This window comes from Heptranchias perlo, chromosome 6, assembly GCF_035084215.1.
Source record: "Heptranchias perlo isolate sHepPer1 chromosome 6, sHepPer1.hap1, whole genome shotgun sequence".
NCBI classification, from domain to species: domain Eukaryota; kingdom Metazoa; phylum Chordata; class Chondrichthyes; order Hexanchiformes; family Hexanchidae; genus Heptranchias; species Heptranchias perlo.
In genome coordinates this window covers 95,574,052-95,646,140 of record NC_090330.1, presented here as the reverse complement: position 1 = coordinate 95,646,140, position 72,089 = coordinate 95,574,052, and the positions used below count along the sequence as shown (strand labels likewise).

General features: G+C 40.6%; 1 protein-coding gene across 1 annotated transcript; it reads right to left on the bottom strand.

The window, feature by feature from the left end:
- Positions 1-63,427: 63,427 nt before the first annotated feature.
- LOC137323090 (SLIT and NTRK-like protein 1) lies at positions 63,428-68,286 on the bottom strand. Its single transcript, XM_067986494.1, has 2 exons — positions 66,716-68,286; positions 63,428-65,891 (listed from the first exon to the last, which is right to left on the bottom strand). Exons 1-2 carry the CDS (start codon positions 67,410-67,412, stop codon positions 64,498-64,500), a joined length of 2,091 nt encoding a protein of 696 aa, XP_067842595.1. The 5' UTR covers positions 67,413-68,286; the 3' UTR covers positions 63,428-64,497.
- Positions 68,287-72,089: the final 3,803 nt, after the last annotated feature.

Sequence of the window (72,089 nt, the reverse complement as noted above, 5' to 3'; positions counted from 1 at the left end):
AGGTACTTCAAATCAAAAGTTTATCTGTCACATGCCGTTATTCAGGAAATCTATCCTTGGGAATCGGCTTCTCTGTTGTATATCAATGCTCCTATTTTTTATGTTCTTATGTTCTTAACACAAATTGAGAAAGTACTCAGTGTCAGCTACATAAGGTTTGGACATTTGCTTACCATCAGTGTTAGAAAACTTTAAACCACAGACACAATCCTGTTCTTTAAAGAATTCCCAAATATCAAATAAAATGGAGTTGTAGCGCTATCCAGCTAATTCATTCTTAATTTTCCCGGCACATACAGGCCTAGCTTCCTGCCCAATTCCCATCACTTTTTCATTTGATCTAGGTTGGGTGGGAGTGGAAAGGTGTTTGGTGCTTTTTTGCATTTCCTCCCCATTTGCTGATGTCTGGGGCTGGTGGTGCAGAATAACCCACTCCTATATGGGCGGGTATATGAAAAGAAGGTGCAAATGAGAGAAGTATGCCCTCTAATAAATTTCCTGGCATTCGCATCATTTGAACGCTGGATGCAAAGCTCAAGCATCCGGCGTTTGGGGTTGGTGGGGAGGAGGGGTCAGAAACCTTTTCCCATTATAAGACCTGTGCAAACACTCACAGAGCAATGGCTTGCACTGCCCATTAGAGGAAGGAAGATTTTCTAAAATTAGCCATTCTACTGGCAACTCCAGTGCTGCTGGCACCCATGCAATCTGGCTCTTAGGGTCGGGGGTACATCTCCATAGCAAATCGAAGTCTTGCCCTGCTGGATATATGCCACAATCAAAGGGGGAATGGAAAGTGTAGGCCACATTATCAATAATAAAAAAGAAGTGTTTACTAAAGGATACAATGCACCTTGAAGCGACTTAAAGAAACTATTTCTAAATAGTTTTTCACCTAAAATGTCCATATGCAACAAATGCTTCCATTAATTTGCTCCATGGTTAAAATCTCTCCTCCTGAACAGATTAATGAATCCGTCTGTTAAAGTGCTGGGTTAGAACATCTTTTATCATCTCACAATGGAAGACTGAGGCAGAGTGTTCTTTTGCATTTGTATATTTGCTGCCATACCAATGCCCAATGAATAAAAATTGTCAACAGGGGAGAAAGGTGCATAAGATTGTTCTCTGTACTGTAATGGAACAAAAGTAATGTGAGAAGAGTGGGAGTCCCTAATGCATATTTTAACCTTTAACTAATAAAAAGCATTTTAAATTAGAACATTTAAAAGTGATCTCCACACTTCTAACAAGCTTGCAGGAGTGCAGATTGGAGAAATGGATCTACAATGTTGTAATCTGCAATTTGTGCTCCCTTTGAGCATAACTTCCCCACAGGGAGTGCAGAATCATGAAATTTACCCTGTAAAGCTAAGACTTCCCAGCCTTCAGATAAATATATCATTACTTTGCACTGCAACAGATATTGACATTTTTTGCAACTCAAATTGAACTCAGTGATCATCATGGCAGACTTTGAGCTGAAGTTTCACAGAAGCAGTTTTTTTGTTTGTTTTGAATTTTTAATAGCTTTCTTAATCTTAGCAGGTTCCCTTTCACCATGTATAATTCCTCAACTGACAGTGTAAGCAGGAACCTGCTCCTCCCAAACTCCTGACAAATTCTGCTCTTTGAGGAGACTACCTAAAGTATGAGAGCAGATCTTATTAGAGAAGGCCAAAGTCAGATACTAACCTGTTTGCAAATAGCTTCTGCAATCAGGCAGCAGTGAAGGTCAGCTGGAGAATGTGGTGGAAGGTCACTTGCTAGAAGTCAACTCCCCTCCTTCTGTTGAATTTCAAACTAGGAAAAGTTGGAAGAATGTAAAAATACTCAAAATCTTCAAATTCAAGATAATCATTTGGCGTTTTTGAGATCATGTGTGGCCCTGAAACCCAAATGAAAACCAGGTCACTGCTGAAAATAAGACATTGTATGCTTGACTCAACTTGTTTAAAAATGAACAATTAGTTTTGCAATCCAAGAACAAATAGGTATGAGCTTTATTAATAGGAGGTATCTACAGTTTCGTCATTCAGCTTACCTTTCATGGAGGCACTGATACATTTCTGCACCTTTTCTGTTTCTCTTGATACATTGGTCTGGATACATTGGCTTCTGTATTACTCATAGATTACTCTTGTAAATGTGTCTTCGCTCCCTACAGTAGCCCTAACATCTAGGTAAGTTTCTGACAACAGGCCCAGGACAGCAAAACCTATCTTTTAATTACTTTAGCTAACCTGCACCTGCATAGGAATTTTCTTCCAGCTCTGAAAATTAGTAAATCACAAGCTAAGACCTTCATTCTAGGTTTTTAAACTATTAGGCAAATATAGTTATTAATAGATAAACAAACAAGTAAATAACAGTAATATGACATATGTATTTACAGTAGAAATTATACTATCTAGTTCTTCAAGAGGAAAATAAATGTTTGCAATCTTTACACCAAAGTATTGTCTCTTGAATTAATCATCTTACATACACAGTGAGTCTTTTCTTATATTTCTCACCATTGTGGGGATGCATTAGTCTAATCTAGCTTTGGAAGGTTCCAAACAGATTTAACAATTCACCTTACTTAAATAACCCTGAAAAGGTTTATGGGGCTCCTTGAATTTAAATAACTGACAACTCAATTCAGAAAAGAGCTGCCAGTCAGACACATAATTGAATTATATAGCTTGGTTCATTTCTCAAACCTTGAACACATTGACAATACCTCACAAGTGTATTGATTTAGACTGGGATAGGGTTTCTGACTGTAGCTTTGAAAACTCCTTCGCCAGAAATTTCCTCAGGGACTTTTCCAATTGACTGCCGTGACTTCGACAGATCAGCAGAAACCCTGGAAACACGTGAAAATGGGACTTCTATCAATATTCTGCTGAAGTTAGAACAGCTGATTAGGATAAACCTTGAGGAGATTCCCAGTGCTTATGTAATGTCACTAGATTTAAAGGGATTGTCACCAAGCTGAAACTAGACAGAAATAGTTAATTTTTTCACAGGAGGCACATCACTTTGCGATTCCACTTTCCCAGAGCTGCTTTGATGATATAAGTTGCACATGTAGTGGGTGTATGTCCTAAATTAACTTTATTAATACATAGAATGAGTGAGAATTCTGATAATTTTAAGAAAAAATAAGCCAGTATGTTAGCATTCTAATGTGGTATGCTCCAGGGTGGTTAGACATGAATCCATTACAATCTTAGCTGAATGATCTAAGGAAAGCACCAGGCAAAGGCCCGAGAGTAGGAGAATATTAGTGGGATACCTCCAGGTTTGCATCCTAGCTGATTCAAAGAGGAGAGAGACAAAATGGCAGGTCTTCATTGGAGACAAAGTGACTTACTAACTTGAAGATATTTGTCCACCATGTAGAAAACATGTTCTTCATTTTATTTTTCAAGTGTACAAATGGCAGGGAGGTGATGGGTAATAATTTATACTGAAATTACTTACCCAAGATTTCCTTTTCATTTAACATTTTGGCTGAGATAAGGTTCCATAGGCCTGGTAACTCTTCAATTTTCATATGTGAATTTTACAATGTATGTTATCTGGCTCTATGAATGCAAGAGGGGTCACAGAATAACCTAATCCATTCCTCACCCAATACTGATACATGTAAACTTCTGATAGAAGTCCCTGGATGGCAATCCGATCTTTTTTCTCCATCCTAGCCAAGGGATGCTGAGGTTAACTGCAGAGTTATATCGCCAACTCAGCTTCAATCAGCTAACCTGGCACAGCTCAGAGATTGAACTTTTATGGCTCAATGATTCACTAGGTAAATGCACTGAGATATTTGAGAAGCCTATTTCTCTTTAAAATGAGGTTTAAGTATTGTTCTATCTTTGTGTCAGATAATGAGACTTCCAATTTCAGATTTCATGATTCCACTATGGTTTTAACCAAGGTTGATGCTTAAATGGAAATGATGATGTACAATCAACAATTTGTTTCAATTGAAGTTTTTGGCAGAATTAGCAATTTACAATTGGACATGAAGTCTGGTTCAGGTATTCTGGTGTGATGGACATGATGGAGTGTGACATTAATTATATGCTCTGTCTTGTTCAAACAGCACTACGTAACTTTACGCTGCAAAAAAAAGTGGTGCATTATACCTGACATGCTGGGCATATAACATTGCATCATGCTTTTGTGGATACAGAGCAAATGCAATGATATGAAGAAAGCTATAGAAATCTTGGCACAGCTGAACGTATGCAAATAAGCAGCAGCGGAAAGGTCATACACAAGAAGTCCTTTTTAATAGAAAGAACTTTCATTTATATAGCACCTTTCATGACTTCAGGACACCCCAAAGCCAATGAAGTACATTTTGAAGTGTAGTCACTATTGTAATGTAAGAAAACGAAGCAGCCAATTTGTACAAAGCAAGGTTCCACAAACAGCAATGAGATAATGACCAGATAATGCATTGGAACTTCGTGTCGGCCCTGAAATAGGCAGCATGCTGGGAGTGCGCACCAGAAGCTGAAGGATAGTGACATTATACATTATACAGAAGCCAAAGGCCTGAGACTCACCCGAAAATTGGCCCCGGGCCTCATCAGCAAATTGCCGGCATGCTGCGGGTGCCAATCAGGCATCCAGAAGCAGTTCATCGGTTCCACAAGGATACATTTGGGCTGGCTGGCTCCCTGGCAGCAGTTCTTAGGTAGGTTCTGGAACAGAGGGTGATCAGGAGGGAAGAGGGCAATTAGGGGGAGGGATGAGGTGATCAAGGTGGGGGGAAAGGGTGATCGGGAGGAGGCTGAGCAAGGGGCCGACAACAGTCTTCAGGACTGCACTCCTACTCCTCCCGGCTCCACGTTCAGATAAATATATATTTTTAAAAACTTACCTTTTTTGTGGTGGCCTCTAATGGTCCCTTTAAGCTGCATTTAGACATGGTTATCCTGAATGCAGTCGGCTCAGCACTGGCTGCATTCAGGGCAGCCCAATTTCAGTAAGGAGGCCCTCACACGGGCACTAAGATCCTTCCTTGCATATCCAAAGGACTTAACGGTGGTTTCAGGTGCGGGCCTTGGGATGCTTATACTGGAGCCTTTAACAATATGGCGGGCGGCGCACTTTGGACGCAGAATGCGCATACGGACGCGGACATATTGGAAGCTTAGGCACCTGCTTTGGCATCATTAAATTTGCATGCCAATCTGTTTTGATGATAGTAGGATGAATGCTTGCCAGAATATTTCCTCTGCTATTCGTCCAATGGCACCACAGGGTTTTTTTTACGTCCAATGGCAGACATTTAGCATCTTACCCAAAAGTCAGCACTTCTAACAGTGCAGTATTAGTACTATACTGAATTGTTCATTATGTGCTTAAGTTTCTGGAGTGGAGCTTGAAGAACAACATTCTAATTCAGAGATAAGAGTGCTACCACTGAGCCAAGGCTACAACTGTATTTACAGCTATGGAATATGTATGGTATTACAGGCAGTACATTCTTGTTTCTGTTGGAAATTATGATTAATACAAAGAGAATGCCTGACTTAATTAAAACCTAGTTACTGGACAAGAGATTTTATTTAATTTGGTACATATATTTTTTGCAAAGGTGATGCCTGATTTTACAACTCTGTTTTATCCAGCAGTTAAGATAATGGTTCTTAACTGCTGGATAAGAACCAGCATTTGAATAATCAGTTTATTGAATATAAGCACATCTATTGAAATGTTTGTCTCTGGTTATAAAGGTCTTCAGATACCTTTTTAGGTTATCATCAGAATTCACATAGGAACATAGGAATTGCTACAAGAAAAAAGACCAAGGTCCATCTAGTTTGCTTTCTACCATCCTGGTTGTTGCAAGATACAATGATAATGGAGATGTTGACTAATCATAGCAATTAATCTCTATCAATTAGTCCAAAGTCAGATTTTTCCTCCCAAGCATGCTACACTTACCATTTGGTATATCTCAAATTACTCATATACTGTATTCCAAAATGTTAGTTTCTGAAAGAAATCTATCTAAAGTTATAAACTCTTAAAAATGAAAATAACAAATGAAAAAGTCAATATTAGTTGGCGGTTACTAGGGCATACAGTTTACAGGTTCGTCTATCCAAGTTATTGGATTCAGAGGGAAGGAGACAAGGAAAATCCATACATCAACTTTGTTTACGAAAGGTTAAACAGACTTTTGAGGACTCAAACCATGGCCCAGATACTTGAAACAGAAAATGTTCTTCTTAATAATCTTTGCTGCAGTAGAGATCTGCCTTGGGGTCTTCCAGTCTCAGGAGAACAATCCCACCACATCATGATGGAGGTAGTGTCCTAGCACATCTAGGAGTATTTAGTAATTAACCTTTCTGTTCCATATCTTGAACTTATTTTGCCTGGGATGTTTCTCATTGGGAGGGCATGGAGGAGGATGAGGTAATATACTGCTGAGGCCAGAAGAGTCACTATCAATTCAAGGCATACTCATGTGCTTGCACAATATTTTTGCTTAAGATATCTGCAATGACATTTTTGTTTCCTGTCAAGTATTGAATTGGTATCTCCTACATCTATATATGTTCAGTGTATCTTTGTAGAAGTCAAATGATCGTGTTACTGTTGTCCCCCAGCTTTGGTGATGAACTTAATTACATTAGTGAATGACTGAGTTCATTAATGATAGAGGTAAAAGTACTGGAGATGTATCCAAACTATTCAGCTGCAGTCTGTTGGTGTTACATTAGATTTCCCAGGGAGATGTCATTCCCAATGCCCACATTTCCTATTTACACTATCCAAATGAGGGAAATATCCATAGTAAGAATCAGGGACGTCAATGATTGCTGCAACAGAGCTGCCTGTGGCAACCATTTACTTTAGTTTAAAAATGTAATCTATTTTGATGTTTGTTATGAAAGATAAACACAGCTCCAACTGTTTAAATTGTTTTGCAGTCTGTGCCTCTCTTGCCAACCACAAATTTGACTCCTACCATTTCTACAGTGTTGACAGCACCCCGCCCCCCCACCCCCAATTCATTCAGCTGAATTTTGTAATGAAGTGCACTGGTGCGTTAGTGCAATTTGTGCACTGTTGTTTAACAGGCACCATTCTGTTCATTAATGTGTTTTTGTATCTTGTTGTTGCATTTTGCTCCAATGCAAATGCTTTAGAAAAAAAAAGTTACATTCTAAAGTGTTAAGAAATATAGCACTGAAAATGGCCAGGTAGTAAAACTTGAGATTTACTCTGATGGAAGAAGAGAGAGGACTTAAATTACTAGATGTTATTTCTGTCAACCATTGTGTGGACTAATGAGAAATTAAAACTTTAAAGGGGTGAATAATTGATTATAAATATTGAGATTATCAGAAATGTCACATTTGAAAGGACTACAATTCAAGAAAAGTTTAATAGGTATGACTTTGTGAAAATGAAACTTGGTGAATCAGGTGTTTGTATAATAATTTTACATTATGGCCTGTTAAATCTTGTAGATAAATCATGATAGTGAGTTAAGAGAGTTATTACTTATCATAGCATTGCTCTGTTGCAGAGGCATCCCTCGACCTGACTTGTCCATCAGCATTACTAAGGAAATAGGAAAGCTGGAAAGGCTGGTTATTGAGGAGGACTTACCTAGTCAGAGTGATAGCTTCTGTTTTCAGTCTGCAGACACATGGCGTTAATTCGCAGGAAAAATGAGTAACAGTAATTCTGGGCTCCTGTGTAGCTTCTGCCATGCTCAGGTGTACACATTGTGGAATCTATAGAAATAGGCCGAAGAGTACCAGTTTATGAAGGTGTTATATAAATGCAAGATATTGTTGTTGGGCAGGTGCCCTTTTATAGTGACTGCTGACCTGTTCTTTGTGTCTCAGTCATACTACTTTTGTTTTATCCAAATGTGCCCAATTGGTAATGAAAAGAGGTGTCCAACCAAGTCCACAGGAAGTTGTGCTGAGAGATTGTGAAGATTCCTATTAAATGAATGAATAATCTTGTGTATTGAAAAAAGTCTGTTGTTTTAAAATATCGATTTTCTTCACCAATATTTATGCTGCTCTGAAGTGGCATAAATAATGGTAGGATATAAACGGCTATTGCTTTTGCAGTAATTTTTCTGACTTAATAAAAGCAGGCAGATATTGGTCATGCAAACAGGGTCAAAGACATACCTCGAGACATACAGAAATCACAATTGTTTTATAGATTGGTCTGTCATGCACAGTTTGAGGATTTAGATATAATAAGCAAATACTGTGTGAGCAGTCTCAAAAGGATTTGGAGTGTCATGTCCATGTAAATTGGATATTTCCAATACCACTGTAGCTAAATGCAATGCTTACCTTCGTTACAACCCGAATTTTTCGAACCACTTCCAGAGCAACCATGGCATCAGTCAATCATCACTGCCCAAAGTCATTTCTCAAGTTGCCACTATCTTGCTCAGGAGATGCAGTGCATTATTATCTTTCCAACATCCTGTAACAGCATTAGAGATGCTACTGACTTTGCACCTGCAGAGAATATTAATATCTAACTGAACAGGAGAGGTATTCATTCCACTAACATGTTATGTGACTTCAGGAATATTATGGCAGACGATTATGAAAATTTCTCATGCAGCCATGACATTCATTTTTTTCCCAATTAATGTACTCAGTTGAAGGTTTCTGAATGGAGAACTCATGATGACTACCAGGTAAGAGCCCCATGGGGCATCATGCCGGCGGGAGCAGAATGGGAGAGAGGATTTGCGGGTGCAAAACCTGGAAGGGAAGTAGGTGAGTTACGATCTGTGATCATGACCTTAATGAGGCCAATCAATTCCTCTTCCAGCCTGATCGACAGGCTGGCTGCCTGTCGGCAGAGAGGAGCTACACATCCAAGATGGGGGGGCGGGGAGAGAAAGAGAGACCTCATCGGTCTTTGGGAGACAGATGGGTGGGGGGGGGGGGGGGGGGGGAGTGAACAAAGATCGTGGTGGGGGATATCGGACATCGGAGAGACATCGGACATTGGGGGGGGGGGCGGGGGTGCAGGTGACATCGGTTTTAAGGTATGTTTATTTATTTTTTACAATGGGAAATGTAATTTCACTTAATTTATTTAGTTTATTTTTCATTGATTCGGCCCTTCCTGCCTGGTATCACCAGCTGTGAATCGGAAGCCGCGGGAAAGCCGCCCAGGTATGGTTAAAATCTTTTTTTAAGTGTCCAGTGTACAAAAAATAAACTACCTTAAGTACCTCAATGGGATACATTTGCCCCTTCAATTATCGGCCCACCGGATTTAATTGCCAGCGGGACTTCTGGCTTCCTGATCCGTGCGCGCACCCTGATGTGCCTGGGTCGTGTGCGTTTTTCACTGGGTTGGAGCCGGGATTCCCTTCAACTCCATAAAAATGCAGTTTTGTTTGTCCCCCCACCCCGAACCCACTCGGACTTGGCAGTTAAAATCCTGCCCATGAAGTCAATGCCTGCATTTCATATCTAGCTAATTTTTTTGTACTATTAGTTTCTCCCTTTGTAGGAAGACAAAATTATGATCATGACTCCAATGAAAGAGTAAAAAAGATTGAAAGACTTGAATTTATATAGCGCCTTTCACAACCTCAGGACGTCGCAAAGCGATTTACATTTGAAGTGTAGTCATTGTTGTAATGTAGGAAACACGGTGGCCAATTTGCAAGGTTCCACAAAGAGCAATTAAATAAATGACCGGATCGTCTGTTTTAGGTTTTGGTTGAGGGATAAATGTTGGCCAGGACACCAGGAGAACTCCCCTGCTCTTCTTCAAATAGTGTCATGGAATCTTTTACATTCATCTGAGAGGGCAGACAGGGCCTCGGTTTAACATCTAATGTGGGAGATGGCACCTCTGACAGTGCAGCACTACTTCAGCACTGCACTGAAGTGCCAGCTTGGATTGTGTGCTCAAGTCAGCAAACTTGGATACATTACACTCGGTCCCCTCATCTAAGTCATTGATATATATTGTAAACAGCTGAGACCCAAGCACTGATCCTTGTGGCACCCCACTAATTACAACCTGCCAACCCGAAAATTACTCTTTTATTGCAGCATCAAATTATTTCTTAAATGGTTCCAAGGTTTTCACCTCCACTATTCTATCTAGATGTCTGTTCCATATGTTTATCACTTTTTGTGTGAAGAGGAATTTCCTGATAGCCTCCTCAATTTACCTTTTACTAGTTTGAACCAATGCCTTCATGACCTACTTTCGCAATTTAATTTAAATTAATATTATATATTTACCCTTTCCATTCCCTTTACTGACTTATATGCCTCCATAAGATTACCTTTCAAACACCATCTTTCCAGGCTGAAAAAGCAAAGCCACTACAATATTTCATCATAACTCAGACCTTTGACACTAAGAATCTGCCCTGTGGCTCTTCTCTGTACTGTCCCCAGTGCTTGAATGTTTTTCTTGTGTCTTGGCAATCAGAACTGGATGCAATACTTAAAATAAAAACAGAAAATGCTAGAAATACTTAGCAGGTCAGGCAGCATCTGTGGAGAAAGAAACAGTGTTAATGTTTCAGGTCAAAGACCTTTCGTCAGAACTGAAAGAAGTTGAAGATTTGACAATTTTTAAGGAAAACTAGGCAAAAGGGGAGGGGGGCAGGAATGATTCAATGACAAAAGGGGATGATGGTGCAAGGCAAGGAGAATGGTAATGGGGCAAGTAAGGAAACAAAAGATGGGTCTAGAGGAGTTGTAAATGGCAACATCATTACCAGCTCCTGCTATCTAAAAAAATGGGAGCAGTGGTTATGATCTAAAGTTTTGAAATCTATGTTGAGTCCAGAAGGTTTTAAAGTGCCTAATCGAAAGATGAGGTGACGTTCCTTAAGCTTCCATTGAGCTTATTTGGAACAATGTCGGAGGTCAAAGATAGAGAGGTCAGAGTTGGAGTGGGATAGAGAATTAAAATGGCAAGCGACTGGAAGGTTATGGTCACACTTGCGGACTGAGCGGATGTGTTCAGCAAAGCGATCACCCAATCTGCGTTTGGTCTCCCCAATGTAGAGGAGACCGCATTGTGAGTGGTATACCAATTTGAAAGAAGTACAAGTAAATTGCTGTTTCACCTGGAAGGAGTGTTTGGGGCCCTGGATGGTGGGAAGGGAGGAGGTGAAAGGGCAGGTGTTGTATCTCCTGCACTCGCATGGGAAGGTGCTGTAGGAAGGAGAGCAATATTTAAAATACTGTCTTAGCAGAATATTCTTCCGCTGGCTTGTTCTGGCTAAATAGTTCAACATTCTATTGGCTTTGTTGAATGCTGGTCTGCATTGGCTGGACATGTTTAGTGTCAAAAGTATTAAGATTTCTAGGTCTTCTTCAGCTTCATACTTAACTATTTCAACACCATTCATGCAGTATGTGTGTTACCTGTTTTGCCTTCCCATGTGTAGTATTTTACACTTCTCTGCATTAAATTTCATCTGCCATTGTTCTGTCCGCTTACATATTTTTGTCAAACTTATTCTGCAATTTCTATGCTGCCTCCTTCGATTCCAATGCCCCTTTTGGTTTGCTATCATAAGTGAATTTGACCACTTTGCATTGGGTTTCTGAATCCAGGTCATTTATATATTTTAGAAACCCCTTGCCCTTGGGCACTCCACTCAGTACTTCCTCCTACACATTACTCCTCGATTTGAATATTTGGGGTTATCTGCCCTTCAACCAGTTACTACACTTATTCATTCCCAAGTTTCACACTGAATCTGCACAGCTTTGAGTTTAGTTTAAAAAACCTGGGTTATTAATTCCTCAGAGAAATTGAAGATGTTAGTCAAGCAGGAAGCATATCAACTGCTGTTCAGGTTATTATCCTCAAAATCAAAACTGTACAGGTAATCTGATTTCATTATTATACATAGAATGAAAGTGAGACTTATGGATCTGTAATTGCCTTTGTCTGTTTTTTCACCCTTTTTGAATATGTGCACCACCTTAGCAAGTTTCCAATGTACCTGTACCTCCCAGTGTCCATTAACTCCCTTGGATGATTGCGAGTGGCTCATAAATCTCCTGCTTAGTCATCCTCAGCACTTTTGTATCAGCTTTGGCTCAGTGGTAGTACTCTTGCCTCTGAGTCAAAAGAACATAGGCTCAAGCCACACTCCAGGACTTGAGTATATAACCTTGGCTGACACGCCAGTGCAGTACTGAGGGAGTGCTGCACTGTTGGAGGTGCTGTCTTTTGTATGAGATATTAAACTGAGATGCTGCCTGCCCTCTCAGATGAATGCAAAAGATCCCATGATACTATATGAAGAGCACACAAGTTCTCCTGGTGTGCTGGCTAACATCTGTCCCTCAACCAAAACCTAACAACAGTTCAATTGGTCATATATCTCATGACTGTTTGTGGGACCTTGCTGTATGCAAATTGGCTGCCATGTTTCCCTACAACAGTGACTACACTTCAAAAGTAATTTATTGATTGTGAAGCGCTTTGGGACATCCTGAGATTGTGAAAGGCGCTATATAAATGCATTTTCTTTCTTTTCTTAGTGGGATAAATACCATCTATCCATGGCAATTTATTTGTTTTGAGCTATTTTGGCTTGTCTTGGACTTCCATCTTATTTATATCGAATTCACTGATCTTATTTAGGTTATCTCTGTTTTGGGAGGGCATTTGCTCGTATCTTCCCATGTGAATATTTGGAGGAATATTTGCTATTTTGTATTTATCCACGGTGTTAAGTCCATTTTGATCTTTTATGATTCTCACGTCTTTTCTGACTGTCCCCTTACTGTGTAGTACTGAAAGCATTTTTTACTGTTATGTGTTGCCTCTTTGCCACTCTGATCACGCTTTTAATATGTTTCTGCATGATCTTATATACATCCCAATTAATTCCTTCCCCTGCCTCCCTGCACGATTTGTAAAGGTTATTCTTCCTCTTTGTTTCATCTTTAATTTGTTTAGTAATCTGTTTTGGGTCACTTTTTTTATCCTGTGCTTGTTGATTTGAGGTATGTGTTTACCCTACATTATACCTTTACTTCTGTTGAAGTGTTGTTGAACAACCTTTCCCCAAATCCATTTGCTTTAGTTACCTGTCTAAATGTCTAAATCCTTTGAATTTAGACATTTTAAAGTTATATACCTCCAACCCTGGATGCTGCACTATATGGGGATACTGCAAAGGGAACGTAAAGAAACAAAAGTAAATATAACATACAACACATAGGTGCTCCTCTTGGGCCCGAAAAGACTCTGATCTGCTGTCGGCCTGTACAAGGTTCCCTGGTATTGTACCACCTCCATCCACCCCCACCCCATGGCTTCGACTCCTTAGATATACGTATTGATGAGGTCAGAGTCTAGGTTACAGCTTCTGGATCATAAGTCCACTTACAGGAACACCATTAGACTGTTGAGAGAGGAGACGGTTTTATAATAACTCAAAATTATGACAGTAATGTTTGTTGCACATTTAACATGAAAAGTTAATATTGACAGTTGAATGCTATGTTATTGTAATATTTTGACTGCAAAAGTTAAATTCTATCATGCGATGTTAAGTTGAACCAGAGTTTTGCAACTGTAGTTCTAGTAATTGTGACTTACTGTTATATTAGTGATGATTATATTGATAATTGTATTGTAATTAAACAAAATAGCTTCTTTGTAATCCAGTGTGTCAAGTTTTTACTGTTCCTTAGGTGAGCTAAGGGTTAATTGATAAATCTGGATCTGAACTGAGAATGGGAATTCTCTTTTACTTTGCCTTCAGCTTGTGTTTGCTTAATGCATAATTTAAATGGAATTTCTAAGCATGTAACTTAACTCTCTAGGGAAAAGTGCAGTTCTCGTTCAACTGCTGGAGAGAGGTGCAGACTACTTTTGGATGCCTGAGAATTATCTCATTCCTTCCCACATAACAGCTGTGGAAAAACATCCATTAAATGTACAGATCCCATCTGTCAATAACAGAAACTTTTAAAGCTAGATCGGGAAATTCCTCAGGATTGCTCCCGCTCTGCTGCCGTAACTTCGCCGGACACGTGGCAGAAAGCCACAAGCAGCTCCGAAGAAATTTCTGGATCGTTTAAAACGGATTAATTATTTCACCAGTGTAAAAGGTTTACTGACATGATAAACCGTTGTCGGAATATGCAAGTCAATGCAATTATCACCCAAATTCATTCTTGTGCCTTCACAATAATTATTGACCCAGTGGTAAGTTGGCCTCAATTGTCGCCAAGTACAACATAATGTTCTACAGAAACTGTAAAAAAGAACACAACTATGAGCCCACAAGCTATAAAATAGCACAGGAAGTATAGTAAATATTTTCTCACACTCATGGGAGAACATGAATTGTGACTGATGACAAATATGGGAAAAAAATGTTCTTTTTTAACAATGGAATGGTATATAGATCAAAGGAAAGATGTGTCACAATGGTACAAGACCAGGCAATCTCAAAATGACAAGGTGACTTTTGACTAATCTCTACAATATGTTCAAAGGGAACAAATACAGAAAAGCAAACCTTCATAATGTTTCTCGTTCTTTTGTTGGTTAGCTATAGCCTAATATGTGAACATCACCACATACTGCCCCTGGTTGAACAATGAGTTTTAGATATAAATATCAGTTTTGGTTAAATTTCTGCCACTTCTTATCATCCACATAATGACAATCTTGCTAATTATTAGGGGTTGGATCCTGCCTACCTTAGACGAAACCTGCTTATTCACTTAAGATCATAGAATCTTAAAGCGAAGAAGGAGCCCATTCGGCCCATCGTACTTGTGCCAGCTCTTTGAAAGAGCTATCCAATTAGTCTCACTCCCCTGCTCTTTCCCCGTAGCCCTGCAAGTTTTTCCTTTTCAAGTATATATCCAATTCCCTTTTGAATTAGGATATATGCAAGATACATACTAACATTAGAATGGGCAAAGTTCATGCAAGATTGATGTGGTCAGCAGCTTTATAAATACTATACCGTGAAATATCCAAGACAGATTGGCCACATATACTAGTAGTTAAATGCACTTCATCAGTCATCTAGAAAAGACAGCTCATAGAATATAGGTCCAAATTTTAGTCCATATTTTGGCCCCCTTTTTGGTAGACTAGCAGTCACATTCTGTTGCGGCCAATTTTCGTCTCACTACAGCTCCATTTGTGCCTATAAGTGGGCAGCAGTGGGAATAAAATTGCAATAAAAATCGCTGACTTACCACTGGAGTCCGCCCATTCCGATCTTTTTGCGGACTTAGATTTAGACAGTAAGTGCACTTGCTGGAAGCAAGCAAGGGCCTCATAAATATATGCAAATAGGGGTTCCCCGACGTTATCTAGACTCCCAACTTCATTTCTGTCTTAAGCAGCACTACCACTGCTATTTCCTTAACCCACCCACAAATTATGGCCAGTGCAAGTTGGGAGGTGGCCTTTTACAATGGTATTTATAGGAATCTTTTGATGCAGTCAAGGAAAGCTGGGAACAGATTTGGCACTCGTGTTTTTCTTCAATCTCTTGAGCATTTTGAGCCATTTCATCTCCTTGTGGCTACTAAAACTTCCCTGTTGCTGAAATCTGCTGCTCTGTTTAACTCCTAATGCTTCCACCCCCCGCTTTAAGCCGCTGCTGCAGGGCGATAATGAACATCTGGCCCACTGAATTCCCAACCTCCCAAATGGCGAGCTGTCTATAAGCATTGCAATTGGCACTGGCAGTGGGCCTCTTGCATGTAAATGAGGCTCAACCACTAAAATCGATGGAGCCTACCCGCGATGTCATTGGGCAGGTGGAACAGTTGGCCTGCCCACCATCTGCTCAATATGCGCCCCAGAGTCTAAAAACTGTGTTTTTACAGAAAAAAAAACTTGATTTTCAGTCATAACATGAAATGGCTGAGTAATGTGCAATATTAATCTCCAACAGTACACAACATGCATATCAACAATTACGATCATGCAGGTGGGGCATCATAGGGAATTGAAACCTCGATGTACAGTCACAGAGATTGGTAGGAGGCTGGTATTCTACATGACTGCCCACTCATTAGTTCCTAATCTTGGCCAGGCCATTAGTTTACTCTCTGAAATGCGTTGCTCCGACGTTGGTTTCGCGAAAATGGCATCTCGCTATCTGCCTCACCATTGAAATGCATCGGACGGCATGACATTGCTGTATTTGCGTGGTGAATACAAACTAAACGTGCCACAGAAAGTTAGGGCTGGTCTGAAGTGATGCAAGGAGCCGTTCTTGGAGCCATTTAAGGCTCACGCATATTTATTTAAACCTGGATTCAGACAAAGGTAGCTTTTTAGCTGTCAGAGATTCTTTTAATGACGTGATAAGTGTTAGTTACTGCCAATCAACCTCTTTGGCATTGAAAATTAACTATTACAAATGTGGAGTCTCATTGATTTAGGTTTTAATTGTTGTTGGAGATTATAAAAATGTAAAACTTTAAGTTAAAAGATGTTTCTTTTCACTTTTCCTTTCTGTCTCTTTTTTCTCTCTCTTATTGCAACCTTTCCTTCCCTCTCCTCATTTCTCTTTCTTTACCTGATTTGAACTCACCCACTCAAATTGACATTCTCTTTCTCAGTCCTTCCTCTGTTTATTTCTCAATCCTTCAATCTGATTGGTTAAGGAGATACCCAGTTCCTTGCCCTGTTCACTCAGGTCCCAGATGCCCCGTTCCCTCGCTGCGACGTTATCAGCTCGCACTTTCAGCAACTTGCCATGTTAAAATTTAAAAACCTTAAAATGCAAGGGCAAGTCTAACTAACGGCAGACATCGTTAGATACCCTGCTGCAGCAAAATCTGGCTCATTATTGAATGAGGGCAATTAGCCAGGGAAGGCGGAACTATTTATAAAAGACAAACAAAAGGTCCCTGTGAGAAAGTAATTCAGTATCATTATCCAGCCTGCTTTGGGAAATAGGCTAACTGAGGGCTGCAAAGGCTCGTGGGTGTGTTTATTACTTAAAGCGCCAAGAACTGCTCTTGTAAAACTGCAAACTTGCAGTTTCCAAGGGAAATGTTATCAGTTTCGAGCTTCAAGGTCTGCTAAAAGATAGTCTTGTGTATTGTCTGGGGAATGAGATCATACCTCTAGACCCAGTACATAGCCAGATAAAGAGTCAAAAACAACATCCCGAATCTGGTGAATGAAAACATCTCTACACTAAAAATGTCACGCATAGGAGTAAAGAGGGGGGATGGGGATTGGGACACAAACTCAATATAAGAATAGCCGTAGACCCCAGTCAGTTAGAATTCTCATAACACCATGATGTGGATGTTAAAAAGAGGAAGACTGATCACCTTCTCTCTGGTGCAGCTATTAAGGTTGTATGTTTAGGTAAACCTATATACGTCTTATATCATTGCTAATATTGTTTTCAACCTATGTATTGCTTTAAACCTAAGTATGTCTTATATTGTTGCTAGTAAATTGTAGTTGCATTTAAATTTAAGTAGGTGAATAAAACTATCTTTTTCGAGTTCAGTTGGCCGGATTATTTATTTAAGTTATAAGTGTGGAGGAGTAAGATTTAAACAACTCTTACTGTTCAAGAACACTCACAGTCCCCAAGGAGATTAACATCTGCCTTATGACACTCATTAGGAGTGCCAATCCCTCGTTTTGTCTAAAAATATAACCTATTTTGACTTAATTTTAATGGGTTTGCAATTTGTGCCACTCTTGCATTACTTTACTGAAGATTAGGGGGAGGCTATTAGGGCGCTAATTGACTGGGTAAGATTTATCCTGCTTTTTTTGGATAGGACATATCTGAGGAACGTTACACATCATCAGGTAAATGCTAATGCCATAGCTGCACTGGAGAGCAGGTCAGAGGCTGGGTATTCTGCGGCTAGTGACTCACCTCCTGACTCCCCAAAGCCTTTCCACCATCTACAAGCCACAAGTCAGGAGTGTGATGGAATACTCTCCACTTGCTTGGATGAGTGCAGCTCCAACAACACTCAAGAAGCTTGACACCATCCAAGATAAAGCAGCCCGCTTGATTGGCACCCCATCCACCACACAAAACATTCACTCCCTTCACCACCGGCACACTGTGGCTGCAGTGTGTACCATCCACAGGATGCACTGCAGCAACTCGCCAAGGCTTCTTCGATAGCACCTCCCAAACCCGTGACCTCTACCATCTAGAAGGACAAGAGCAGCAGGCACATGGGAAAAACACCACCTGCACGTTCCCCTCCAAGTCACACACCATCCCGACTTGGAAATATATCGCCGTTCCTTCATTGTCGCTGGGTCAAAATCCTGGAACTCCCTTCCTAACAGCACTGTGGGAGAACGGTCACCAAACGGACTGCAGCGGTTCAAGAAGGCAGCTCACCACCACCTTCTCGAGGGCAATTAGGGATGGGCAACAAATGCTGGCCTTGCCAGCGATGCCCACATCCCGTGAACGAATAAAAAAAAAACAGCTTAGCTGGGGGATCAGATGGTTCTGGTGTGCAGCTCTTCAATGCTACCAGATGAAACCAAATAGGATCGTCCAATTGGTACTTTGGCTGAAGACACTCGCAAAGAATTTAGCCTTATCTCTTGCACTCAGATGCTGGGTTCTTCCATGGAAGGGGATGTTCATGGCACCTCCTCCATTTGTTTCTTGCCCATCATCATTTTTGACTGGATGTAGTAGGGCTACAGGACTTTGCTCCAATCTGTTGTTTGTGGTTCTATGGGGTGTGTAAAAGAGTCTGCCAGGAGCAGCACACCTAATTAAAGCCTGCTGCTTTTGATCTTTAGCATGCAGATAGTGCTGTATTGTAGTTTCACTAAGTTGATTCCTCATTTGAAGGTACGCTGCACACTTTCCTACACTCCCCATTGAACCAGCATTGGTCACCTGGCTAGATGGTGATGGTAAAGTAGGGATGAGCCAGGCCTAGAGGTTAGATTGTGGTCATACACAATTCTGCTACAACTGATGATCCACAATGCCGCATAGCTGCCCAGTTTTAGGCTGTTAGATCTGTCATTAGCCTGTCCCACTAAGCATGGTAAAAGTACCACACTACCCTAAAGAGGGTGTCTTCACTGTTAAAATGAGACTTTGTCTTCACCAGGTCTATGCAGTGGTCACTTCTACCAATTCTATCATGAAAGATGTGTCTGCGACAAGTAGGGTGGTGAGGATGGGGTTATTCCATTGTGTTGGATCGCGCATAATCTGATGAAGGCTTAGTCTGGCAGTTATGTCCTTCAGGGATTGGCCAGCTCGGTCACTGCTGGGACTGCCAAGCCAAGCTTGCTGGTAGACATTCTGCACCTTTACTTCCTTCAGTACCTCCTTCAAGTGATATTTAACATGGAGGAGTTCATCACAGTGATGCAGTAGGTGGTAATCAGCAAAAGATTTCCTTAGCCTTCTTTGACCTGAAACCACAAGACTTCATGGGTTCCAGTGTCAATGTTGATGAATTCCAGCCTCACTCCTACCTGACCACTATGCTCCAATCTCCTTTTGGTCTCTGCTGCTGGTGGGACAGGACCCAGGAACGTTGATAATAGATATAATTCTGTGAGTGCGACTATGTTGATCCGTGAGACACCTCTCTAAACTTGGGCACCACTCCCAAGTGTTGGTGAGGACTTTGCAGAGTCAACTGAGCTGTGTTTTAATCCTTGAATGCAAAGATTGCCTGAGTCTTATCCTGGTGTGAAGCCTCTTTGTCCTATTGTTCTGCTTTTTTTTGTCATTATTTTTTCCAGTTTCTGCAGTGAATCCCAAAATATGGCCAAAAGTCTCCACAAGCAATCTCAGTTCAGCAATGTCCTTCAACCAAGTTCTTCCACCTTGATAAATGGGCCCTGCCAAACTGCACCTTCTAAATAATGGTGCACATTCTCAAGGGAAGACAGGAACAAGTGAGTTCATCCCATCCATGCTCTTATTTCCATCTGGCTGCCTCTTGGAGAGCCGGTGGTTCTTCAGCATTCCCTGAAACCCAATGGAATTTATGCTGGGTGCTTATGCAAATAAACCTGAAATGCATCAGGCCTGTGCAAAACTCCTGCCTCCACAAAAGGCACCATTTACCAACATATGCCATTCTTAAACCCAGAAATTTTGGGAGCCAAGACTTCCCTCTTCAGCCATGGCTAATGACATGTTGTGTCAGCCATGGATAGAAGCAGAGCACAGACACAGTAAGGCACATGCAACCACCAGGATTATTATAAAGCCTATGACTGGCATCTTTAACAGCACTTCAGATGCCTGAAGTGGGGTAGCTTACAGTGTAGCCCCACCACAATTTTACAATGCAAAGAAGCCTGACCAACAAGGAGAAGGTCATTGCAACAAAGATCAGAGCAAGATGAAATATTAACCAAGGAGGTGTCACTGCAGAAACACTGCTGTAACTATTGAGTAAGGCACTAATACAAAATAAATCCAGCTAAGTGCCAGAGCTGGCACTTTGATGAAGCCTCCTGACCACGTGTACTCAATCAAATGGCCCAAAAGCGTTTTTACTCCTAACCTGTAATTTCGAAGTGACTTCTCAGTGGCACCTGGCCCATGGGTTTCAGTGGAAGCCTCTTGGGCCTGAAGCGGTTGGTCCTGATGTGGTCCTATATCTCGCTGTATTGGTTTCTGAGGTGGTCCTGATACTGCTTCCACCACATCTGATACTGCAGTAGCTGGCTTGTCCTACCAGCTGTCTGCAAAATCTGTGGCCATTTGTGTGGGCGGGCCAGCCAGCTGCCTGATCCTCTGGTGGGAGGCTCAGTCCATTTCGAGGTCTAGGCATCATTAACTTACATCTGCAAAGCTTCTTGCCCTGAATGGACATCCCACTGTAGCTTGCTGGCCCTAGGCTAGTGGAAGATCGGGCAGCCTGGGGGCTGAATCAGCTGGCAGAAAAGTAGTTCCAGGGCAGTGATGCAATCAGGGGGTGGATCTCGAGGGCGGCAGTGTTCCACATTTGTCTTGTGGAGCCTGGAGGAGATGTCCTGCTCCTCCTAGTCTCACAAAAATAATTTCAACATTTATGTTTTCGGGCATCTTCCTCTTGCCTGCCAGGTTTTACTGAGTGGAGCATCCGCAGCCCACGTCACCCAGTAGGCTATTAAAATTGCATTGGGGTTCTACGTACATGCTGAGGTGCCGTCTTTTGGATGAGACATTAATCCGAGGCCACATCTGCCCTCTCAGATGGACGTAAAAGATTCCATGGAACTACTTGAAGAAGAGCAGGGGAGTTTTCCCTGGTGTCCTGACCAATATTTATCCCTCAACCAACATCAGCCAAACTGATTATCTGGTCACCACCACATTGCTGTTTGTGGGACCTTGCTGTGTGCAAATTGGCTGCTGATTTTCCTACATTACAACAGTGACTACACTTCAAAAATATATACTTTATTGGCTCTAAAACACTTTCGGAGGTCCTCAGGTCATGAAAGGTGCTATATAAATGCAAGACTTTCTTTTCTTTTTTTACATTTCCATATAATTTTTAACAATATGCATTATCAAGGTTTCGTATCCTCATCACTGATTCCATCCCCCGCCCCGGCCACTGTCTCAGGTTGAAGCCGACTGTTCACAACCTTAGTCCAATTTGACCTCAAGCTGTTCATTCCTCAGGCACAGCAAAGAGGAAAATCTACTCTATTGACTCTTTCTAGAATATAGTTCCATGGACAACAGCCACAGTGTGTTACCTCACACAAGTGGCCATTCTTCATGCACGCAAAGACAGTGAGGCCTAGATTTTCCGTTTGGTCATTGTGTTGGTGGAACTGTAAAGGGTGGGAGTTCTGCCCACCACAAGGATGTGCCCCTGACTTCAGCAGATTCTCAGGGTTTAGAATCACTTGAATAACTTTGGTCAGCTTCTAATCCTCGAACAGGGGGTCCATCTGGGAGGAACCAGGAAAATGGCTGCAGTATAATGTGGCCAGCAATCTCTGTGCTTTTGGAAAAATTAAAAGAACATTTTGAATTTTCAAAGAACAGCACCTGTGATCAGCTGGAGCAGCTTTTGATCCGTTTAAAATTTAAATACATCCACTATTGCCATAGAAATGCTGGGCATCAGGGTCATTTGCATACATTACAATACACCAACCCACAGAGGCAGACATTTTGTATGTCCCCAGTCACTTCCGGCAGGAAATCCTGGAGGTGGCAGGGAGCAGGCAAAACAAGTCCAGAGAGATTTTCCGCTAAATTCCACTCGAGAAACGCCCAGAACTCAGCGTCCCCTGATCAAAATATCTAGTCCTGTGTGTCCATCGGCTATTTTACCATGGAAGGAATCACAGAAAGCTCAATCCCATCCTAACCTGATGAATGTTTAACTGGACCTTACAGCTGAAGTCACTGGATGCTGCCCCCACCTCCCCCCACGACCCCCGCTACTTGTGCCAGCCTAGATGCTAATATCAATTATAGTACCCGCTCTAGCTGAGCTCCTAACTGGTGATCAAGTCTTAGATTTGCCTGGTCTGCGCAACACAATTCCTTTTTGGAATGTGCATTCACTAACATAACCATCAAGGAAACCACTATCACATGATTTTATAGGAACATTATGAAGTATACAGCACGTTAAATTTGTACCAATTTTTCATTGAACTATTCCATAGTGCATCTTCCAAATGATAGACAGCTGAATCCCATTTTTAAAGTGTCAAATGCTCATTTAATCACGTATTATCGTAAACATTATGCTGAGCAATATTAGCATATGGATGGTTAACACATTCATATGAAATTAGTTTCACCATTATTTCAACAGAGACATTAAGCTGCTTATTTAATTTTTAAATGTTAATGCTCATAACACTCTGCATATTTTCTAGGCTCTTGAGTTGAATGCTGTGAATCGCTGTATTGTTCTTCAGAATCAATCTAAAGATTTGCTACAGGAGTAACAACCAGCACTTAAGGCCATTGCTGCTGCTCCCTGTCGACAAAAAAGGAATAACAATGTAAAGCCAGCTGCTAGCCCAGAACACTTCATCTATCAATGACTTACCCTTTGCTTAACTGCTACTGATTGTGCTATTACCAAAAAAAAAAATGATATTGCTTAATAATCTACTCCATGCAAATCCCCACATAGCCCAGAGAGTTTAAAAATGACATTCGTGATTTGGCACTTTACATCACAAACCACCTGCAAATTGAAGGAGTGAAACTATTTATGATTCTAATAAACAGTTTTAGTGACAGCAGGGATATGTAACACAAAGTGTACACACTCTCTTGCTCCCAAGACATTTGGGATGCCAACTATGTGATCAAACTTAAGCTTAATTTGCTGTTGCAGCTGTGTAGTCAGTGGGAATTTAATATATCTCCAGCTCTTTGATTATTGCAGCCTTGGCTCATACATTTGTACGTTAAAGATTGACAGATTTCAGTTTCGTCTTCTGATTAAGTTTGAAATGTATCAGGTACAAAAAAAGTGAGAGATGTGATCTATCACTTTAACAACCTCCCATATGGCTTTTTACTGTAACACTTTAAAAATCAAAATGGAATGAGAACATAGATTTGTCACAGATTTCGGTCATGTGGAATCTTCAGACCGCCGCCTGTAAAGCCATTGTAAATAATTATGAGACAGGTTTTTGCATGCAGTTACCTCTGAACCCCATTTTCAGGCCATTGGAGTTCAAAACTCCCAATTAGCAGAGTCATTGCCAAGCATGCAGAAGAGCAGGAAAGTGATGATTCAGTAATCCGGCAGCTAGGGTCCCATTTTGCAGAGTAATAGGTAAAGATGGCAGTGAAATAAAAGATGAAGCTGAATGTAGCCATCGTAATACGGGACAAATTCACATAACCGCAGATTCAGGCGGAAGGCCTGCAGAAGAGTGATCAGTGTCGTGCGATGGGAGTAGAGATAACTCTAAGCATTTCCTATCGACCACCAGGCCAAAGCCAAAAAAGCAAGGTACTCTATGAAGAGATAAGAAAGTCATGATTGCATTAATAGGGGATTCTAACCAACCTAGTATAAACTGAGAATACCCAAAGGTCTGAAATATGAGCTTGTAAATGTAATGAATGATTACTTCCTAGCGCAGTGCATTAGGGATACCACGAGGCGTAACTCAGGACAATGAGGAAAGAGCTTAAAAAGTCATCTGGAATGAAGTACTCAAGAAAACTTTGGTTTAGGACAAACAAAATACCTTGAAGAGCGTACTACTGAGCATGTAGTATAAGTACATATCAAGAACGGTTATACAAACATGACTCAAAATTAATCGACAAGAGAATACAAAGTGAAAGAAGTAAGGAAAATACTAAAGAAAATCATAAGGAATATAAAGTGTGCAGTGGGGAAGTGAAATGAAGGTTAGAAGGATTAACAGGAAATATGAAAAAAGGCTGGCAGATAATATGAAAGGAAGATATACGGGTTTGTATATACATAAGAATAGTTAAAAAGATGGTATGACAACTCAGGGATGAAGGATGGAACTTTGAAAGATGATATGGCTGAGATATTAAATAAATACTGTAAAGCAGGTGAAGGAGTGAAGATTACTTTAGGGAAGAGGGAATAAATGATAAGAAGCATTTTCTTCAGTAAAACAGAAACTTCAGTCATTCATATTTTCTATTTTTTGTATTACTATAATTTTTTGTTAACTCAAAAGTCAGATTTTATAAGAGCAGGGAGGTTATGCTAGCACTGTACAAAATACTAGTTAAGCCACAGCTTGAGTACTGTGTATAGTTCTGGTCACCACATTACAGGAAGGATGTAATTGCACTAAAGAGGGTACAGAAGAAATTTACGAGGATGTTGCCAGGACTGGAGAATTTTAGCTATGAGGAAAGACTGGATAGGTTGGGGTTGTTTTCTTTGGAACACAGGAGGCTGAGGGATGATTTAATTGAGGTGTACAAAATTATGAGGGGCCGAGATAGAGTGGATAGGAAGGATCTATTTCCTTTAGTAGAGAGGTCAATAACCAGGGAGCATAGATTTAAAGTGACTGGTAGAAGGATTAGAGGGGAGCTGAGGAAAAGTTTTTTCACCCAGAGGGTGGTAGGGGTCTGGAACTCACTGCCTGAAAGGGTGGTAGAGACAGAAACCCTCATCACATTTAATAAGCACTTAGATACGCACCTGAAATGCCATAACCTACAAGGCTACGGACCAAGTGCTGGAAAGTGGGTTTCGGCTGGGTGGCTCATTTTTGGCTGGCAAGTACAGGATGAACCGAATGGCCTCCTTCTGTGACGTAAATTTTCGATGATTCTATGGTTTTAACACAGTGTTTACTACTAGTGGATAAAAAACACCAACTGAGCCAATTACCATAGGATGGCCTAATCAACATAGAAAAGAAAAAAAGACTTGCATTTATGTAGTGCCTTTCACGACCTCATGAAGCCCCAAAGCACTTTGCAACCAATGTAGCACCTTTGAAGTGTAGTCACTGTTGTAGTGTAGGAAGCGCTACAGCCAATTTGCGTGCAGCAAGCTCCTACAAATAGCAATGTGATAATGACCAGATAATCTGTTTTAGTGATGTTGGTTGAGGGATAAATATTGGCTAGGAGACCAGGCAGCACTCCCCTGCTCTTCGAATAGTGCCATGGGATCATTTACGTCCATCTGAGAGGCTGATGGGGCCTCGGTTTAACATCTCATTCGAAAGATGGCACCTCCGACAGTGCAGCACTCCCTCAGTACAGCACTCGAGTGTCAGCCTAGATTATGTGCTTAAAAGTGGGGTTTGAAGTCATGATCTTCTGATTCAGAGGCAAGAGTGCAATCACTGAGCCATGACTGACACCATAGCAAAACTTTCTTCTTTTCAGGAAAAAGTTTAGTTACACATAGGAAAAGCCATACCTGCTCCTGAGATGTCCAGATTCCGGGAAGAAAAATGAGCTGACCCTGTGAGAGGCTGTCAGAAGCAAGTTCAGGTCTTTGTGGAGAAAAATGCAACAAAGAACACGTTCAAAAAACATTTCCAACCTGCAGGGAATCACTGTATACATTTTCCAGACTCTTCAAGCTAACCAACTTCTCACTTCTGCCTTGATCAGCTGATCCTGCTGCACCTCATCAATCTCAGTCTGCTACCCACAGTGCAATCGCTGTGTAAAACCAGGATACTCACAGCTGCTACGCCACTGGCTCGCACTCTGATATATGCACATGAGGTCAGTGAGGACAGATGGTGGGAAGGTTCAAAAAGAGTAAGGAAACTCGGGAGAAGCGTTTTAAAAGTGCACAAGTGGCGGTAACGACTTCCTCCCAAATTTCCTGCGGTGTCTATACACTGCAATTATGCTGGATATGGTGAGAAAATTCATACATTAAATAACAAAACAAGCCCTTTAAAAGTTACACAAGTTTGAAAATGAAAATCACTAGACTTACCCATAAAATCAGTTATATAACTTTAGAAATGCTCCCACAGAGGTATGCCTTCCTCTCTGGAACATGGGCCCTGAGTTGGAAATTTGAGATGGCTTGTCATGGGTATCCAGCTGCTGTTGACAGATTCTCTGTGTTGAACTACATTATCCCTGTCAAACTACATTGCTACAGTGAAAAACCAGGCAGAATGTTTCAGAGTAACAACTGTGAGACACAAATGATGGGAAAAATGGAAAGATTTTATTATTGCAATGTTTTCGATATTTTAAATGTTTAAACAAAAATTCAGAGTTAACACTGTTTGGAATGGTGGGGGAGGGGGGTGATTTTAACCTAACCTGTCCGGCGGGAAATTGATAGAATTGGATCGGCTGCCCGTTTTATACCTCGCCCAATTTTACTTTCCATTGATGTCAAATCGGGTGGGGTGTAAAACAGACGGCCCATCCCATCCCATCAGTTTCCCACCAGGCGTTTTAGGTTAATATTACCCAAAAGGTGTTTTTCCCTTGCTGAGGAAAACTAATATTGTGCCAATGAGCAATGCTACTAGAAATTTAAAACCATATAGTTATATTTACGTTAATTCAAGAGGATTAGCATGCCTGCTACTGCAATGGGAGGTCCTAGCCTCAAGCCCAACTATCTCCACAGCAGGCTTGTTTGACATCCTGCATTAGCAAAACCTTCAGGAATTGTCCTGAATGCTATTAAATAAAACTAGAACAGTTTAACGCAACACAAAGAAGCAGATTTAAATTAGTACAGTCCAGTCCTCACTGCACACAGAAATAGATATTAATACATATAATCACGAACGGCTCTCTCATGGTTCATTATCCCTCCTTGCTTCCTCAACCTTCCAGCAGGGTTCTACATGGCCAATCACACCATCTTCCTTCAACGCCTCTCCTCTGCTGTCCAGCGCCATGGGACTGCCATCACTTGGTTCCATTCTTACCGATCTGACTGTAGTCATCTCTACTAAAGATCCCTCTTCCTAACCCCACACAAACAACTCGAGAGTCCCCCAAAGATCCATTGCTGACCTCCTGCTCTTCCTCATTTACATGCTGTCCCTTGGCCATATCACCTGCAGACATGGGGTCAATTTCTACACAGCTGAGATGCTCCCCGGATTTTCTGTTGTCTTTAAATCCCTCCGTGGCTTCATCCCTCCTTATCTATGTAACTTCTTTTGTTGCTACAACCTCTCCCCACCTCCCTCAAACTTACCATTCCTCTGACTTTGGCCTCTTGTGCATTTCCTCTCCCTTCACTCCACCATTGGTGGCTGGGCCTTCAGTCGCTTAAGTCCCACTCTCTGGAATTCTCTCTTTACCTCCCTCTACTCCTTTAAGACCATCTCTTTGCCAAAGCCTACAGTCATGCTCCTAATCTCTCCTTCTTTGACTCAGCACCTGTTTTCCTCACGCCTCTGTGAAACACCTTGGGAGTTTTATTTGCGTTAAATGCACTATATAATTGCAAGTTGTTGTAGTAGTAAATAAGGCAGTTTAGCTTAATAAGCAAAACAGTTTGAATGAAACCATAAATTATGCAGAAAACTTGATTGCCCCACAGTCCAGAGTAATGGGATTAGACTCAAACTGCAAACCAGAGAAGGTTGTTACAGCAAAACCCTGGTCAATCTTATAGCTTCAAAGGAAACAAAAGAGGTTAACATTTAAATTCTTAGTTATATTTGTTTCTTCTATAAGGCTGTGTTGTACCTTATCAATCACACTAACCAGACAACCTCTCCAAAGATGGTTTTTCCTCTCAGAGTTCCTTTACCAAATGTGATCAGGGAAATGTAGTGCTGTGACCTGTTCTGGATCTCCACCAACCAGAGGATCTGCAGAGGTCCTGGGAACAGCTCAAGACTGAGCGGTAAGTCACATTTTTGAACCTTCACCACCCCCCATGACCCCACAACCACAACTTCCCAGGATGTTTAGGTGTAATCAGGAATTTCTGGCTGCTGATCCACCATTGCAGGCCTAAGAGACTTGCAGTTGCACTTCAATGTCCTGCCCCTTTCACCAACACTAGGTCCTGTCAGGGAGTCAACCTGTGCTAGAGGTTGCATGTTAATGACCCAGACCAGGAAATACTAGGTGCTCCTGGGTCTGGACAAAACACTTCAGGTGTGCTGTTCCTGTACAGTACCGAGGCAGAACGGGGTCAAGAAAATTGGCCCTCTGATCTCTCTTTCCCTCCATGGCCTTACCTCCATCTGATCGCTGCAAACTCCTCCAGCCCCATGTCCCAATTCAAACACCCACTGCTTTTTCAACTCCAGCTAACTATGTGCTTTCCATCTCTCTGTTCTATCACTAGTGGCACAGCCACCAGTCAATATGACCCTGCACTTTGGAGCTTTCCCTAAACAACATTTCTCCTCACCTTCAAACCTTTCCTCAAAACCTGTAGGCTTGTCCACATCTTTGGTCACTTCCCCCAACTCCTGCTTGGTGTGTGTTTCTCTCCTTTCAGTTGTGAAGTGTCTTGGGGTATTTTGCTTCTTAAAGAGCTCTTTATAAGTGCGAGCTGCTGTTGTGAATTGCTGCAACAAAACAATAGTGCAAAATCAATGAATCATTAACAAAATTGCTGCTGTTGGCAATCCAGGTAGTTTTTGCAGTGATGAAGGAAACAGAATTGAGATAAATAATAGAAGAAAAAAAGCTTACCCTACTTCTTCGACAGGTGTTGAAAATAAGTTCAAATTTTTCACGTATTTAATCCATTTGTTCCTCTGATTCATTCTGAAGATATTCCTTCTGTGATACTTCATGGCCACCATTTCTTTGAATTGATATTTGCATAGTGGTAATTTTGCAGCTGCATTGAACTTTCAAGTGCACTAAAGGACTTCAAAGAAAATTTCAAGAACAAAAAACACCTGTAAATGAAACTTTCAACCCAACAAACCCACTGTAGCACAATACATACAACATAATATTATTGCTGCTTCTGAAAGCCAACAGCAATGGTGTGGAAGAAGGTGTGGAAGATCCTCCCTCTCACAGCATGGGGAGGGTGCACAGGAAGGAGAGAACATGGAACATGACAGCCAGTGGCCAAAGAAGGGAGGACACAACTTATGGCCCAGAGCTTTCAAGAAATAAAGGTTGCCACAACAAATAAAAACACTCCACACCTGTCTGTTCTCCCCATTACAATTCCCTCACTGTCAAACACTTCAGCCAAGTTCCTTCCTAAGACAGAAGTCTATATTTCCCCGTACCAACATCTAGCACCCAAAAATTGAAAATACACAGAACAGAACACAAAATTCGTTGTGCAAGCTGTATTTATGACCTTTCGAAAACAATGGACAGGAAAAGAACAGCTGGTCCATCAAGCCTATCCCATACTATCATGATGCAACTTAAAACCATGATCCTCATCGCTCCCCACCTACCAGCAGCCATGTACACTTCTGCGAGAGGCCAAAAAAAAATCTGAGAAAAAACCTTAGGCCAATTCAAGGAAAAAAATCTGGGAAATTCCTCTCCGAGCCCCGAAGGGTGTTCAAACAGTCCCCCAATACCTATCCCTTGTATGCTGTGGTATCAGCCACAGTTAGGAATTCATCTACCTCCCCTATGAACATTTGCAGTAAATTTATACTTACTGCACAGGCTGGCAAATTGTTCCAAAGGCTGACGACGCTCTGTTAAAAGACGAACATCCTGACATCTAGTTCTATGCTTACGTATATGCTAATCTCCTGGTTCTCCCTAAACCTATCTAATTCAAATAATCTGTCCATACATCTTCAATCTGTCTGCAGCTTTCCTCTTTCATTTCCTTCACACAATTTAGAGGTCTGTAATACACTCCTACTAATGTGACCATCCCTTTTTTTCTCTTTGAGCTCCAACAATGTCTTGTCTACATCAACTCACTGCAGCCTGTATTCCCTCTTTTACCAATATTGCCTCTCTATCTCCTTTCTTATTTTTTCTCCTAAATGTATTGGGCCAAATCTTGCTGGAGTGAAGCATCTCGTGGCATGCGCCATTTGTTAGGCTTTTTCCTGCACCCTTCAGCTCGAATATCATTTGCGCCATAATTTGCTGGAATTGCGAGCTGATAACGGTGCAGCGAGGGCAATGCGGCATCTGGGGCATTAATCAATGAGATTTAAGGACTGAGAAAGAAACAAAGGAATGACGGAGAAGGAGCATGAATTAGAGTCAAATCAGGTACAGAAAGAGAAATAAAGAGGGGGAAATAAAGATTGGATTAAGAGAGAGAGAAAAAAATAGACAAAAAAGAAAAGTAAGAAAAAAATTTTAAAATTTAAAATTTGAAATTAAAAAAAACTGTAACAACAATTTACTATATGCATGAATGAGTCTCAACGGTTTAAATTGTTCTCTTTCTGGGCTGGGGACATTGATTGGCATTGCATTAATAATTATCACATTGTTAAAAGGGTACTTACGCTATTAAATATGAGCCCTAACTTTTTGTGACAAATTTAATGGGCAATTAATGTGTAAATCCAGCAAGTTCTTAAAAAATAACAGGGAGGGTAAGGGTGAGATGCTGTTTGTGCGAGACAAACGACGGAGCGGCATAAATCAACCAGCAGGTTCTGGAGATTTGCAACTCATGGCGTATCTCTTCATCCCCTGAACTTGCTGGCCAATATCTGTATTGATAACGGCATGCGCCATTAATACACCGTTATTTTTCCAGGAAGATTTGGCACAATATTTTCCGATATGTTTATTTTCCATTCTTGGCCAGTTTGATCCAGGTCTTTGTTAGTGCTATTAAGTCTAGATCTTCCTGTAAAATAATTGCTTTCAGTTCCCCCAGTTTAATTCCCACACTCTGATCATTGCAATACAGTCACCTTCTTCGATTTTTTTTAAAAACTACTACGCTTACCATATTTTTTTTTAACTTTACTGCCATCTTTTCCCCATTTATAACTAATCCATATTATTTCATTTCTCTATTTCATGTCTGTCTTTTAAATTCATAGCGTCATAGAGTTATACAGCACGGAGAGAGGCCCTTCGGCCCATCGTGTCCGCGCCGGCCATCAGCCCTGTCTACTCTAATCCCATATTCCAGCATTTGGTCCGTAGCCTTGTATGCTATGGCATTTCAAGTGCTCATCCAAATGCTTCTTGAATGTTGTGAGGGTTCCTGCCTCCACAACCCTTTCAGGCAGTGAGTTCCAGACTCCAACCATCCTCTGGGTGAAAAAGTTCTTTCTCAAATCCCCTCTAAACCTCCCGCCTTTTACCTTGAATCTATGTCCCCTTGTTATAGGACCCTCAATTGTTTGAATATTATCCTCATCTATTTCTCCCTTTTCTATTAGCTGCTCCTGGTTGCTTTTATTTTCACATCCCTGCCCCCTCCTCCCCATTCCTCATCATTTTCCTATTTAACCATTTTGCTAATACATTAAAACTCTGTTCAAACGTAGCCCACCATAGTTCCCATCCATCCCAAAACTGGTGCCAATGGCCAAGAAAGTGGAATCCCTCTTCCTGATGTCACACCTTTAACTATGCATTGATTTCCCTAATCTTTTTTGTCATTTCTTAATCTAGTGCATGACTGGGGAAGTAATCTTGAGATTACCACCCATGAGTCCTGCTCCTAAACTTGCTTCGTAATCTCCTAAATTCATTTTGCAGGACCTCGGGCCTTACTTTACTTACATCATTGGCCCCCACATGGACTATGATAACTGATTGCTCTACCTTCCCTTGCACAATCTTTTCCAGTCTCAACGTTTCAGTCCTGAGTGAAAATGACAACTGGGACTATTCCTTGCAGCCCATTGGTGCTGAGCACAGGCTCATAAGTGATACTGTTTGGGGTCATTACAGACCAAATCATTCCATCCAGGTCTCGGAAGTCCTGTGAAAGTGTTCTGTTCAAAGCATCAATGGCGGATCTGTTAGCTGCTACTCCAGAAGCCACCAATGTCCTTAGAAACTGTTCCTATGTCTTGATACCTCAGAAATCTCCTGGGCTGTCACTTTCTGCAGGTCATGAGAAACCTTCTGCAATCTGTTGCAGATGTGGGTAGTGGGACACTGCCATTTATCCATTGTCTCAACCATACGTATGTAAACCATTTCCTCTGCTGCACAGGTCTCTTATCATAGCTCTTTTGAAGGCTAGGTCCCTGAGATCTGGGTTCCTAAGTTATGCAGCCAAGGGTACTCATTTCTCTACCCTCCATGGAGGAATGCCAAACTCCCTTTCTTCCATTCGTAGGTCTGCATTCTCACTAGCGCTCAGTGCTTAACCCAGTGAAACCTATTCTGAATCACTAACTCCTTCCTCCTGAGTGTGTGTCTTTGGATTGGTACTTGCATAGGTAAGATGCCATGATGTAGTTGGTGATGAAGTGACAGGAGTTATGGCTCTGGACGTGCTGAAGTGGTCATTGGAGTGGTCGACTCTTCTTCCAAGGCATCCCCTGCCTTGAGGGTGAAACACGGAAGAGTGCACAATGACTTTTTCCCCTTGAAGGAAGTAAGGGCATTGCAATATTTTGAGAAAGCACATGACATTGAGACTACATATGCTGAGGCTTGCCCAGCCTTTACCAACCTTCTATGCCACCTAGCCTCTAACCTCACCATTTCCCACAGCCTCTCCTTTCTGTCTACCTATGTCTAAAGGCTCCTCTTCCTGTGGAATCAGAGATTTCAGTAATGGCACTCCTCCCTCAGTTGCAGTTCTCTCAGGGAGCATTTCATAGATGAAGGAGCGTGAACAAGGAACATAGCTGGCACAAAGGATAGATACAGTGTTAAGATGTAGTTGTAGATAAGCTGAATAGATATTTTGACACTTCTAGATTAATGTTGTTCTGTAAACATGGGTTGAACTCAAAGAGTTCTGAGTTAATTTCTCTGTGTGTTTGTAATTTTTGGGAGTAGGATGATGGCAGGGGACCTTTGGACTTCTGTTGTATGAAGGTAATTGGCAGAAGTCTTTGACAGTGTGAGACTTTGTGAGGGCATGAGGGAAGAATAGGCAGGTGTGCAATGTCTTTATGTTTCAATCTTTATTGAAAGCACTGGGCTATCAGTTGTATCCTCCTTTCTCTGGCTGCTCTGTCCTGATACACATTCTCCCCTTTCTGTGCACCCTCCTCATGCTGTGGGGATGAGCTGCTTCCTTCTATCTTCAGATCATCCTCATCAACTTCTTGAAGCAGCACACTTTGCTTCCTTGTGATATATGTAATAAGCAGCAAGTTGCAGTTGATTCTGGAGATTCTTTTCAGGGCTGTGCTGCAGGCCTCCATCAGATTTATGCAGGGACCTAAAACAAGACTTGAGAATATCTATAGACAGCTTAATGGCAATTCTTATAGTTGCATGGTTTACATTATATCTTTGTCTCTCTCTGTTATTGAAACTTTACCTGCATCAATGGCCATGACTGCAGGCGATAACTCTAATCACCAAACAACCATCCTTATACATGGCTTTAAGTTATGAGGGCTGGTGTGATGATTCATCACATGATGAAAGTATGATGACAGCTTTCTAGGTATTGGGTATTTATGTGCAGCTAAAGGGGTTGGTTCACACACTAGTTGCACATTAATACAATGAAAGCCTTTTCTGTTCAAACAATTGAGGAGATTGTCATATGGGGCTTTAAGTGCCATATGCGTTCTGTCAATTGCTCCTTGCAACTATGGGAACCCTGCCAGCCTATAGCTCTCTTTTTAGATTTCCCTTGTTCCATTGCTAACAGTATGAATTGTGCAGCCCTTATGAATAGTCATCTCTGGATGCAGAGGTGAACTGCTGCTTGACTAAAGTGGCAAAAAAAAAATGGTGTGGTCACTTTCAATCCTACACCAATGATATTCTCCTGGTAGAAGTGGGTTGCAGGTCTTCAGCCAGTAGCCGGCATAACTCCCCAATATCTTTCTGAGGGTAGTGCAGCCTTGTGGGGCATTGACAGCTAGAGAAATCTAAATAAGGCCTTCTAGGTCTGTAAACCCGGTGGAGTGGGTAACAACGTGTAGGAAACAAATCTCATTCTAGTGCCTCCAATCTCTTCTATATCCTCCTCCTCCTTCTCCTCCTCTTTGGAAAGGGATTCCAATTTCCCAGTCCTGCAATTTACTTTCTCATGTACCCACAGAATCGGTCTTCAGAGAAATTCCACAGCAAAAACCAACCAAATTTACTCTGTAGGCGATGTTTCTGCAAGCTTCAGTCAGGAAATGCAAAATGGCCTCCTCTATGCAGTATCTGCCTCAGCACAGTCCTATTCATATGGCGGTATTCTCAAAGGCCAGATTTGGGGTGGAAGTTGGGGGAAATGGCGCAGGAACATTGGCCACACCCACTCACCCACTGTTACACGTACTACGACAGGCTCCACGCGGGTGGGATTGCAGATTGGTGGGTTTCCAGAAATAGAATCTGAGTGCAAGTTATTTGGGGTGGTATTTCAGTGGCAGGTTATACTGCTCTGTTTCACTAGTTTTAGTGCCCCTACACTGCCCAAAAACAGGCAGTAAAAGAAGTAAAATTCCAGCCCGTTGAATGGTATTCCAATAAAAAAATGGAAAACGTATGTAATTCTGAAAGCCATTTGCTGATATCTTATGTGAAATGTTTTATTCAGTAAATTGATTCAAAAACATAATCCTTTCTTACTTGAGAATATCATAGCTTGTGTCCTCACTAAACCCTTAATATGTCCTGCTCTAACCAATTCATCAGCTACACCGTGGTCAGTTCAATTGTTGTATCTACTTGGCACACTTTGACATTGAAGCTTGTGTGCACAGAGTCATGTTATGGACCTAATCTATTCTAGCTACAGATTATTCTCTATGTGGCAATACTGGATGAGAGAAAGACTATTTATCAGTCACAGTGAGGGCATAGGGATTTCTCGTTTGTGAATCCATTTCTTTGATTTGTTTGCAGGAATTAGTCTCAGTGCTTTACCTTTTACTAGAGAACTAAATCATTACACACTGTTAAACAATTGCCTAAGACAAATCATTTGCTAATTAACTTTGTCTCTTTGATTTATCTTAATCATAAAATGTCTTGTGTATGCTGCAACTGTCATCTGTGTTATCACCACCAAGCAATCGGTCAATTTTCTCCTACATTATTGGTTAAGTGCTTATGTCTCTGTGCTTTTCTTCTTTCTAATTGATTATTTTTCTTCTTTCTTTATACTTATATTATTCATCAATCATATTACAAAAAATCTGTCTCGCCAATTTCATTTTTCTGTCTAATTACAATCCAGTAAAAAAGATTCTCCGAAATACAGCCTCTATCAGAGTTTGTCACCTCCCACTGTAAATCCCTGAAAATAAAATGGTCACATAACAAACACAAAAAAATACAAAATATAAATCATACACTTATGTACATGCTTGGCTCCAGCTTCTTCCCCAGCTTCAATAAATTGTATATGTCAGTGTTAAGCTTCTGAAAGTCCTGAACTCCAGTTACATTCTCTCTGCTACTTTATCATTCCCCCCAACCCAGCTGCAGCCACAAGGCAGAAGCCCAATATAAGAGCCCCAGTGTACGCAAACAAAACACACATGCACCAGAGTTCATCTCCGATGCAGAGGAATACAGATTCCAGAAGCCACTGCCAATATTCCCTCTAGCTTGCTGCGGAGAAACAAGGGAAAGTGAAAGGAATTAAGAGGAAAGAGAGAAGTAAAAGAGCCCGGAGAGGGAAAAAAGAGACAAACGAGGAGGGAGAAAGGGGTAAGACAAAAGAGTAAGAAAGAGGAGAAAGGAAAAGTGGACAGAGTTAAGGGAAGAAAGAAAAGTAAGGGAGCACAGAGAGAAAAAGAGAACTGAAAGCCAGAAACAGAAGTGAAGGATGAGTGTAGCGAGAGGGAGAAACAGAAATGAAAGAGGATAGAGAGAGAACATGTTTTTGCAGAGCTGTCATTACCATTAACCTTGGCTAGAGGAGCAAGAAAGGCCAAAATCTTTTGGTGTAGTGCACCTAAAAAAAACCTAAAAAGGAGAGCTAGCCCAAAGAAGGTTGAGAACCACTGATATAATGAATCACCCTAGAATATGAATGTGCAGGAGTTCAAAGGGTGGGCACTGTTTTATTTTTAATTTAATTGCACTCACATGGTGGAGCTGATGGGGTCTCTCTGAGAGGAAGGGAGAGCATCAGAAAGTTAGAGACGTGCAACAAGATGACAGGATAACAGCAGATAAACTAGAAAGAGAGAGTGGGAAAAAAATGACAGAAACTACAGACAGAAAGATAAAGACTGATACCTAGAGAACAAAAGAGAAAATATTACAGACACTGCAGAGAGAGGGACAGAGAAATAGGGATAGACACATACCTGGGGAAAGAGGCGAAAACTCCACACAACAGAAAAACGAACAGAACAAGGAGGAGAACATATTACACCAACTGCAGTGAGAGACAGAATGAGGGAGGGAGAGAAAATACTACAGGAAATGTAGGAAAAAAGTGAGACAACATATTGCAGAAATTGCAGAGAAACAGACGCCTAGAGAAGGAGGGAGAAAATGTTTCAGTAATTGCTAAAGTAGAAAAAGTGGAAGGAAGACAAAATATAGAAACCAAATATAAACTATTAAAAGAGAGAAACTGTTAGAAACACTAAAGAGAAAGAATACAGTTAGCAGAATGAGAAAATACAGAAATCCTTTCATATTATTTCTCTATAATAGTATTAGATAATGTGTTTCACAAAATGACATGAATTTATGTTATATGTTCTGTTTTGATGAATAAATTAATATTTTGAGCTAATTTAAGTAAAAAATGGATACTTTTGGACCGATTTTTTAATAACCACCCTGGATTGCAAGTATCCTGAAAATCTGACAATACTAAATTTAGCAGCACTGTGACCCATGAAATGGAAAGGGAAGAGAAAGACTCTGCGGGGAGGGGGCAATGGGAGAGGGAGAGAGAACCTCCTTGAGACCTGGTTGGGGGCAGGCTGAGAGGGAGAAATAGAGATACATCCCATTGAATTGGAGGAATGAAGAGAGTCCCTATTTGGTGAAGAGGGATACAGAATGAGATCCTATGGAGCGGGGATCAAGAATGGAGAGGAAGAGATACCATGCTGTGAGGGATAGAAAGGGGTAACTGTTGAGGAGGCAGCTCTCTGCTAAAGAAAAAGGGATGAAAGGCTGATGGAGAGAAACCCTGCTTGGGGAGAATCTTAAACTCTGCTGCACTGGGACGAACAGTTGCTGATAGGGCTCAGTAGGCTCTCATTGTAAAACAACACCCCTTTGACTCACTGTGAGCAGCACTACTGAAGATCCAGTGGTGATCTAAAATATATTGCTAACTATACAGCAGAAGGACTCTTCTAGTGTTTTAAACCAGTGATATACTGATACTATATTTGAAGATGACTTACAGAAGTTACTACTCCAAAATGCTGCTATGGAATATTCAAAATCAATTGCATCACAATAATTACTTAAACTGAACCCTATATTTGGGAGCTAATTTGCTGGAAAAAATGTTTTCCTTAAAAGTACCTTGCTTTTAATATAACCTTCTTCCATACATCATCTCTTTTTCTATTCAGATCTTTTCCCCTTTGTGCTTAATAGTGTTTATTTTCTTTTTTTAACATGTGCACAATATAGGTTTCATTTCCGATGAGGAATAATAATAAACTTGTAGTCCTTTCAACGCCTACACTGTGCTGTTACTAAACCTTTAAATTTACAAATTCTAAAATGTGCTACTCTTCTTAACTTTGCTTAGATTAGCTCCGTTGAGAATTCAGTTGCTTGAAGGTAATGATGATGTTTGTCTTCGTGACAGTAAACCTCGATGCTGCACCTCAACTTATGTGTTTTTAATAGATAGGTGAGATGACCTCATTAATCATCACACAAAACATTAGCTTGTACCAAATATTTTCATCACCTCTACGTATGTAAAATACATAATTACATAAACACATCCCTAACAATATATTCAGCTAGAAAATGTGAACTATGACGGAGCAGCATGTAAATATTTCATGATGCATGTTTTATATTTTTGGGTTATTACGTTACACCAACCCTCAGATTGCACCTGTACATGAGCTTTCACTCCCTATGGCCCAGTATGTGCCTAATACCTGGATAATTTAGAGCCAGACATCAGACAGGAAACTTTCATTTCTGTAGTTTGGCTTACTGGCTATATCACATGATGGTCTTTGACTTTGGAAGGCATTAGAATAAATGTTTCACTAAACTGTGACTTAAGCTATAACTGCCAAACAGGTTTATTAAATAGTAAATGGATAATGGAACTGGAGTAATGGCACACTGTAGATTTTACCATAGTTATTGATTTAACCGTTTTCTGTAAGTGAGCCTGGTTTGTAGTCCCATATGCAACATGACATGAAGAAAGGAACCAATACTATAATGCAACATGGTCAAAAATGCTTCATGTTAGTCACATGTTTCGAAAGAAATAACTTGCATTTGTATAATGTCTTTCATTAGCTCAGGACAACCCAAAATGCTTCACAACCAATTAGGAACTTTTGAAGTGTTGTCACTGTGGTAATCTAGGCACTGTTGTAATGTTTAGTTGAATTTATAATGTATTCAATTTAAAATTAAAGTTAATAAAGGTTTTTTATTTTAAAACAGTACATAAGAAGAAAAGAAAAAGCCAAGGGCAAGAAAAATCCATTCGGTCCATCAAAATTTATCTTTCTAATTCTCCAACTCACTGAACCCAATATCCAAATGCATTTTGAACTGCCCATGTCTTTGATCTTACTGCTTTACTGGGTATAGAATTTAATAAAGCCATTTAATACTTCAATAAATTCAACTCATGGCAGTCTGTTTTGTGCCTGAGAAACAGACGGCCAGGAGCTGAAAATCAGGGGACGACATCTCGGCCACCCCATTTGACTCAGGCCTCAGGCCAGCACAGAACAGTGCGTGAAACAATTGCACTGCTGGCTTACCACCTGTTTCAGGCGCAAATTCAATTGCTCCCCCATATACCTAATGAGTGCTCACTTTAACCTTTTCTGTAGACTGTAGTGCTTAACCTCCTCTTATTGTTTATCACAGCTCATTCCATTTGCACTTGGGATCATTGTTCTGGCTTTTCTGTGTATTGCCTCAAATGCATGTGCATCCTTTTTGAAATGTGATGAATGGAATTGCACATAGCACTCAGAAATGTAGTCTAACCAGTGCATTGTAAAGTCTGCATCCAACCTCTGTAGACTTCTACTGGTAAACATTATAATTTAGTGCTCCCAGCTCAGTGCTTCACACGATGGGAGAACATATGGGGAATTCAAGTATCTATGTCAGCATCCCAGCACCATTTTCATCCATTAATTTTAATTGACATAAAATTTTGCCGGGTGTGTTGGTTTCTATGCCTGAATTTCCAGTATGAGCTCTCAAGGGTGTTAAATCAGTAAATTTACCCAAACTCCACTGTTCTGGCTATGTATCCCAACATTTTTGCTTGCTGTTTTAATTGCATCTGCACTTTGTCTTGATACGGAAATTGGTGAGTCTACCATCACTCCCAGATCATTTTCAAAGTCGCCCTATGCTAAATGTCCCAAAATGAAATAAATTTGATTTGTTAGCATTCAATTTTATTTGCATTTGTCTATTCATTTCCATGTGGCCCATCCACACGTGATGCTTTCTTTCTGCAGGTCAGTAACTGCTTCCTCCTCCCTACTGCACTCGCCATTTTAGTTTTTTGTCTGCAAATTTAAAGTGTTTACAATTAGTTTCTGAATCTAGTTATTTATGCAGATAAGAAACAGTAAGAGTTCAAGCATTAACCTTTGTGGTACTCCACTCATTGTTGATTTTAAACACCCTCTGAGCTGTAAGGCTGTTTGATCTGATATGCCTGGCCTTGGTTCCTATGTTGTTCCTGATATGTGTATTTTGGATTTTCTTTTATACCAATTCTTGCTGCTTGTTCTTTAGTTTATGTTTTTGAGATTATGCCTGTTCCATTTTCTCAATCATTTTTTGACGTCAGTATTTGTATTTTTAAACATTAAGAATAAAGAGTTTTGTTCAAAAAATCAAGAGGATTCAGCTTCAACAACTAAAACTCTTTGGTGTAGTGATTGCACCTTACAATCCTGCCAGTGGCTAATATTTAATTTTCATATAGGAAAGGACAGTATCACAGCAAACAGGATTTCAACCATGTTGAGACATAAAGTGGCACCATGTTAATTTGTGCCTGTGATTTTCCACAAAGTGCATTCTTGATCTCAGCTGTGAGGTTGATGGGAAGCACCAAGAGGACAGCTGCTTCTAATCTGATGGGATAAGGCAAGAGGTGGAGTGAAAGTCACTTTGGGCCATTCATGTACTTTTGCTGGTTGCTTGATGATATCACCAAAGGCCCATTGGCAGAAAGCCTGCCTGTTACCTCACCCTTAGGTGGTGCATGATGCATAGTACATGAAGACTATGAAAGAGAAAAGGGATAAAATAAAGGACTAACATTTAAAAACAAAATAATATTATTAAAAATGTTGTGCATTAAATGTAAGGATGTAGCTATATGGAGCTGCATGAATTTATGATTATATATAGAGCCAAAAATGTTCTCATTGCTTCACATTAATGATATACTATTATCTGGTCACTAGCTCAACATGGACCAATCCGATCCCAAAATGCAATTCCTTCAAACACCTAAGGCAGCCATGTTGAATTTTGTGTCTACTTTGCATTATTTTTAATGATTATTTCCCTGCCCATTTTCCCCTTACCTTTCATGATTTTGTCATTCTTTTCTTTCTTAATGCCTATTTTCAAATTATTTGTCTTTCTTGCTGCCTGGTCCCATCCCTGGGGCCATGCCTCAAGCCCGTAGCATCTTTACTTTGCCTTCAGTCCCCAGCATCTTTCTCATCACCTATTCCCACCACATAGGCCATGTTTCATTCACAACCTAAGACCTGTGGCTCCAGTTTAATTAACTTATCAACTTCAACCCCTCCTCATGCTGAGTCAGAGGCTACGATGGTATCTATTTCCAGAGAGACGTAAGCTAATTTTCCTTTAAGCTTTCGTCAGGAGCTCCAGCAGTCTCTCTTCCTCTTTCTGGTTGGGGAATGGCAAGGCCATCTTTTAAAAATGGCATTCATTCAAGTGGGCCAGTTTCGGTTTTTGTCCCCATGGGAGTAGAGACAAGTGAAACCAACAATGGACGTGCAGATACAGCAGCCAGCACACAGAAGACAGGCACTACAGAGCCACCGTTGATAGTAGAGCTGGGCACTGGGACTGAAGACGTGTTACAGGGACACCAACAGTGGGAGGTGTAACTACAGCGTGCCAGTTTACAGAGGAAAAACCCATAATAAATATGGACATAGTAACTTGCAATGTGAAATGATTGACACAAAAAGTGTGACAAAAACATGAAACAGGAAGTCAAGTGGTGCAAACAGGAAGAGCCTGCAGATGTAAGATTTTTTTAATATATTGTAGATATTTATCTATAATTAAATGTGACAGAGCAGTAAAACACAGGAACTACGATGTGACAAACAGGAAATGCCTATACATATACCATTTTTATTAGATAGATAGATAATTGTTCACAACACTTCTCCCTCCTTCCTTAGCATAACAAAATGGTTCCTTCACCATCAGAATAAATGAAAGCAAAAACACACAACTAAAGCAAGACAGCAAATGGAAACAAAAATAAAATGATGCAACAGCAAGAAGAGATTAAAAAACAAAATGCTCGATGATCTAAAATGGACTGTAAATATGGAATAATTCATTATCTAACTGTGACAAATTATAGCCAAGAAATAAATCACTATCTAATGGTAATGGGCTGCAAATATAGAACAATTAATTAGCTTAGAGTGGATTGTAAATACAGAATAATTCATTTTCTAATTGGTACAAACTGTAAATATGAAATAATTCATTATTTGAGAGCAGACGTCTTAAACTGTGAACTCTGTGCTGGCTTATATTTACATAAATCAGAGTAGCATTCACAACAAACCAAAGTTAAAAGATAATTTCTGTTTCTATTTCAAAGGGAGAGCAAGTGACTTTGTTCTTGTGAATTTGTTTGGTTAAATTAAAAAGTGCTAAGTATAAATACCAGGCCCTGTGATGCAACTTGGTGGTTTTGTGAGGTTCACTGGCAACACTGGTGACAGGTAGGGGTGTAAATTGGGCATGTGATTCACTGTCCACTGCATCCTGTGATGTATGATTTTGAGGGCCATAAAGAGCCACATGCGAGCCATATGTATGACATGCAAGATGACATGATGACAAGTGAAGATCGTTCACACGTGTGCATCTCATCCATATAAGATGGATACATCAGGCCTGATTTCCCTGATTTCCATCGCTCCATCATTGGCAGCTGTGCCTTCAGGTCTGGAATTCCCTTCCGAAACCTCTCCGCCTCTCCACCCTTTTCTCCGCCTTTAAGTCACTCCTTAATAATTACCTCTTTGACCAAGCTTTTGTTCACTGTCCTAATACCTCTTTATGTGGCTAGGTGTCAAATTATGTCTGATAACGCTCCTATGAAGCGCCTTGCAATGTTTTTACTACGTTAAAGGTGCTATATAAGTGCAAGTTGTTGTTGTTGACATTGTAGATGATAGGTTGAAAAGAAAGCGGTTAGGGTAGAATTTCTGCAGTGGTTTCTTGATCTCCCACCGGAACTTTGACAGGAAACTGGTGAAAATCCCAGAGAAATGGTGTAAATGGCCATGGGCGCTATTTCTGTAGAGTTTCTGCGGAAGTTATGACAGGTGATTGGAAGAACCACTGTGGAAATTATTGCTGGTTTTTTTTGCACTTATAATTGCACTTCACTGAAGTTTGCTCTATGCATTGTTTGATTTTGCTGGATAATCTGCCAGTTTTACACTTCTGGGTGTTTCCCTATACTTTTCTTCATTATTCTTGTTTGCTGCTGTCATTTAAATAGCATCATATAAAGCATTATAAATAGGAATTCCCTTGGGGGGGTGGGAGTTCCCATAGCATTGCATGTTTTAGATGAGGAAGAGCTTATGAGGGGACAATAAATGCAAGAATATTGACAGCTGAGGCACTTTGCCTCTATCCATCAGTATCAGGATCTGTGTTTATCGACTACATCACATACATGGATATGTCAGAGGATTCCTGTCTTTGCCGCCTCCACTTTGGAAGACAGGCTGTCACAGAATTGTATCATCTGCAGAGACAACATCTGTGCAGCTGCAACATGAAGCTTCTAAAGCTTTTGGATCCTTCCAAACTACTGTAAGGGACACCTTCCAGATCAGGAGGTTTGTAGTGCACCCTTTTATCAAGTGAATGACAAATTCCATGTTTACATGGGCACCACTTTCTCTGTGGAAACAAAGCATAGGCTGGATAGGGTGCAGAACTTTTACGGGGTGGCAGAGCTCCCTTGTGTGCAAGGTGACAAAGTTGCTACACATGTGGGCACCATGGTTCTTCATACCACCCCAAGAGCTTAAATAAACAAAAATAATTTGGATTCAATTCATGTTCAGGTAGTACTGCAAAACAAAACATCATTATTCATGTTAATGGCTATTATCCAGGAAGCAGCCATCGTGCCATCACTATACAGCAGTCCACAGTGGCCGTATATGCTGAATGAGAAGCAACACTGAGTTGATGACTCTCAGGAGACCAGACCTAATCTCTACATCAATGGTTGCTGACCCCCATTCAGAAACCCTCCAAAAGCCAGAGGAGTGTCTTGGGCTAGAAGCCTGAGCATCTGTTTGTTGTTCATTGACCATTACGTCCACTGGCAAGAAAAATGTGCTGGTAGTTTTGGTACAATGCAAGAGTGTGCGGAAAAGGACAATGGTTGTGGTCAATGCTTTAAATGGTCCCTTCCAGAAAGATCGGGAGTTCCCAACTTAAGTTTGTGCCAGGCTTGATGGGCCCCACAGGAAATGTGTATAAAAATGAGGAACACACTTACCTTTGCCTTACTCTTGATATCAGCAAACTTTTTATCTTATTTGCAGCCAGATATGCACTGGCAGTCAACAACTTCGCTCTATATTGCATCTATGCTTTTATTGGAGGGTGGCCTTCTGCAACTTGACTTTAAGCTCTTCATCAATAAAGTCTCCACTATGCCACAATGAGCAATCAGTCCACATTTCTGTTTCAATGCTGAGCGACAGTCCCTTAAAAGCCTCATGGGATTTAGCTAGCCGTTGCTGCAGACCAAAACTGGTATTCTCACTTTGAACTTTTAAATTTCAATTTGTTACTTTGTAAATTGATCCATGCCATCATTGCAACATTAGGAATTTTTGATAGGATTTGACACACATGTGCCTTCAACAGAGTCTTCGTCGTGACATTTTATTGTTTTTGTTGGGGGGGGGTGGCCAGGATAGGATGTAGGGGAGTATATATAGACGGAGTAGTTTAAGCAGGACAGAATGACGGCGAATTCAGAGGAAAGAGGGCAAGGGGAGTTGAGATGGAAATTGAACTGGAGCGGAAACTCCGTTTATCGGTTTCTGCCCCACTTTCAGTGAAGTTACAGCGGCCGAGTGGGAGCAGCTCTAAGAAAGTTCCAGCCCGTGGTGCTGTGCTGCTGTGCGCATCTGGAGGCCAGTGAGTGAGTTGAATTGAGTTGAGTTGAGTGAAGGATAAAAAGGAACTTGGTACTAGACCTCTGAATTTACCCTCCCCCAATCTTCGTATCCAGTCCATGATTTCAAGTGTGGCCTCTTTAAACATACTCAAGGACTTTAAGTTAAGAGCCTCTCTTCCCATACACGTCTGCTCCCTTCTATTCTGTGCTGCCTTGTCCTGTAAGCAAAGAAGTCCTGATGAGATGTTGGAAGTGCCACAAGCACAGAAATGACAATCAACAGCCCATTCTGTAGTCTATCGTGGGCAGCTAGATTTTGCTGGAGACATTTTTTTCCACTGAAGCCCTTTTACGTTGCTAAGAGTTTCAGGTATAAGTTGCAGCTGAAGTTTGTTTCCTGCTGCAGAAAGGGCACACATGGGAAACATTTAAAGAGGTATTTGGTAACCTGAATGGAAGGAAAGACTTTGTGGCATGCATTTTGTTTCTCATCTACATAGTATAAGGTAATGGCGGGTAGCCTGATTTTCACTGTTTTTCTCAAGACTAAAAACGTTTTATGCATTTGTAGCCAAGTCGGTAGTGGACACATCATTGTATGATGCATGACTTACCCCCAGACGTGCTAAAAGAAAGAACTTGCATTTGTATAGCGCCTTTCACTACCCAAAACATCCTTAAGTACTTTACCGCCAATGAAGTACTTCTTGATTTGTACTCACTGTTGTAATGTAGGGAAACGCAGCAGCCAATTTGCATATGGCAAGGTCCCACAAACAGCAATGAGGAAATGACCAGATAGACTGGTTTAGTGATGTTGGTTGAAGGATAATTATAGGCTAGGACCCTGGGGAGAACTCCCCTACTCTTCTTCAAATACTGCCTCGATCTCAACTGCTCTCCTATGAGATGAGTGCCCTGGAGCGCAAAAACAGGGAAAGACTCCTGTGCTGCATCAGAAAATCTTGGTGTTCTGATATGGTGCTGCTCCATTATCAATTATAGCGCTGACCGAGTATATAGCAAATCTTTCTTATTGCAGCAAAACCACCTTTAAATCCTTGCAATGGTGCTGAATATCCAGTCCCCAAAGCAAGTCCCAATCACTAGCAGATCACATGCCAGGAGCTCGCTTGTCAGGATCAGAATTGGGCTTGGGTGGGTGCAACATATCATTCCACCCTTACACACTCAGATTGGAAAACCAGCCTTATAGAACATGTAGGAGCCAAAGGGAAGAAGACATATACAGAAAGGGGGGGAAAAAGAGTGATTCAGAGTCACACAAAAAACGAGTTACAGAGACACCAACAAGAGAAAGCATGTCAAAGCCATATCATAAAAGAAAGTGAGAAAGAAACCAAAAGACAAAGAGCGACAGACAGAAAGAATTGGCATTCATATTTTTTTCTTTTTACAGTTTAAAATTAAATGTAATTTTGATACTTTCTGAAAATAATGTGGGTTTTGTTCTATCCTTTGTATGGAAGGAGTGTATTCAAAATTAAGGTTGCACGTCCAGTAGCTCTGTTGTTAAGTGCACTGTTCAGCGTTGTGTTGAGATTTGTAGACAGGAAGGTGCCATGTGCAATCTTTGCCTGTGCTGAGTTAGCTGAGGACCACCAGGATAATAATGGAGGTGTTACAACTGATCTCTATCCCCCTGACCTAGGGAACATAAAAATTAGCGACAACTCTCCATGCTGATCACTATCTCATGAGCCCCGCAGGAAAATGTTGACTAGCTAATGATCAGGAGTTTGGTTGAGGATAGGATTAGGCTCACATGTCTTACCCCATTTGGCCAAATAGCCTGCTGACATTCACTGTCTAGATTCACACTTGAAGGGTAGTCACTTATGAGAGATACTGGAAGGGTACTGCGACAAATGGTGCCTTAAGCCAGCAGTCTTCAGGAAAGGAGGAAAGAAAAGATGGAAAAAGATTGTAAAAATAGATTTGTGGAAGTGAACTGAGTAGTACATATTCATGGGTTCTATACGCATTCAGTAATTGCTATACACACGCATATGGATTTTTCATGTATACATGGAGTGCTTCAATGAGAACTGGTCTTCATGTTATTAGAGGCTGATTGTAACACAGTGTTTTTTTCAAATATATAAGGCTGATTGAGGCCATTGTTGCTGATTGCAGGCATTTGCCAGATTTTGGTATAAAAATAACGGTGAGGCTAACAGCGCTCACCATTACTCATGTGCAAATCGGACAGTAACTTCCGGCGACCGCACATGCGCAGTTAAAAGTGGAAATCCGGAAGTTGCTATACCAGATGCGATGCTTCTCCAAAACCTGCCCGAAAATGGCTTCTCGCTGTCTGGCTCCCTGTGAAGTTCCTGTACGTACCTCATAGATACGGACTAAACTCGCCAAAAAAAGTTAGGTTAAGTTACTTCAAGATTAATTACCCTTTTACCGGCATGGTAAGTCTTAATTATTGACGAACTACCTCTCTGACACTGAAAATTAACTTTTACAAGTGTGGAATCTCATTCCTTCAGATTTTAATTATTGTTGGACATTTAAAAAAATGTAAATACATTTTTTTACTTTTTCTTTCTGTCTCTTTTATCTCTGTCTCTTAATCCAAGCTTTCTGAACCTCTCTATTTCTCTTTCTGTCCCTGATCTGACATTGAATTCACTATTCTAATTTATACTTCCTGGTTCTGACTGCGCTGTTATTAACAATGCTTCAATCTGATTGGTTAAGGGGATACACAGGTATTGCGCTGGTCACACAGGTTCCACATGCCTTATGGAGGGCGCCCTGGGCTTTAAGCTCTCTAATTTCCAGGAGCTTGTCGTGCAAAAGCTGATAGAAAGTATCTGGGCAAGTGCAAGTCTAATGAATGGCTAGCTCCATTTGTTCGCCACTCAGAGCAAAGTCCGGCCCAGTTTTTTTTTAAAGGCATGGATTAACATAAAGAATCCTCCAATGTGTAACTACATGTACATTGAAAACATGACAGCATCCAGCATCTGGCTGGAGCATATGATAAACCCACATCATAGTCTGCTCACAGCATGTCTTTGCTTCAACAGCTTGATGTCTCGTATGACAAAGATAATGTGGTGAGTCTAATCTTTAATTAAGGCATTTTTTTTTAGTCTTGATTTTCTGACAACGTACTGCTTGGTGTATGTGAGACTAAGTGCATTTTTGTAACAGCATGTGTACCAAATGCAGTCAATTACTACTTCTTGCTTCATTTACCTCCCGAAGTTTGTGATTTCTTCTGGTTAAAAAGATAGTAGGCACTCACTAAACAAGGTTTTTATTTGTTTTCACCTTGTGCTCAATACTCACAGTGCTCACTTTGCATTTCACCCTCATTCTTTACACTTCCCTGACTGACTTGCCTTTCCTCTAATTGGCTGCTTAATGTTACTACAGAAAGTTTTTTTTGCTGATTGCCGCACTTATGTACTAATTAAAGGGTGCCAACAAGAGATATCAGTCAAGCGACCTAATAAGTACCAACTTTCTGGCCCATTAAAGGGAGTGATTTATCGACCTAACTATTTTGGCTAAGACCTCTCACCCAAAGAGAAATGTTTTCCTTTCTTTCATCCTCACCCACAACATTAACTCATCTATTGAAGGCAAGGTAAGTCATGCAGAAGATAATGAAAAAGACCTGGAATTAAGCAAAATGAAAGATAAAACATAAATTGGTAAAAAAAATTAAAAACGCTCAAAAGAAAGCCAGCCAGTAAAATGTTTTAGGTTTGCCACCAGTTTGGTTTTGAACTGAACAGCCAAGTTGTCTAGCAATTTTTGAACTGGACACAGAGGGCAGGATGTTCTTCGCATTTATTGCCTGTCACTGATTTGGAATCAAAAGAAGAGGAAAATCGGTAGGGAGATCTGCTGCCTAATCTTCACCTGCAAAACAGCCCACTGCAATTTTCCTCCTGCTATATTCAGAAGGAGCCCTGTTGGATTTCCTTCCCCTACCACCTCTGGCCTGCCTCTGAATAGAAACTTTTGTATATAAGTGTGGCTGATTGTTAGGCAGCAGTACCCATGTGGAAGTAATATTAAAGGTCATTAGACTCAAAGGATTTTTTGTATCTGCAAAAGTTTTTGTGGAATAGTAGTTTTCTCCTGCTTTTTGAATGTCTACCTTCCTAATATTTACAGTATAGCACCTGGGGTTCCATCCCTTCAGTTTTACCTCTGCAGCTATTGCTCGTCACCCCTCCCCCCCCCCCCCCCCCCCCCCCACTGGAGAGTATGACCTTTTCTTGGGTGTTGCACTTTACCTAAGTTATGAGGAGGTCTAAGTGCAAGGTGACCAAGGCCAGTAAGGTCAGCAGGCAGCCGAGGCCTTGCCCAGGACCGGCATGAATAGGACAAACCTTTACCAGATGCCAGACAGATGTGGACAAAGCCCAAGGGAGATATCTTAAGCTAAATCATTGCTATGCTCCCTGCTACCTCAGTCCTGCCTTATGGTTCCTTTTTGAATATACGTTCAATCATTCATATGCTGACTGTCACATTTGAGAATTTTGTTTGACCAATTTTCCACAGTACGGTTTTGGAAAAAGAGTTACTTTTAACATTGTGATTTAAAAAGATAAGTCCTGAAATTTCAAGGATGGCAGTCCTGGCGGTAGTACCAGATTTGCACGTGACTGTACCCTCCAACTCTTATCTCTGCCGAAGTTTGCGACGTCATTGGCAGGGCACGTACTTTGTATGGGACAAGTGGGTACAAGTGCTTCTTGGAGTACATCCTCGCCCCGCAGAAATACCAGCAGAAATTTGGTCAGCTGGCCGTCCCGGGAGGGGGTGGAGAAAGGTTGCTTAGGCCTTCGATCCGACCGAGCAAGAGGGCTAATCCATGATATATTTTGGGGGTAGATTTTCATGTTCATCGCCTGGGCAATAATCTGGCAAGTGGACTGCCCACCCTTTATAGAACCTGCCCAATTTTCATTCCATTGAAGTCACTATCTACTCCTCCAGATTAACACCCAGGTGGTGAAGATGAAAATCTACCCCTTAATTTGTTCTTCTTCGATGGCCCAGGTCCCTTGCTAGGCCTGGACCCAGCCACATATGGGAGCTACATACCCCTTGTTGAAGGTACGCCTCATCTTTCTCAGCAGCAGCTGCCACTATTACGCTGAATTACTAGAGTACCTAAGGAACAGGAACTACAACTAAGGGACTCACAATTCTGGCGCCTCCCCCAGCTCTCCCACATGGAGTTTTGAGACCACAGTGTATTATTGCAGCTAATCAAAAAAAGTCCCGAGATGGTAGGAATTAAAGTTCTAATGATTTTGTCATGACATAGACTGTAAATAATTAGCAATTCAGAGGCTTGTCTCTGTAATTGATGAGCACCTTACATCCACTGTGTTGGGACATTTTTGATCTCTTCCTCTTCCTGAACAGTCAGGAAATAAAGCTAACTAACCTAATCTAGTTCATGGGAATCGAACACTGCATAGGCAGTCAGACAGCAAAAGGCCGCAAAAGACAGGAGACTGGAGGGAGAGGAGGTTTTTTCAGGGACTGTAGCACAGAATGCAGAGGGGTTATTCTGTTCAAGTTAAGTAAGATGATCTACTGATGTGGGGTTGGGTAGCGTATTCATCCTTTCCATGTGGTCACATGGAGATAAGTTGTATTGATTGAACCAAGTGAATCTAATCATAACTATTGCTTTGTACATTTGCGTTCCTGTTTCAGAAAGCTTTCTTTTTAAAGGATGAATAATGTGCATCTGCATTTGTTGATATAACAAGGCATCGACGATTTATTAGAATGTTAGGTGCAATATTTCACCTCATTATTGTTTGCCATGCAGTTAATCTCATAATTGGAAATTGTCATCAAACTACATACTTCATGTTTCACTGGTATGAGACTTCCATTACTGTTCTAATACGATGATTTGTTGTCTACATTTTTGTACAAAATAAACTGTTCATTTGTAAACAAAGTTAGACTTAGTTTTGGTGACAATAAGTAAATCTCTAAGGGTTTGCAAATATTACTAATGAGAATTGTAACGTGTTTATATGAAATGACTGTCTATTACCTGATACTTTAACCCATTTAAAATAATGAGTTAACACCCTCATTAACAGCAGAAAATGAATTTTATACAAACACATTAACACGCTCATTGCTAATACTGTGTAGTGTAATTTCAAGCCACAAGAGTAAAGAATCCTGTCCTCCTCAATCTAACAAACCTTTTCTCTCAGCCTTTTGAGCTATAAACATGGTAGCGATATGGGCTTTTCAATTGTGTCTTGATCCTAAATACATTAGCCCTGAAATCACTTGGGTCAGAGAGGGCAGAAAGCTTGATTTCTGCCTGAGACGGTCAGGAATTTTGCAGAACTCAGTTATGCCGGGATTTCGCTCCGTTGAGACTGTCCTTTTAAATTCCTGTGAGCAGGCTGTGAATGGATCTTCTGCCTGCCTCCCTACGGTGAAGGGGTGTGTCTTGGAAAGTTTCTAGGCTTCCCCAAGGAAATTCCAACCTTTAATGCCCTCCTTGGAGCTCAGTGTTGAGTCCTATGAAAAGGTCTCAAACTTTTCCCAGTGAAAGGGGATCAACTATCTTCCTAAACAGGTGTGTTTGCTTTATCAGGAGCAGAAGATCTGAAGGAGTTCCTTCAGGGCCATGCTTGGCCTTCCCTCTGCTGTTGGAGAATTCTTCCCAGTGGTTTAGCAGTGGGTGCCACTAATGTGCCCTAGCAGGCACAGTGGGCCTACCCCAGCCATCCAAATAACTCCAACCTCAGGAATTGGGAGAGGGTCTCTGCTCTGCCATACTTGCACCAGCACAGTGAACCCCCAGAAATTTTGGAGCCACTGTGACTTCAAATTTGGAAAATGCAATATTTCAGATTTATATTAGACCCTTTCACTATTCATGGGCAATTATAGCCTAGAAATTACTACTGGCAATATTAGTGGACGAATGCTTAAAACTTTAAAAGTTTGGGTACTAAATTGGGCCGTGTAGCGCCTGTTGTTTCAGTTCTACGCGGCCTCCCAGATATCCAAGATGGTGTCTTGGATGTGCACACGTTAGCGCACCGTGCAGCATCTTGGTAAAGGGCTTAGTGCGTGCGCAAATAACGAATGCCGGCATCATGTAAAGTAGGGAGAATATGCGTTCGATCAGTATGCAATGCTGATTTAAAGTGATACACATAATTTTGGCACTTAACGCACTGTCTTAACCGCGACCACCTAAACCTGTCTTAGAGTGCCTGGAGGACCCCCCCACCAGGGCTATTTAAAGGGAGAATGCAGAATTTACAGGTTAGTTGCTGGATTATTGCTTGTGGCTGCTTATGCATTTGTAACTGTTTTTGAAGGTCTCCTATATTTGAATACTAGGATGAGGGCACATAGCCTAACATTTAGAGCCAGGACGTGCAGGAGTGAAGTTAGGAAACACTTCTAAACGCAAAGGGTGGGAAAAGTTTGGAACGCTCTTCTGCAAACAACAGTTGATGCTAGCTCAATTATGAATTTTAAATCTGAGATTGATAGGTTTTTGTGAACCAAGGGTATTAAGGGATATGGGGCTAAGACGGGTATATGGAGTTAGGTCAAAGATCAACCATGATCTCATTGAATGGCAGAATAGGCTCGAGGGGCTAAATGCCACTGCTACTTGCTGCCACCTGTTATGCACCACCTTCTCCTGCAAGAAAACGGGACGTGTGTCTGGGTGATGTGCCTGTCATGGTTGAATAGCTGCTAGTGTGGGTGGCCTGTGAGTTGTGGGTGGCTTGTGAGTTGTGGGTGGGCGGCTTGCAACAGTGGTAATGTGTAATGATAAGAGGAAGCATCTGATTGGAAGAGTTGCGTACTGATTGAAAGGAATTTGTTGGTATGTTGGTGATGGGGCTGTAGTGCGTGGAGCAGTAGATGCATCTGGCTGTGCAGTTGGTAGGAGATGCCACTTGACAGTTGACCTCACTCACCTTGAGCACTCGTGTCAAAGCATTGAACTTCTTCGTGTACCGCATCTATGTTCGTGGTGCTATGCGCCTGGCATTGACTGCGTCCCCTACTGCCTCCTTAGCATATATTTGAGGGGCCTCTTGTTCCCCCCCACTGTGGATATAGGCTGTCCCTCCTTCTGTCCACCTCTTGCACCAAGGTCTCTAGTGCATCAGCAGAGAACCTTGCTACACGCACTCTCGCAGGCCTGGTACCAACTCAGACTGGCAGATTGGTGAGGTCTAGTGTGCATATTGGAGGATGTGGGATTTAATGGTGCGCAACCTTTATTCAATGTTTTAAAATAACTCAACAATTCGTAAACATAGGAACGGGACCTGCATCTGTGTTTTATGTGTGCGATGTCTGATCTCCGTTCAGGCTCTGTGTAGACTCGTACCTTATTTTTAGCAAATAACAGGTAACGGCTACCTTTAAGAGATGTAAACTGCCTTTAAGAGGTGCAGCCTGCCTTTAAGAGATTTGGGCTCCCCCTGCTGATGGAAAGTGCAAATGTCCTTGAATGCTCGTATCAACGCAGGTTATTAACGCTTGGCTGAGGTAAGTGTTCAGGCAGGGCGAATACACTAGGCGTGGGTTAATCGCGGATCAATTTAACCCCCACAGTGTGCTAATATCACCAGCAATCATTTCATTGCTTGTATATTCTTCTTACAGAACTCTTCCTTGAAGAGATGTGTTGCATAGTCAGCTTCAGCACTGTCATTATTAATGATCAGCGAGCTGGCTGAAAAATCCTGATTGCCTCAAGTTGCTGTGCTGTACAGCAATAGGAAGATGCAAAAGATCAATCAGTTTAAGTGCTGGTGACCACAGTTTTTATTTATTGAGTGACTTCGCTGTTTAGTTTTCTTTTTTAATTAAAATAAAACTTATGGAAAAGTGAAAGAAAAAGAGAAAATGAGGTTGAAAGCACATTGAAAAAAAAGGCAAAACCTGCAGATTATCTGAATAATAGATATATTAACCTACAATTAAAATCTGTAAAAATGAGAAGTCAATACATGCACTTAAATCACACATACTCATCACCTTGGTGAAATACTTTTTATATTTCTTGGAGATGGTATTATAATTGAGAACAAGCAGCACAATAATAAATATTTCATTGTAATCTCACCAGAATCACTCTGCAATCTGCATAAGTTAGTGTTGCCACTTACAATTTACAATCCCAGCTAATTTTCATTGTTTTAATTGAATTATTTACTTAACTTGTGGAATAAGCAGAACATGTGTTGAAGAGCACAAGATATCCCATTCGTATGTTGAGCATAACCAACTTACTTTCCAAGATCAGACCATTCATGAGATTTAAGTCATACTCCGTGACTCCTCATCATGTGTTCAATACTGTGGTTTTACTCCAAAATTTAATCTACTTCTATAATTATTTAATTAAATAAATACCATGTGACTATTGAAACTTGGTAGAACATAACATTTAAGAGGGAATCGGATGAACACTTGAAGAGAAATCCATTAAAAAATATGGAGAAGGGACGTGATTAGAGTAGATAGTTCGGATGTGAAACAGGCACTGACAATGGACCAAATGGCCATTTTCTATGCTGAAATTATTCTATGAAACAAACAAAAATCTTCTATATAGCGATATTAATATGAAAAAATACAATGAGGACATTGATTACGAGTTTATTTTTCAATAGGAACATAGCAAAATAGGAACAGGAATAGGCCATTCAGCTCTTCGAGCCTGTTCCGCCATTCAGTTAGATCATGGATAATCTGTATCTTAACTCCATCCACCTGCCTTGGTTCCATATCCCTTAATGTCTCTGCCTAACAAAAATCTATCAACCTCAGTTTCAAAATTTTCAATTGACCTAAAACTTAACAGCTTTTTGGGGGAGAGAGTTCCAGATTTCCACTACCTTTTGCGTGAAGAAGTGCTTTCTGACAACACCCCTGAACGGCCTGTGTTGAACCCCCTGAACTGTATGGTTATGCCCCCTTGTTCTGGACTCTCCCACCAGGGGAAATAGTTTCTCTCTATCTACCCTATCAAATCCTTTAATCATCTTAAACACCTCAATTAGATCACCCCTTAATCTTCTGTATTCAAGGGAATGCAAGTCTAGTCTATGCAACCTGGCCTCACAATTTAACCCTTTAAGCCCCAGTATCATTCTGGTGAATCTGTGCTGTACCCCCTTCAAGGCCAATAAACCCAATGCTTTGAAGTGTGATATATCTGAACCAATTTTTATTTTCATACATTTTTAAACTCATTAACTTACTATTATTTTAATAATTTTTTAAAAAGACTGCCATATTGAGTTTTAAAGAAGTATTTTATCATTTCAGTCTGTTGTAACATTTTGCAATCTTTCAGGAAAACGTTTGGGCGAAAGCACATCCTGTTTCATAACAAAACGTATAATAATGATATTGCATCTGTCGGCCTGATTCTAGATCTATTAACGGCACAGGCAAAGCAGAGCTCTTCAATTGTTACTTAAATATATGTGAAAAGCTCTGCTTACTGTATTTGATCTTGGGTAAAATTTCTAATGTTTGGAAATAGCTCGCAGAACAGACAGCCCTTTCCTACCATTAGCAACATAATTGACGGGTCTAGTGTCCAATGGGAACTAGGGTGCAACTGCCCAAATACATGTCATTGATAAGAGTAAAATTTTGTTGCATTAATCAAGGTTGGATTTGAACCCAGGACCCACAAGTGAAAGGGCCTTGTACTAACTCACCATATCCTAATTACAGATTGTTTCTGATTGATTTGTCAGAAGGATACAACTTCTTTTTACTGTTACAAATCTTTTCAAATTACTCGACAAATAAAAGACAGCATGATAGGATAAAATTGTTTAAAAGTGGTGAATTTGCCTTTTTGAAGAGGCTGGTCTCTATCAGGGTTTGAGTGGAGGCATGGCACTGTTTCTACTTTATCTCAGCACCTGTGCTCGCTTTCCTGAGAGGTATCGTGAGCCAGGTTTGGTGAGGATATCGTTTGTCCCCAAACAGCCATCTTCTGACCCAATACTGGGAGGGAGGGAGTTGAGGACTGGCATGGGATGAAGGCATCATGGACCTGGTATAGCCCTGCATGTTACGCTGCATGTTTTCGCAAGCCAGATGGATGCTCAGTGAGTGAAAATCCTTCCTATTCTCATAGACTCCAGGCTCTTCTATTGGAGCATGCAAGGCTGTGTGCATACAGTCGATGATGCCCTGCACCTGGGGAAGCCTGCAATCTTGGCATTGACCAGAGCTCTGTCTTCCTGCTTTGCGGCATCCATGGGGAAGGAGATGAAGTCACTGGGCTGGATTTTGCTGTGAAAATAACGGTGAGGCTAACAGTACTCACTAATTTATTTGCAAATCGGACAACAACTTGCGGCGATCGCACATGTACAGTTAAATGCAGAAATCCGCAAGTTGCTGTCCGAGATGCCCTGCTCCTCCAAAAGCTGCGAGAAAGTGATATCTTGCCGTCTGACTCACCGTTCAAATGTATTGAACGGCGTGAAGCTCCTGTACTTACCTCATAGATACAGAATAAACTCGCCACAAATCGTTGGGGCTTGTCCATTCCAGTCTAAATACCCTTTTAATGGCGAGGTAAGTCTTAATTACTGCCTAATAACCTCCCTGGCACTGAAAATTAACTTTTACAAATGTGGAGTCTCATTCCTTCAGCTTTTAATTATTATTGGAGGTTTTTATTAAAATTTAAATTTAAAAAAATTATTTCCGTTTCTTTTATCTCTCTTAATCCAATCTTTCTTTCCATCTCTTTATTTTGCTTTCTGTACCTTATTTGACTTTGAATTCATTATTCTAACTGACACTTCCCGGTTCAGAGTCTGCGCTGCTCATTAATGATTCTTCAATCTATTTGGTTAAGGAGATACAAAGTTGCTTGCCCTGTTCACTCAGGTCCCAGGTGCCTTGTAGATTGCACCAAGTTTTATGGATGGTTGGCTGACAGCAACTCGTCGTGCAAAACCCCGTAGAAAGTCTATAGGCAAGAACAAGTCCAACGAACGATGCGCTCAGAGCCAAATCCAGCCCATTGGCTTTGGCAAAGAACCCATCCACCACCTGATGAATTCAGACTTGCGCAGTTGATTGACTGATGTTGCAGATGTCACCTGGAATTATCTTGAGGCATAAAAGTTCTGGACTACAGTGACTTTGACAGCCAGAGGGAAGGATGTACATGACCCTGTGGCTGCAGTTGGTGCTGCAGCAGGTGACAGAGCTCTGTGGCAGCCTCCCTGATAAAGCAGAGCCTTCTCTTTTGGATGAAATGTTAAACCAAGTCTCCCCTCTCAGGTGGAAATAAAAGATCCCATGGCACTATTCGAAGAAGAGCAGGGAAATTCTCCCTGGTGTCCTGGTCAATATTTATCCCTCAAGCAACATCACTAAAACAAATTATCCGGTCGTTATCACATTGCTGTGCGCAATTGGCTGCCGCGTTTCCTTCATTACAACACTTCAAAAGTATTTCATTGGCTGTAAAGCGCTTTGGGACGTCCTGATGTCATGAAAGATGCTATATAAATGCAAGTCTTCCTTTCTTTCTTCCTCACACACTACTCCTTGGTGATAAGAAGTTCTGTCCTGTACACTTACGTGGGATAAGGCCTCCTGCGAGCTGCCCTCCTTCAGTCTCTTCTCTCTGCGGCTGCAGATCCCGAGAGGTCAATCATTTTTTTAACCAAAGTTCTAGCTATGGCAGTCACTGAATGATGCATCAGACAGATTGTCTGCATGCAGAATACAGTCTGAACATCTCTATTGCTTAAAGCACTTATATAATTTTAACCATAGACAAAATATCTTATGTGCTTTTTGAAGTCCCTGCTGCTCCCCTTCCTCCTCTTCTAGCCACAATGGCAATATAAGCAGAAAACCCAATGAAGTTTGTCAGAAGCCCATCGACAAAAAGCCTCTGCTGACTCACCAAATTACTTTCAGAAATGATTCCAGCAGCCAAAACTCCCAAAAAGCTCAAAAGCAGCCCAATATTCTAACCAGTGATTTAGGTGAGAACAGCTGATGATTCCATTAAAAATCGCTTAAAATGGTGCCCTGCAGCTTGTTCATGCCCATAATTTCTGTGACAGGTTTAGAATTTGCGAATAGGATACTACAGCCGTTGAAAAAGGCATTTGGGTCATAAAACAGGCACAGGGCTCTAATTAGCATACTTAAGTAGGCACCCGCCGAATTCAGACAGGCAACCTAAAAGAAGTCCTGATTCAAAGTGGCGACGGGAGAATTCTGTGCGCAAAAGAGGCATGTGAAATCGTGACCCAACTTTCGTTGCCTTAGCACTCATCTTTTGGAGGTAAAACGGGTGTTCCTAAGTTGAATGTCCCCCCAATAGATCAGCATATGCAATCTAAATCTGACTAGCACAATCAGTTTTTGCACTGCACAGGTAAAATTTCACATTTATATCATTTGTACAGGTCCACATAAATATTTGATGCAATGTTTCTTGTAGCATCGGAAATCTAGCCTAAATTAACCAAAATTTTAAAAATATAAAATAGATCAAATAGGTATCATTTGTATATTTGATCTAAATGATACAAATAACATATAAACCATGTTTCAAAAGGACACCATTTTTGGATTATAAGGAACAGTCTTTGATTTACCCAATCATTTCTGCAAATTCGCTCAAACCATTACTGTTGTCTAAAGTGCTATTATGGAGGAATACAATGATTTCCCCTTCAACTTTAGTAAAGGTAGACATTTATATTTTTGAGTTAACAATAATAGTATCACAATGCTGGCAACCTGAAAGTTATCCATGTTTTCCCCCTCCTGCTCCTATACTTTGTACTGATACACAAGCAAAGCAAAGTAGTTTTCAGAAGAAAATCACAGCATCCTGATCATTACTAAAACCATATATAAAACCAGGAGGGCATATTAATATATAACAAAAATATGCATAGTGCCTAGGTACTAAGCTCTGGAATTCCCTCCCTAAATCTCTCCGCCTCTTCACTTCACCTCCTTTAAGTTGCTCCTTGAAACCTACCTCTTTGACCAAGCAGTTAGTCACCTGTTCTAATATCTCTATGTGGATCGGTTTCAAATTTTGTCTGATAACGCTCCTGTGAAGTGCCTTGGGACATTTTTACTACTTTAAAAGGTGATATATAAATGCAAGTTATTGTTGTAACTGCATAGTTTTTAGTGAGTATCTGCACAGCATGGCATTGAGCCCCGCAGACCACAAAAGTTCCACATTCAATGCTGAATCTGCTGATCTCAGCCAGGAAATTGTAGGGGCACTACAATTGACATCAGTTCCCCTGTTCCCAGTTGTATCCAGTAGCCCTTGCTAAAAGATGGTGCGTGTGGATGTTGGGTGAGGACAAAATCAAGCTTAGCATGATGCCTCCCGAGCTCAAATAATCTCCAAAGCTCACCATCTCGATTCATACATGAAAAATGGCCATTTGGTTGAGATGAGCATTATACCACCAATAACCAGTGCCTTCAGCAGAGGGGTGGAGAACATTTTATAAAGAAACACACACAGGTGCATCAATTCTCAGTGCTGAATTGAAAACCCATAATGACACCAGACAGAAGAATGAAAACATGCAGCTGGTGAAGAAGAATCTTATCATTACTTAACTTGTGTTTCTTGAGCATGAACACAGGACAGATTTGCTAAAATAGGAGAAGAAAATAGAAACTAAGTGGGGGGGGGAGTCAAAAGTAACAATTGCAATATCTAAGAAATAAATAAACAGAAGTATCCAACAGTTGTGCACCAGTGTCACACCCATAACATCTATAGAATAAAGCATCAATGGTAATCTATTAGAAATACACTGTAGAAATTAAACACATATGAAAGCTATTCAGCCTATCAAGCCCAATCTTTCCAAAAGCCACATACAGTGCACTGTATTATTTCTTCTATCCAGCTCATTTAATCTCCTGATGGAAATTTCTATATAAATACTTTCTGATCCCAAAAGGCAATCACAAAAACACCACACCATTCATCCATCCTCACCATTTCCACTACTCATTGCTGGGCCTCTGGGTTGCTGCAGCCATAGACAACATTCCCCTCCCCTTAATTCATCCTAACAGGGTGCCATTGTGTTCCATTAAGTGTCTGATCATCTCAGTCTATACTGATCCCTAGAACCTTGACTGATACACCTATCTACATAATTAAAAGACTTAATTCAAATCAGGAAGCACTGCTGGTGTGGGATAGGTGTGCCAGCGTTTTAGGGGGAGGAAGGGTCAGGCTGGTGCTTGGGTTGGGGATCGTGTTGGCCTAGCATTTTCCTTCTCCTAGGTTCCAGCAGTCTGTTCTGCTTTGCCAATTATTCATGGTTCCATTTCTACCCACCACCCCAGCTGGACTGAGCCTTTGGCTCTGAGTCAGAAGGCACAGGGTTCAAACCCTGCACTAGAGTCCCAGTGAGTAGAAACTAGAGTTCTGGCTCTGAATCCAGTAGGATACTCATGTCCGGTGGGTGTGGGATTTGGTGCCTCTCCCCCTCCCCATCATATGGGTTGTGGAAGCCCATTAAACTCTTGTGCCATGTAGGACTAACTACCCTAATGGCAGGTATAAAGATGGTTACAGCCGTGGAAGGAGCTGTCAGATTGTTAATTAGCCTGTGAATCCTTCCATTACTTCACAATATTCTCCAAGGGAAGAGTGTGAAGATATGAAAACAACAACAACCCCAGCTATTCACACATTTTAAATGTCTTTAATTTCTCTCATTACGTCTCCTATTGATAATATTGTTAATATTACTTCAGCCATTTAACCACCTCCTGTTTTACGCATAAAGACTTTATAGGTCATTATATTTCTTCACATATTTTTCCTCCCTTCCCTTTATTCTGTTCCTTTTTAAATGTTGTTCATCTGTAACATCTTCAAATTCTGATGAAGGGTCCACCTAATACATTAACCTGCCTTTCCTCTCTGCAGATGTGCTAAATGGGGCCATTTCTCAAGCACCAATGGATTCCCAGTGCATTAAACCAGGACTGATTGATTTTTACTCAATGGGAACAATTTGATAAATAGGACGATTTAATTTCAACCATGGTGTCCCAATTAATAGGCTTTTGCTATCAATGTGTTCTGAAAATAATGATATTCCGAACAGACAAAAACAGTCAAGTCTATCCCCACTTCATTATGAAAATCAGAACATCACTAATTTCCTAATTGGTAATGAAATGTCTAATTAGCCAAGGTGCCCAATTATCTGAAGAAATTCTACTTTTCTCTAAAAGCTCTATTGCAGTGTTAAAGAAAATAGACCTTCATCTCGATCTTTGAAAATCTGCCAACCTTCAATGACCCTCGAGGTAAACATATGCTCACAGAACTTTGTCCAGAAGAAATTAAAAAACGTCAGCTGATCTTTCAAAATTTTCCTTCAATTTTACGATTTTATTTTTCATTAAACCAGTGCTGCTGGTTGATTGGAACATAACATCTTACCTGAATATAAAATCTCAAAGTCAAAAAAAAGTTTTAAAAATATCTCTGGTGCCCCTTTCCAAAAACACAGGGGAGGAAATTAAATCCTCCCTTCTCCTCCACATACACCTAACTCCGCCTTTATCCAGTTGCTGACATGAGAACAGTAGTGGTATCATCAAATACTGTGATGTGCTTTAATAACAAACGAACAGAAACATGAGAAGGTAGAACTAAGAAAAGAACCATTAAGCCTATCTAGCTGATCTTTTCATTAAAGGCCTATATGCAAGAGTTGCTCAGAATACTTTCCATTTCTCTCCTACCTTGTCTTCAAGCCCATATCCTTCTACTCCCTATTTAATCAGGAATCTCTCCACCTCTTTTTTGAATGCAATGACTCAGTCCACATTCCCTGCCTTAGGAAGAAATCTAATTTGAGCATGAATTTTAAATTTTATACAGCTCAAAGTTTTCTCAGATTAAATATGGTCCTTTAGGATTTCTCTACCTCCATTGCCATAAATCCCTGGACGTCTTTAAAACAATTTTAAAATGGCTGCTTAATACAATGAGCCTTGAAATTATGCTGTGTGAACATTAGCATACGAACACTTAACAAGTTTGTATAAAACTTCTTTTTCTGGCTTTTTAACAGAGCCATTAAACAATTACAATAGCTATTAAAATAGCAGACAAGGGAATTTCACACAAATGTGTTAAGTGTTCATACACTAATATTCACACTGCATAATTTCAAGACCATGATTTCTAAAATAAGTACATAATTGAAGACATATTCCCATTTGTAAAATAATTCTTTACAATATCAAATTAGAGAAGAATTACTCCCAGTTCCACTGATGGTCCATTAGATAAATGCAGTACCAGGTCTGGTACAGAAACATGAGAAGGTAGAACAGGAATGTTTCAGAGTTCAATCTCTGATCTGTGCTAGTTTGCTGATCTCAACTCGGGTAGTTGTAGGAGTAATAAATTGGCCTAAGAATGATGGTTTGGGGAAAGATAAAATCAGCCAGGATTCCTGCTCCAAGGCAAGTCGCCAATGACTCCTGGTGGAAAGTGAGAGCATGGATGTTAGATGAGGACAGGATTGAGCTCAGTTCTGATGCTCCCCTTGGTCATACAGCCTACAGACAACAATGTCCAAACTCACACACGAAGAAGGGTGATGTTGGCTGATTACCACGTGAGTTACTACTTATTTTGACATTAACATTTAGTTGTTTTACATTAATGGAGTATTAAATAAAGGTTGTCAGGTGTATGCTTGACTGACTTGTCAAAAACATAGGACGTAATTCAAGTCTGCTTGTTTATAAATCCTGAGGATTTCAGCAACATGTTTTTTTTTTAAAAGAATGGATTTTATGAGCTGACTAACCATTTACTGCCAACAGATTCTATTAACAAGGTATCCATTGCCAAGACTGCCAGCACTTTGCACTGTCAGTCCAATGTGCTGACCACTTAAATGACACTGTCGTTCACAGATCAATGCAAAACCAGATCATCATTACTTCTGCATCCCATGTAGAACCTTGGATGCCACTAGTTGCTGCAGTCAGGGGACAATACCATGGTCACCAAAGCATTTTGGAAAATTTCAGGACCTCCCAAATTTTAAACAGCTGCAAAACATTTGAATAAAATGGTGACTGATAAATATTTAACACTATGCATAAGTGTGAGCAAAGCTCTTTATACAGATGGGAATTCTGTTCTGATGAGGGCTAAATAACTAAATCACTCTTCAGATTAAACCAGTCATTTTAATGTTGAAAAATTTTGCCATTATAAAACTCTAAAATAATCCTATTAAATGTCCTCTAAGTGCCACCTCCATAGTATTTTCTGTTTTATTATGTTACATAATGATGACTTGAACAAAATAGTCTACATTGTTTCACTGATGCAGCCTGAGCAATAGAGTGACATTAATTGGTCATGCTTAAGTGTATTTTATATATTTATTCCAAAAAAAAATAAAAAAAAATTCCATTGGGCATTAATTCCTTTACCACGGTACAAAACATATTAACTACTCTGAAATTTAGATGAATATAGGCATTAGCAAATATAAAATAACACCCAAAACATGGAAAAATTCATAATATAAAATAAATAGTTACTAACCATGCATGAACAAATATGGTCTAAAACAAGATGAACTTGCAGCTTACACCTTATCTAAGCAATAATAGCACAAACTGCACAATTATAATCACAGCAAAAATAAACAGGGGAAGGTCACTGTGATCAATACTGGATACATGACTTCATAGAATACAATTAGTACTCATGAATGAAGCATAGTAATAGCTATTTCCCCCAGCTATGTGGTGTATCCCTGTGGTGTTGAGTTCATGCATGACATGCATCACTTGTTTCTAATTAGACAGTTCTGTACAATACATTCATGCGTTCGTGCAACTTTACAACTGTAAAACCTAAATGCGTAATCTACTTCCCCCTTTTGTATCCTTTTTACAATTCTCCCATATCTCCAAATGACAACAAATCTTCTTTATATTTTTTTATACAACTGATTAATTGTCATTTACATTCGGAATATCAACATGAAAAGAGCACTAGAAAGCACAACATTACCATCTGTGCTGTCTGTATGATTCACAGCAGGAGAAAAATTGTTAGTTCTAAAAGTTATATGCACTTCCGTAGCGTGTGTACTTTCTATTTTCATTAGAAAGCTGAGTTCAACATTCTGTTGCAAAATTTTAGCAGAAGCCTATAGTATCATTATTTACATCAGGAGCATTTAACCATCAATGTCACGTCCTCATCTCCAGATAATGTGCTGTTTTAAATCATACGCTATATTTTCAGTATTTCATTTCATGAAGCCTAGTCTGAAAGGGAGTGTGTAACACAGTCGTATACTCTATGAGGTCCCTCTGCATGGTAAGGCCCATTGTGCCAGTAAGAATCACAGACTGTTTGCAAGGAGTTAATTTCTGAAGCAGAGGAGTTGGTATCCCTTTTTCTCGATCTTTTACGATTTCTCAAGATAAACACCAGCATGCCAACAACTGTAAAGGCAGACGTAACAAAGACAAGTAATAGGCCAGGTACCAGCACCGAAATAGAAACTCTGCTGGTCTCCAAGTAGGGATTCACGTGAGTCCCTGTTTCTGCTGATATGGTAATGTTACTGGATGAGGAAAATGTTAGATGGATTTTTGCGTACAACTCCGGGCACATCAATTCATTGCTTATAGACTTAAAATCTCTGTCCCAAAATTCTTCAGGAGATGCACATTTTAATTCGCTCACAACAACATCAGTGCCCATCCTCTCAACCCACTGCTTGAAAGCTATGATGTTACAAGAACAGTCCCATGGATTTCCATGAAGGTCGATTTGCACAACTGAAGTTAGCTGATCCAAAACACCAGTGACTGGGAGATACATAAAATAATTGGTGTGTAAACTTAGCTTGGAGAGGGAGACAGTAGAAAACACATCTACAGGCAAAGACTTCAATAGATTGTTATGTAAAAACAATTCTCTCAGATTTGGCATCCAGTTAAATGTGCCTGGTAGGATTAACTGAATTAAATTGAACTCCAAATTCAAGTACTCTGTATTTTGCAGACCTGCAAACATATCGGGGATGAGAGTTTCCAAGTTATTATTATCCAGATACAGCCAACGCAAATCAGTGAGATTATGAAAAGTGTTGTTTTCTATTAACTTTATGGCATTATTTCCCAAATCCAACAAAGTCAAACTGCTGTAGTCCAGGAAATGAGTTTTTCTTATGATTGCTATATTGTTCTGCCTTAGCAACAGTTCCTGTGCTTTTAATGGTTTGGGCTGGAGGTCTGCTATACTCTCAAGCTTGCTGCCCCTGCAATTAACCTCGAGACCTGATTCAGGACTATTGATAGAACAGCTACAAGCTGTTGGACATCCAGCTAATAAAAAGGGATTACTGCCATTAGGTACAATGGCATTGGCCGAAGGTCTTGTCCTGAGTTGCCAGTTTCCGCGTGGCTTTGATACTCCTGTGTGCACTGATGCTGACGTTGGTGACCTAGGATGCTGAACAGCAGGAGTTGGAGGCAGCCTAGAAGCCCCTTGAGCAGGTGGAGCAACAAAACTTAAATCATTATCAATCTTCCAAGGACATAAATCGTGTTCGGATGTTTCATTCAGGTCGTTTCCTTGTAATCGCATGGGTGCTTCACAAACTACTCTTCCAATCAAGGCTGAATGGGAGATGTGCTCCAGCCATTCTTGAAGGGAAAAACAATATACATTGGAGATGTTCCTGATATTTTGTTATATTAACCAATGTCAACCACCACCATATTGTTAAAACATATATTACAAAAATATCTTATCAAAATTACTGTGCAAAGTATTAACATTAAGGGTTCACATTAAACTCCAAATCAAATTCTGACTATAATTAGCACAACTTCATCCTCTTAAAATATGCTGAGGCAATAGAATGGAGGCATTCAGAACCTGCAACATTTCAGCACCCAGAAATCTCAATTTTACCATCTCTTTGATGGCAAACAGCAAAAGTGACAAAGAACTGAAAACTATCATGAGGGAGAAGTAGAATATTACAGCAAAGTGACCGAAAAACATAAAACTCTATCTCGAGAATGAGGAAAATGTGTGCTCTGCGGTGATACTGAGCTTCATTGCTACAAGAGACATTTTCACAGAAGTACACAACTGAAACTCTTACATGTTAGGAACTATACAGTTGTGTACCCTCCTGAACCTCTTCACCAATTCACCAAACCTCCTTTCTGCATCTCAAGCCATTCTGAGCCTGGGTCAGTTAAAGCACTTCCGTGCTGTGAACTCTGCTTACTTCAGACTTGGCACAGACAGTCAGAACTTAATGTACCCCCTCGAACTGCCATCAATGAATACAGACAGACCATGGCTATTTCTTTTGTTTGGAATGGCTTTGATTTCAAGCATGCCTGCACCATTTTACCCAACTATGCCATCTAGCGTTCATAATTAGAAATTATTATTATTACCCCCCACCCCCCACCTTGCTTTAATCCCAATGACAGTTTTTTTTTCAGCTCACCTTTAAGGGGCAGCAAATTGCAGGTGCAGTCCCAGGGGTTGTCCTCCAGCAGAATTTCAGCGACCCCGGGAATCAGTTCCAAAATCCCTTCGTAAGGCAGCGTTTTCAGCCTGTTCCCCCGGAGATCGAGATGTGTGATGGGCACATTTTGGAACAGGTCAGCTGGGAGAGAGGTGATGAGGTTGTCATTTAAAATCAGAACCTCGAGCACGTTCAGATCCCTAAAAGCCCCGGGGTCGATGTCCCTGAGCAGATTGAAATCCGCCTGGAGATACTCCAGATCATCCAGCCCCAAGAACGTGTGCCTCCTGAACGCTTTAATCTTGTTGTTATTGATGTGCAGCCGTTTCACCAGCTGTAGCCCCAGGAAAGCCCCTGGGATGATGTCGTGCAAGCCGTTGCTTTCCAGGTGCAAAGTGACCGCGTTGTAAAAGTTGGCGAACTCGTTGGGGAAGAGTTTGGACAGCGAATTGCTGTGCAGGAAGAGTTGGTAAAACCGGGAGGTCGGAGCGCTGAAATGCTGCAGGTTCGTGATGCCTCTCTTCTCGCAGTCGATGTGCAGAATGCCTTCCACTTCGGTGCAGGAGCACATCTTCTCGCAAAGGTCCGTCGTCGTATTGCCCCAAGCAAAACCCAGAATGATCTGCACCAGCACAAACCACGGCAGCATTTTCAGACAGTAACATCTGCCTCCCATCTCATGCCATGAATTGTTTCCAGCTGAATTTTAAAAAATTAATTTACATGTATATATATATAAAAAAAAACAATCAACAGATCCGAGCCCGGAAAGTATAACAGTTGCTTGTCAATCCAGACAGAAGTGTGACGGCACGTACCGCCCGCAGAAACGCAACACTATGCAAAGCCCTGGTAGTTTTCTAAAAGAATAGGCATTGCAAAAACTGCAAACAGTAAACAAGTACATATCAGGCATTACAATCCATTATGGTCACACTGCTCTCTTGCTTTCTTACCGCCGACCCCCGCAGACAATAAATATATAATCCAGATTCACTCAGTTGCACTTGGCACTTGATTCCATGTCCCAGACGTTTCGCTGGCCGGTGAGCACAACGTGCTGGAGAGAGAGAAATTCTGCAATCTCTGCATATTCCGCGAGCCTCTTGCTTTGCCTTTTCTTTTTTTTTTGGTTGGGCAAGTGCTAAGCGGCTCTGATCGTTCCAGGTTGGTGCCCGCTGGAAGAGCTAACACCCTCTCCTGAGCCGTGGTGGCAAAAATCCCATCCGATCAGGGAAACGGTGGAAGAAAAATCAATTCACTAAACCAGCCAAATGTTGGCATTAACGCTGGCGATCCGTTTAGTCTAAACAGATTTACTTGGAGCAGAAATATTTCACCCACCCCTCCTCTTCCTTTTCTTTCCGATCTCCCAGCTGGCAAAGTAGATTTTGACGTTCTTTTTTTTTGGATTCAATTACAGAGGCAACGCGTCAACTGAATATCAGTCAGGGGTAATTATATCTCTCGCTATTTCTGTTTATTGCAGAAAACTCCTTGGATTTTTTTCCCTCCTCTCTTTGAGCAGTGCCTCTCTCCCGGACACTTCAGGAATGGTCTGGATTAGAAGGGAGTGTTTGATTAAAGGACTGTCAGAGAGACTGATAACATAGGTCTTAACACGTATGTTTGTGTGGCTGTGTTATGTGCGTATGTACATTGGGATGAAAGCATGCACGCAGTTGTGTATTCCTTACGTATAACACTCAGGCGTGTGTCAGTCCATATATAAGCTGGACAGCCCCACTTAAAATAAAAAAAAGGAATGACGCTGTTTTAGCAACTTTTTCTTTTGTAGTGGGAGAGCCGGGTTGCAATTCTGCGAACTTCACTTTGCAGATATTTTTGCAGATTTTTTTTTGTTTCACGACTTGAAATGAATGATAATTGACAGGTCCGGGTCTTTGAGAAAATCGCAATGCAATAGTTAAAACCGACGGGAAACAGCAGCGTTCGCGTTTAATGCACTGAACAAAAAAGCTCCAATTGTTTATATTCGCGGCCACAGCGAGAAGGGCGCTATCACTGTCAGTCTGCGGGACACAGCTGTATGTTCATTTAGATTTTTTTTTGTTGCTTCTTGTATAATATTGGAGGGATTTCCCCTCGTCCGTGCTTTATTTTAAAAGCTAATTTAGACGTTGGATAACCAATTAAATTAATTCAACTCCAATTTTGGCAAATGGCAACAGCTGCGGCATTTCATTGTATCCCGAATTGTAAAAGATTATGAAAATGGCAGCAAAACAGTGCTGAAACAACTAATGCAACGTTATAATAAAGCTTGTGTACACAGCCATCTGATATCTTTATATTCTGATGCAATTTGCATTGTGACGCTATAGAACGAGAAGGAAAAATAGTAACTTATCCGCCCCCTAAGTAAAATTGAATCTATTTAATGCTGTCATTTTTAGTGTGTGGTCAAATTTGATCTGGAGTTCTACTATTTTAATCTTTGGTAATCTGAGGGAAATATGAAATTGGTTCTCATTGCCATTGGTTTTATCATTATCTGAACATATAACCAGATCTGAAATCATTATGACAGAATAGAGGTACCCTGAATGGTACCGATTGCAGAATAAAAAACTAACTATTATGGAACGGGAAGATTATGTTTAATCTGTCTGTGCAGGACTGAAAAAATGATATTGTTTGCTGAAAATGAATGCATGCAAATGATATTTAATCAGAACTGTGCAGTGTATAATGTGCTATTAGCAACAATCTAACCAGTAAAAAATAATTGAAGCTTTGACATTCCTTTGCATTAGCCTCCTTTGCAGTAAAAGTAGCCTGTCAAAAATCAAATCTAATGATCATATTTTGTAAAATACTGTTCTGAAAATCTCCACCTAGTTTCTATTAAAAGACAAGTTGGTCTAATTGATACAAAATAATAAAAGCTTGCAAAAACAAAACAAAAATAACCACTTGTTGTGCCATGTTATTAATTTAATTTACTTAAGGTTCTTTAAACATATGATCAATATATTGATATGTCTAAGGAAATATTGCCTAGGTAGATTAGTTATAGCTTTAAAGACCTATCCAGAATAGCAAAATATATTTTGTCTCTCTAATGTTGCACTTAAGGTTCGTTACAAATCATGCAGCATTTTTCACAGATGTGAAGAACTCCTGATCTAAAAGAAATGGTAGGGTAAGAATAGATTATAAAAGACATAGAGATGCCATAAAAGCCTACGCCATCCTGCTGCAGCAACTGCAAAGGCAACCTGAAGCAAATGAAGATTGATGACAAACAAGGAAAGTTAATAATGAGAGGGTAGAGGCTGATACAGCACATGCAGTCTGCCCAATAGCAATTCATACTGGAAGGTAGCTATCACCTCTGCATTACTCAGCTTTTTATATTTTATGCATATAATCCAAAGTAAACAAAAAAAGAGTCAAGAAAGCAGTTCAAAGCATTCTTATTCTGTTATACTTAAAACTAGTCTTGTAAATATAGCACACATTATTGAAATGTAGTTTGCCGCGAAAGTCATCATACTTGATGTAAATGGTTTATTGAATTGGCTCTTGAAGCAGTCTGCTGAAATTAACCATGACTGTGGTCTATATTTAACTAATTTCAGAGCGGATGATTTATTTCGCCAAAGGCAACTAATGTGTTTCAGTTTATTTCTCAGCATACTGTACGCAGATCAGTAAGTATTTGTAAGCTTAATTATAGTGAAACTGCTTCTATTTGAGCTGACAGTGAGATCCTAAAAAGCTTTAGCTGGAACAGCCTGGCAACTGCAGTGTTGAATTTAAGACTGGACACTTACATTCTGATTGCTAGTCTTCTCTGGCATTTGTACTTGGAGAATTTGCCAGAATCACCTGCTTTTCCTGTGGGAGGGAGGGAGGTAACACTCATTGTGAGGAGAAATAGGAAACCCTCCCAGTTGTCACAGTGCAAGAATGCTTTCTGGTGGAAGGACAATTATGGCAATGGTGGAAGGGTCTGTGAGGATCGTATTATCCACTCTCCCAACCAAAAAGGATACTCTGGAAGCAAGGGGAATAAGTTGGAAAGGATGGAATAGAGCTTTAAAGGTACCCCATATTAGGAATGGAATAGAGCTCTAAAGAAACTTTTATTCCCAAGAGTTGATGTAAATTGTTATCCAGTTTCTATTTATTAAAATGAAATGAAATGTTTGGAATCTTACTGTTCATTGGAAACCAGTGTTAAGGTCGCTTTCTAGAGAGGGAGGCTAGATAAGTGATAGGCACAACATTTTAAGGACATATTGTTTCAAATGGATTTTTCACTGCAGGCAGCAGAGAAACCAAAAAACTATGCAGTATTATTTAGAAAACTTACAATAATGCGACTTGTTGAAGGGCCAAGGTCCATTGTGCAGAACACTATTAAAATTGATAAGACTAAGAGAGAAGTTGAGAAATTCAAGAAGCAATGTGCCTTTTATTAGTAATGATAATATATGTTCATTACAGCAATAGACACATGTTTTCAGAAGATTTCTTTGAGTCTTTTTTTGTTGAAAATGTGTGCATTACAGTAATCCTCATTTTATCACACAGGAATGTACCGGATAGAAAATGTCATTGTGGTCCGTCTGTCAGGTCACACAGTTCAAAACATACCATACTATTTTATACCTCTCAATCGATTCTTACACTAAAAAAAACTCCCCCTTGAATTTGCTTACCTTATCCACCTCCACTCTCTTCACAGGTAGTCTGTTCCATGCATTCGTCACCTATTTTGTGGAGTAGTTAAATCTAAACTGTCTCTTCACCTCCCCTGTTCAGAGCTCGAGCTTGTGCCTCACAAATCCAGAATTTGTGGCTATGTCAAAGAAATTATCAGGGTTTAGTTTATCTATGCCTGTTAGAATCTTGAAAACTTTGATCAATTCTCTATCGAGTTATTTTGTTCATCCATTAGTCTCTCCTTGTAGCTCAGTTGACTCATCCTTGGTATCAGTTTGGTTGTCCTCCACTGTTCCCTTTCTAAAGCCAGGATGACCCGAAATGTGCAGCCTACGCTGGGTGGAGCCATATCAGTGCTCTATATAAGCTCACTATTAATCTCTAGGACATAAGTTCCATCCCGCTCTCTATACACCCCATGTAAAGTGGTGGGGCAGGGTGCAGAAAGTTCAACGTTTGCTAATTTCGCACAGGGCCAAACTTTCAGGATTTTCCAGATTTATTATACATGCATGGCAAGTACCTAGCCTACTTTGGGCTTGGCATTGCAAGCTTGCTGGGTGAGAGGGAAGAAATTGTATGTCGGCAGCTCTTAAGACACTACAGTTAAAATCTAAATGACTGTAATTGGAAGCCTGCACAAGGAAAGAAAATCTAC

Coding starts and splice junctions, on each gene's coding strand:
- LOC137323090 (XM_067986494.1), bottom strand. CDS start 67,412: ATGGGAGGCAGATGTTACTGTCTGAAAATGCTGCCGTGGTTTGTGCTG. Junction 65,892..66,715: donor CAATTTGCTGCCCCTTAAAG/GTGAGCTGAAAA, acceptor TTTCCCTTCAAG/AATGGCTGGAGCACATCTCC.